Source organism: Triticum urartu, chromosome 5A (genome assembly GCF_056163025.1).
Source record: "Triticum urartu cultivar PI428250 chromosome 5A, HENAU_Tu73, whole genome shotgun sequence".
NCBI lineage: Eukaryota > Viridiplantae > Streptophyta > Magnoliopsida > Poales > Poaceae > Triticum > Triticum urartu.
This window is the reverse complement of record NC_141877.1, coordinates 360,842,824-360,914,912: the sequence shown is the minus strand read 5'-3', so window position 1 is coordinate 360,914,912 and position 72,089 is coordinate 360,842,824. Positions and strand designations below refer to the sequence as shown.

At 44.4% G+C, this 72,089-nt stretch overlaps 2 protein-coding genes across 3 annotated transcripts; both read right to left on the bottom strand.

The window, feature by feature from the left end:
* Nucleotides 1-16,625: 16,625 nt before the first annotated feature.
* Nucleotides 16,626-33,545, bottom strand: LOC125509047 (phosphatidylinositol deacylase). Of its 2 annotated transcripts, none has more exons than XM_048673912.2 (18): nucleotides 32,879-33,545; nucleotides 32,267-32,494; nucleotides 31,561-31,751; nucleotides 31,297-31,456; nucleotides 30,494-30,631; nucleotides 30,223-30,409; nucleotides 29,362-29,507; nucleotides 29,042-29,224; nucleotides 28,416-28,526; nucleotides 23,961-24,080; nucleotides 23,729-23,873; nucleotides 23,250-23,413; nucleotides 22,386-22,472; nucleotides 20,744-21,069; nucleotides 19,254-19,335; nucleotides 19,023-19,153; nucleotides 18,160-18,415; nucleotides 16,626-17,278 (listed from the first exon to the last, which is right to left on the bottom strand). In XM_048673912.2, exons 1-18 carry the CDS (start codon nucleotides 33,167-33,169, stop codon nucleotides 16,949-16,951), a joined length of 3,276 nt encoding a protein of 1,091 aa, XP_048529869.1. In that variant the 5' UTR covers nucleotides 33,170-33,545; the 3' UTR covers nucleotides 16,626-16,948. The 2 variants fall into 2 exon arrangements, with proteins under 2 accessions (XP_048529869.1, XP_048529868.1); XM_048673911.2 differs by having other exon boundaries at nucleotides 19,023-19,162; nucleotides 32,879-33,544.
* A 2,356-nt stretch (nucleotides 33,546-35,901) lies between these two features.
* LOC125556006 (uncharacterized) lies at nucleotides 35,902-38,624 on the bottom strand. The gene is made up of 2 exons (XM_048718810.2): nucleotides 37,260-38,624; nucleotides 35,902-36,226 (listed from the first exon to the last, which is right to left on the bottom strand). The coding sequence occupies exon 1, from the start codon at nucleotides 38,552-38,554 to the stop codon at nucleotides 37,265-37,267; it is 1,290 nt and encodes a 429-aa protein (XP_048574767.1). The 5' UTR covers nucleotides 38,555-38,624; the 3' UTR covers nucleotides 35,902-36,226; nucleotides 37,260-37,264.
* Between the last annotated feature and the right edge of the window lie 33,465 nt (nucleotides 38,625-72,089).

Here is a 72,089-nt window from a genome sequence, read left to right as displayed (position 1 = left end):
AGCATCCAAAAAACTCAACAGCTCGCATTCGGCTATGGAGTCTATCACTTGGTCAATCCAAGGCAAAGCAAACGGATCCTTGGGACAAGCTTTATTGAGGCTGGTGTAATCAATGCGCATGCACCAATTGTTGTTCTTCTTCAGTACAAGGACTGGGTTGGCGAGCCACTCTGGAAAAAAAACACTTTCATGATGAAGTCGGCTACCAGAAGCCGGGCTATCTCTACACCAACAATTCTTCTTTTCTCCTCCGACAGTCGGCGGAGGGGTTGTTTGACCGGCTTGGCATCTAATCTGACATGTAGCTTCTAGCTTGTGCTTGGCGAAATCCGTCAGAACACCCGGCATGTCCTTGGGAGACCATGCGAAGATGTCCCGATTCTCACGGAGAAAATCGACGAGCTCGCTTTCCTATTTGCTGTCAAGGTTGGCCCCGATGATAGCGTGCCTTTCCGGGTGCTCTGGGTCCAAGGGAATCTTCTTCGTCTCTTTGGTCGGCTAGAAGGAGCCCTGGGTCTCTAACTCTTTGGGATCTGGTGACATGTCCGACTACTTGCTGGTCATGGCCACCACCCGGTCTAAGAGCTTATTTTCAGCAGCAATCACAAGGGACTCGGCCAGCCGGCTGCTAGCCGCGGCACAATCGGCCGACTTCTCATAATCTTCGGATATCGTGATAATGCCCTTGGTCCCCGGCATCTTCATCTTGAGGTAGGCATAGTGTGGCACCGCCATGAACTTGGCTAGAGCCGGCCGGCCTAGGAGTACATGATAAGGGCTCTCGAGGTCCACCACCTCAAACCAAATCGCCTCGCGGCGGAAGTGATATTTTTCTCCAAAAATGACATCTATCTTGACCTTGCCTATTGGTGAGCAGGACAGGCCGGGCACAATACCATGGAAAACAGTTCGGCTGGGCTGGAGCTACCTCTCTTTAATGCATAACTTTACCATGCTATCGCGGTATAGGATGTTGATGTTGCTGCCTCCATCTATCAGAATTCGGGATAAACGAGTAGCTTGCCTCTCCGTTGCAAGGGTGGCATCCAGCACCAGAGCATAAGAACCCGGAGAGGGCATCACCTCCGGGTGGTCAGACGGCTCCAACTGATGGGCTTCTCAGACCAATGCATGAATTCTGGAGCACATGAAACAACGGCGTTCACCTCTCGGTGCTGCCGACGCTGAGTACGCCGATCGTCAGCCACACTGATGAAGACGACGTAGGCTCGATGTTCTTCGGGGTAATCATCTTGAATGGCGCCGACTGCTGGTCGGGCCACCGGCTGCTGGGGAGGAGGCGGCGGCGGGCCGGCAAGCAAAGGGGGCAATAGTCCTTCGCCCTTGGAGATTTGGGTAAGCCAGTGGCACTTCCGGGTGGTGTGATTGGACGGCTTCGCGCCGCTGTGGAATTTGCAGGGAGCATCAAGGGTCTGCTCGTAGGAGAAGGCGGGCAGCCAAGCAGGCTTGCCGCCCTTCTGGCGCTTGGGGCCGGGTTGTCTCTCAGGCTGCTGATCTTCGATTGTCGCCACCTGTCGGCTAGTGGGAGCCAGCAATGGGGCCTTGCGCTTGTTGTCGTTCGGCTGCTGCCGCCGACTGTTTTCGGCAGCCGGGGTTTTGGGGGGTGGAGGGAGCACCTTTCCGGAAGTGTCCACTCGGAGCTCCGACTTCATGGAAGAGTCGGTAGTAGCGTACTTGTCTGCTATGATCAGCAATTCGTCGAGTGTAGCAGGCTCGTCGTAGAGGAGTCGGTGCTTGAGCAGGGTGCCCTCTCGGCATCCAGCGGTGAAGTATTCGACCGCCTGGACCTCGTGCACCCCTTCGCAAGAGTTGTGCAGTTCAGCCAACCGCGTCAGTTAGTCGCAAGTGGACTAATCCGGGCCCTGAACGCATAGCGAGAGCTGGCGGGGCTTGGGCGGCCGTTTGTAGGTGCTGGTGTAGTTGCGGATGAATACTTCGGTGAAATCCACCCAGCTGTTGACGTGGTAGGTCTTGAGCCTGTTAAGCCATGTCCGGGCCTTGCCCTGGAGCATGAGCGGGACGTATTTCACAGCAACGCGCTTGTTGCCGTTTCCTATGCTTACAGCTATGGAGTTGTCCGCCGGCCAATCCTCCGGCTTCATGGAGCCGTTGTACTTGGGCGTGTCTCTTGGAAGCGAGAACCCTTTGGGGAAGGGCTTGTCGTGAATGCGGGGGCCGAAGCAAGGCGGGACCATCGCATCTTCTTCTTCCAGCGCCAAGGACCGTGCCAGGCGGTCAATCTGGTGGTGGGCGTCGTTCTCTCCGACTCCCTCTCGGTGGCCTAGCCGGTCACCGAGTGTTGGGTGGTCAACAGGTAGCGAGGAAACGTGCCTCTCCCTTCGAGGAGGCGGAGGTGGTGGATAGTCGCCCCGTTGTTCTACTGCTCGTGGGTGGCCGTCTTGGTCACGCTCGATGGTGATGCGAGTTCGGCTGCGGCTGGCAGCCGACTCCTTGTCTCGTCTGTCGTGGACGCCACCTGTCGGCGTCCGGGAAGTTGCGCCATGCTCTTGGCGAAGGGGTGGGTTCTCCACCCTGTTGACCGGGCTCTTCCGCACGACAGCCGGCTTCTTGCAGGGCGGCCGCCGCGTCGATAAGCTGCTGAACACGCTCTGTCATGTAGCGACGCTCGTCGCCCTTCAGGTGGTCCAGCTCGTCTGCTGCCGCCAGGGCAGCGCGTATGTTCTCCATGGACATGGCTAGACAGGGCGGTCTACTCCAAACATGCTGGCGACGGCGCCGCCTCACTGTCAGATCGTGCCCACGTGGCTGGGCCCACCAGAAGTTGGCGTGCCGCCAATGGCGCAGTCAACCTCGCGCTGGAAGGCCTCGGAGAGGCGTCTCATGGTAGCCAGCTTCTTGGAGTTTTCAACGAGCGAGACATGGCAGGCTTCCAGCGTCTCGGCATCAGCGTCTGCCGCAATGGGCGTGGACAGGTCCCGCATTGCCGCCTACAATGGGTCCTGGCCAGCTCCTCAAGAGGCCCCATCGTGGCTGATGACAAGCACCTCTGTGATGGTGCTGCTGCCGCGCTCCGCGCGAGGGAGCGGGTCATCGATGACCACCACGTTGGCAGGGAAGGAGTCGAAGGAGGTCGTATCAGTGTCGACAAGCATTGGGTCGGTAGAGCCAACCGACTCCAGGTTAGTAGCGGGCTCGTTGGCGATGTGGAATTTGTCAAGGAGGTCGACGAAGCAGCTCTCGGAGCTGAGTGCGCCCACGACGGGCACGGGCTCGTCGGAGAGGCAGATCTCGCCAACAAGATCGGCGAGGCAGGTTGTCGCGCAGGCGACTTTCGCGCCATGCAGCGAGTCGGCGCAAGCACCATCGGGTGTGCCAGGCTGGCTGCCCTCGCTAGGGAGGAACAAGGTTCCCGTCTAGAACAGATCTACGGACGACGGTGCACCAGGCCCCACGGTGGGTGCCAAATGTCGGGGGTGTCATGCGACATATGCCAAAGGATGTCTTATCATGGTGGGGGATAGTAAAACGTCGTCAGTGCCAGGAAACGGGTGAGGCGTAGACACGTACGTCGGCGAACTTTACCCAGGTTCGGGGCTCTCCTAGGAGATAACACCCCTAGTCCCGCTCTGCGGGGTCTCGCATGATCACTCAAGCAACAATGGTGGCTACAAGCTTGCTCCTTGAGCTGTTTCTCTAGAGGGGGGAAAGGAACAAGGCTAGCCCTAGCTTCCTCTCTCTATGGGTGTGTGTGTGTGATGACTAAAGTCTGAACCCTTTGCATGGGTGCCCTGGGGCGTTTATATAGGCCTACCCCCTAGGGGTACAACGGTAATATGGCTGGATGTAGGACCCGGCTGTCAGTGTCTATGGTCGCCGGCTTCTCCACCAGCCGCTTGGGCCCGCCGCCTGGTGGATCCCGTCGGCTGTCTTGTACTTCGCCGATAGGCCGCGCCCGCCGCTTGCGGGTCCTGCCGACAGCTTAACACTGTGGCGATGCCACTAATGATGTGTGCTTTGTCGGGGAAGGCGTGGCTACAGTGTCGCCACCTGGCGGGCATTCACTATAGCCATTCCCCATCTCTAATGGTTAATGACACACAGATTCTGAGGAAGGGGAGGGCCGCCTGCTGGGAGTCGGCCTCCCCTTGCACCGGCTGGTCAAAGCTGAACGCCTTCCGGTTTCGTATGGTCGGGTAGGGGCCGCCGCCAGCGCGCTGTACCGACAGCCCGTAGTGGGGGCATGGCCCTCTCTGCTATGGGTGATGTCATGGGCCGCGTGGCAACAGTGCCGCGCCGGACGGGGATGTCCATCCGATACGCGGCACTATGGCCACGCTCCGCCCTGGATTCGGGGGTGGCAGACGGTAATGTAGCCACACCCGTCTCGTCACCTTAATGCGGTGCAAACTTCGACGGCATGAGGGGCCGCCTGCTAGGAGCCGGCCTTTCTGGAGGCCGCCTGCCAGGAGTCGGCCCATCTCATGGCCTTCTTCTGAAGAGCGCCGCCCTCTGGCGGCCGGCCGACTCTACCAGTCGGTCCAGAGAAGGCGGTCCTTGGGGTTTGAGGGGCGCAGCCAGCCCCGATGTCTTGAATCGCCATGGGGAGCAGATGAGGATCACGTGGTCGTTTACTCCGACACTGGCATGTTTGGTTGCGCACATGGCCATTTCTCGATTAAATATCTGGGAATACCGATTCATTATCGACGTCTCACCATTGCAGAGTGGAAGCATGTAGAGGAGCGGTTAGAGAAATGATTGACTAGCTGGAAAGGCAAACTGCTCTCTGTTGGAGGACGGCTGGTTTTGATTAACTCTCTCCTCACAAATATGATTCTCTATATACTTTCTTTCTTCCAACTCCCAAAAGGGGTCCTGCAAAGATTGGACTATTTCAGATCCAGATTCTGTTGGCAAGGAGATGGGGAAAATAAAAAATACAGGCTAGCCAAGTGGAGTGTGGTTTGTAGGCCGAAAGACCATGGTGGCCTTGGAATTCATGACCTGCAGGTTAAGAATGAGGCTCTCCTTAGTAAATGGTTATTCAAACTTCTTACTGAGGATGGTGTTTGGCAAACCATACTATGCAACAAGTATCTAGGCCACAAGACGGTGTCTCGGGCATATTGGAAACCTGGCGACTCGCATTTTTGGGCTGGCCTAACGGCGGCAAAGAAACATCTCTTTCGCTTTGGGTCTTTCGCGATAAAGGACGGGTCGGAGATTCATTTTTGGGAAGACATCTGGCTAGGCGGTGCCAGTCTCTGAGAACAATATACGGCCTTGTACAACATTGCTCGCGATAAGAATAATACTATTACGCCGGTACTAAGTTCATCCCCCCTCCCGAATATTTCGTTTAAGCGGGATTTGACTAGCCCCCGACCTATGTCATGGCATAATGTTTTGTCCCGTCTAGATGCGATTACCTTATAGAAGGTCGGGATGTGTTTTGCTGAAACCTTACTACATCAGGGTCTTTCACCGTAGACTCTATGTATTTTGCGCTCACGCATTCTGAGGTACTGGTGAGTAATAATAATAAAAAATTGGAGGTCGAAGATACCACTAAAAGTTAAAGTCTTCATGTGGTATCTTCGTAGGGGAGTTGTGCTAACTAAAGACAACCTCGCAGGCACAATTGGCAAGGGAGTAAGAAGTGATGTTTTTGTACTCATGATGAGACAATCGGACACCTCTTTTTCCAATGCAACTTTGCACGTTCTACGTGGTCAGTCATCCAAATAGCATCAAGTTTATGTCCGTCCACAAGTGTTGCCAATATTTTTGGTCATTGGTTGGACAGTATTTCAAATAGGTTCAAAATGCTATTGAGGGTGGGAGTGTATGTCTTACTATGGTCGCTTTGGCTATGTACAAATGACTTTTTAATGACAAAAATGCTTCTCCTTTGCGGGCTATTTTCCATTGTACGCACTTGCTTCGTACGTGGTCTATGCTACAACGAGCGCAGGTCCAACCGATGTTCAAGGCGGTGTGTACGCGGTTGGAGTAGGTGGCTACGGAGGTTTTTACCCAACATGGGTGGCAGCATAACCTCCGAATCGGTCCATCTCACCTTTATACATAGGCACAGTGTCGGTCTATAGGACTGTACATATTTCATGTTCCATATCCATAACTAAAGATAGAGAACAACTTAGAATAGAAAATAAAAACTACTTAGTGATAAAGCAAACAAGCACACACGAGAATATTCACCTTATGCCATTGCTCCCCGGCAACGGCGCCAGAAAAAGGTCTTGATAACCCACAAGTATAGGGGATAAATTGTAGCCTTTCTCGATAAGTAAGAGTGTCGAACCCAATGAGGAGCTAAAGGTAGAATTTATATTCCCTTCAAGTTCTATCAACCACCGATACAACTCTGTGCACGCTTAACATTCGCCTTATCTAGAACAAGTATGAAACTAGAAGTACTTTGTAGGTGTGATAGGATAGGTTTGCAAGATAATAAAGAACACGTAAATAAAAGCTAGGGGCTATTTAGATAAAGAAAAAATTAAGTTAGTTTCAGTAGAGAGCTTTTTGTCGCACGAGAAAGTTATTTGTCCCTAGGCAATCGATAACTAGACCGGTAATCATTATTGCAATTTTATATGAGGGAGAGGTATAAGCTAACATACTTTATCTACTTAGATCATATGCACTTATGATTGGAACTCTAGCAAGCATCCACAACTACTAAAGATCATTAAGGTAAAACCCAACCATGGCATTAAAGTATCAAGTCCTCTTTACTCCCATACGCAACAACCCACTTACTCGGGTTTGTGTTTCAGTCACTCACGCAACCCACCACAAGGGAATCATGAACATATTGCAACACCCTATAGTGGGGATCCCTCACGCTTGCGTGACACAGAGAGCACCATAGGACAGCACCAATAATAAAACATACAACTCAAACCAATCACGATCATCAATCAACCCATAGGAAAAAAACAAATCTACTCAAACATCATAGGATAGCCACATATCATTGGATAATAATATATAGCGTTGAGCACTGATACGTCTCCAGCATATCTATAATTTATGAAGTATTCATGCCATTATATTATCATTCTTGGATGTTTTACAATCATTTTATAGCAACTTTATATCATTTTTTGGGACTAACCTATTGACCCAGTGCCCAGTGCCAGTTGCTGTTTTTTGCTTGTTTTTTACATCGTAGGAAATCAATATCAAATGGAGTCCAAACACCGCGAAACTTTTTTAAGATTTTTTTATGGACCAGAACACCCAGGATGGGCCAGAGACGCACCTAGGGGTGCCCCGAGGGGGGCACAACCCACCAGGGCGTGCCTGGGGGGCCAAGCGCGCCCAGGTGGGTTGTGCCCACCTCGGTGGCCTCCCGCATCCCCTCTTTACCCTATAAATTCCCAAAAATTCCAGAAACCCTCGGGGTTAACCTGGATCAGAAGTTCCGCCACCGCAGGCCTCTGTAGCCACCGAAAACCAATCTAGACCCCGTTTCGGCACCCTGCCGGCGGGGGAAATCATCACCGGTGGCCATCTTCATCATCCCAGCGGCCACCACGATGAGGAGGGAGTAGTTCACACTCGGGGCTGAGGGTTTGTACCAGTAGCTATGTGTTTAATCTCTCTCTCTCTCTCTCGTGTTCTTGAGATGTCATGATCTTGATGTATCGTGGGCTTTGTTAATATAGTCGGATCATATGGTGTTTTCCCCTCTCTATCTTGTTGTGATAAATTGAGTTTTTCCGTTTGAGATTTCATTGTTATCGGATTGAATACTTTTATGGATTTGAGAACACTTGATATATGTCTTGCAATTGAATACTCGTGGTGACAATGGGGTATCGTATTGATTCACTTGATATATGTTTTGGCACTCAACTCACGGATTCCCGAGGTGACATTGGGGTAATCTATGCATAGGGGTTGATGGACGTTCTTGTCTTTGTTTCTCCGGTAGAAATCTTGGGGCACTCTTTGAAGTTATTTGTGTTGGATTGAATATTATCAATCTGAATTTCTTTGGTGTTATTTTAGTATGAACTCTTGGTTAGATTGATCGGAAAGAATAGCTCGTGTTATTTTAGTACGAACTCTAGGATAGATTGATCGGAAAGAATAGCTTTGAGGTGGTTTCATACCCTACAAACAATTCTGTCTTATGTTCTCCGCTAGATAGGAACTTTGGAGTGATTCTTTGTTGCACGCTGAGGGACGGTTATATGATCCAATTATATTAGCACTGTTGAGAGATTGCACTATAGTGATAGTACGGACCCTAGGCCTTGTTTTTAAGCATTGCAATACCGTTTTTGTGCCCGTTTACTATTTGCTTCCTTGCTGTTTTTATTTATTCAGATTATAAAAATATATTCCTACCATCCATATTACACTTTTATCACCATCTCTTCGCCGAACTAGTGCACCTATACAATTTGCCATTGTATTGGGTGTGTTGGGGACACAAGAGATTTCTTGTATTTAGTTTCAGGGTCATCCACTTGAGGGAAAATTGCTACTGTCCTACAAAACTCTGCGCTTGGAGGCCCAACACGTGTCTACAAGAATAAAGTTGCGTAGTAGACATCAAGAACCATGTTTAAGTAGAGATTATAGCGGGTAGAACAGGTGTTACACCGCTTCATAGAGGGGGATAGAGTTGGTGATGACGGCGGCGAAGTTGTTGGTGTAGATCGTCGTCACGATGATGGCCCCGGCGGTGTTCCGGCGCCACCGGGAGAGAGGGGAGAGAGCCCCCTCCTCCTTCTTCTTCCTTGGCCTCCCCCTAGATGGGAGGAGGGTTTCCCCTCTGGTCCTTGGCCTCCATGGCGGCAGAGGGGGCGAGAGCCCCTTCGAGATTGGATCTCTCTCTCTCTCTCTCTCTCTCTCTCTCTCTGTTTCCTTCTGTTTATGCGCTCTGTTTTCTGGCCTTTCACCGTTTCTTAAATTCTTGAAGATCTGTAACTCCGATTGGACTGAAATTTTAACACATTTTTTATCCGGATATTATCTTTCTTGCGGCAAAAGAAGGGCACCAACCGCCTTACAGGGTCCCCACAAGCCTCCTGGTCGCGCCCAAGGTAGGGCCGCGCCCCCCGAGCTTGTGGGCCCTTCGGGCATCGTTTCGCATTGATTCCAATTCTCAAAAATCACATATATTCCAAAATAATTCTTCGTAAAATTTTATCGCATTTGGACTTTGTTTGATATGGGTATTCTACGAAACAGAAAACATGCAACAAACGGGAACTGTCACTAGGCACTAGATCAATATGTTAGTCCCAAAAATAATATAAAAAGTTGCCAAAATTATATGAAAGTTGTAGAATACTGGCATGAAACAATCAAAATTATAGATATGACGGAGATGTATCAACCATTCACCATCCATTAGTGCCCTGCCGCCGGCTTCTGCCCACTAATTTTGTGAAGAAATTGTCCTTACGGTTGCTATTTGTTAGCCCCTATACAATGGTAAGCTACAAAGCGACCTCGAAATCTAAGAGCCTGATCGGGCCGAGAGGTGGAACTATCCCAAGGTGATATCTGAGACGTCGACATTGTCACCCTTCCAGAGCAGGATGATGCCATCCCTAGTTCCCACAGCAGGTAGAGTGGAAAAAATCTTCAGCAACCTAAAACCCCAAGGTAGGCTACAGAGGCAGCGTCAAGCACACCCATCTTGGATTCTTGGATGCACATGAGGTTACAAGGGGAGGCGACGATGGCCTCGTGCACTATTGCTCTACGATTTGTGGCAGTTCAACCCTCTTACATTCCAACTAATAATGTTCAGGCTGCGATCCATCATCAACTAACTGTTGTCATCAAGAAGCAGTCGCCCATATGTTGCAGCCTAACCTCATAGCAGTTGATCCTGGGAAAGCGGTGGGACGTCGTGGATAGCATGTAGAACAAACGCAAGGGTAGCAAAGGAAACAGACACATATCATAGCAATAGTAGATCATCAGGGTGCAATACATGATGGTGGATAGAGGGGAACCAACACCCACCCACACACAGACACAGCTAGACATGGGCATCCAACATGGAGCACCGGCACACACTGGCAAACAAAAAATCTGGACTAACATAGCAAGCTAAACGAGCTCAAAAATCACGCAGCAATTTGATGCTTCAGACCGCGGTCGTGAAGTCCACCTACTCGGACACCTCATGGTCCAAGTGTTGGGAACGCGGTAATTTCAAAAAAATCCTACGCACACGCAAGATCATGGTGATGAATAGCAACGAGAGGGGAGAGTATCGTCTACGTACCCTCGTAGACCATAAGCGGAAGTGTTATGACAACGCAGTTGATGTAGTCGTGCGTCTTCACAATCGACCGATCTAGTACCGAAGATACGGCACCTCCGCGATCTGCACACGTTCGGCTCGGTGACGTCCCGCGAACTCACGATCCAGTAGAGCTTCGAGGGAGAGCTTCGTCAGCACGACGGCGTGATGATGGTGATGATGTTGCTACCGGAACAGGGCTTCGCCTAAGCACCGCTACAATATTGCCGAGGTGGATTGTGATGGAGGGGGGCACCGCACACGGCTAAAGATCAATGATCAACTTTGTGTGTCTATGGGGTGCCCCCTCCCCCGTATATAAAGGAGTGGAGGAGGGGGAGGGCCGGCCCTCCTATGGCGCGCCCCATGGGGAGTCCTACTCCCACCGGGAGTAGGATTCCCCCCTTTCCATGTAGTAGGAGTAGGAGAAGGAAGGAGGAAAGAGGGAGAAGGAAAGGGGGGCGCCCCCCCCCTTCCTAGTCCAATTCGGACCAGAGGGGGAGGGGCGCGGCCTGCCCTGGAAGCCCCTCCTCTCTTTCCACTAAGGCCCATAAGGCCCATTAAACTCCCCGGGGGGTTCCGGTAACCCCCCGGTACTCCGGTATATGCCCGAACTTCACTCGGAACCCTTCCGATGTCCAAACATAGTCGTCCAATATATCAATCTTTATGTCTCGACCATTTCGAGACTCCTCGTCATGTCCGTGATCAAATTTGGGACTCCGAACTACCTTCGGTACATCAAAACACATAAACTCATAATATCGATCGTCACCGAACGTTAAGCGTGCGGACCCTATGGGTTCGAGAACTATGTAGACATGACCGAGACATGTCTCCAGTCAATAACCAATAGCAGAACATGGATGCTCATATTGGTTCCTACATATTCTACGAAGATCTTTATCGGTCAAACCGCATAACGATATACGTTGTTCCCTTTGTCATCGGTATGTTACTTGCCCGAGATTCGATCGTCGGTATATCAATACCTAGTTCAACCTCGTTACTGGCAAGTCTCTTTACTCGTTCCGTAATGCATCATCCCGTAACTAACTCATTAGTCACATTGCTTGCAAGGCTTATAGTGATGTGCATTACCAAGAGGGCCCAGAGATACCTCTCCGATACTCGGAGTGACAAATCCTAATCTTGATCTATGCCAACTCAACAAACACCATCAGAGACACATGTAGAGCATATTTATAATCACCCAGTTACGTTGTGACGTTTGATAGCACACAAGGTGTTCCTCCGGTATTCGGGAGTTGCATAATCTCATAGTCTGAGGAACATGTACAAGTCATGAAGAAAGCAGTAGCAATGAAACTGTAATGATCATCGTGCTAAGCTAACGGATGGGTCAAGTCAATCACATCATTCTCTAATGATGTGATCCCGCTTATCAAATGACAACTCTTTGTCCATGGCTAGGAAACTTAACCATCTTTGATTAACGAGCTATTCAAGTAGAGGCATACTAGTGACACTCTATTTGTTTTATGTATTCACACATGTACTAAGTTTCCAGTTAATACAATTCTAGCATGAATAATAAATATTTATCATGATATAAGGAAATATAAATAACAACTTTATTATTGCCTCTAGGGCATATTTCCTTCACCAAGCCATCTGCACCACCGTGATCGATCGGCGCCTCTTCAACGATCGTCACCAGGGCCGTGGAGCATGCGATAATGGTAGGGGAAGCTGGCCCTGAAATAGCTCCACAAATTTTGCGACGACTTCTTAAGTGACTTGGTTTCCCTATTTATATGTGATTATATGATACAAATGATGATTGCAAGATATATGTATGCAACCATAAACAACTATTGAGTAAATACAACACGATGAAGTGCGCGGGGTGGGGGGCAAGGGCCCCCTACACACTTGTTGATGTTATGTTATGTAAAACATGTTTTGTAGTTTATTTAGGTATGTAGGTGCATTGGGCCCTTATTTGAGATGGGTCCTAGGCCACCGCACCTTTTGCCATGGCCTAAGTCCGGCACTAAATAAGCATACACATAAGGAAGACACTAGATGGAGTACTGATACCAGACCATGGAACATGAGACTTGCTTTTGTAGCTACACACAATAACAGATGGGGGATAAAGGGTGCAAAAAACATTATGACAAAATCAATGACCAATCCACATATACTCGCATGCTTTGTGAATGAATCACCAAAATCTAGCATGCAGGTGTGTGAGAGTTATGGGAAACCCAAGGGGATCAGGGGGACAAGAGGATTTGAATGGTTTGTGATATCATAAACATTAACCATCAAACTCCTGATTTCCAGCTAGCTACCTCAACAAATTTTCTACAAGTGACTCTACATAGGCGCCTCCAAGGTATTTGTCAAGATAAGACAACATTTGGGTTCAGTTTGTAGTTGTTGTGTTGAGCCGCATTGAACTATGGATTCAATCTATGGTTGTTACTGACACTAAGATCCAGCACCATAGACTCCGGTCACCCAGATATGTGATGCAAAAAGCCCTTGGATCCTTGTTGGTGCCACAATCGATGCCGAACGGAATGGGAGAAATCAGGCCAAGCTCCTTATTCCACTCGTCGTTTCCCCTTATATTTCATCAAGAAGAACATGAAGATATTTGACTCTCCCTGATTGCATGCGAAATAATAATAATAATAAGATATACTCCCTCCATCCATATATAGGGCCTAGTGTGCTTTGCGAGACTGCCTTTGACTATTGATAAAAGTAATAGCATATGAGATGTATAATGTGAAAAATATATCATTGAAAGCTTCTTTCACGTACGAATTTGACGATATGCTTGTGTAACATGCATGTCATATATTTTTGCTCTAATATATGGTCAAAGTTAGCCTTGAAAAATGAATCAGGCCATATATCACTTAAGTATTATTTGGATGATCATGTTTGTAGCTAATGACCATTGGATATGCAATCTCTAAATTTATTAGACCTTTTATATAACAACAGACCTTTTATATAACAATAATCTTATTAAGAAACATGAGGCTCCCTGGGTAGTGATCTATAAGTATAATAGTTGCACAAAAAAGTTGCGTTATGTAGGCATTACTCTCAACTCTTAACCGCTCACACATGAAACCATGCTACAATCTAACTGTTATCATGAGCCAAAATAACCTGATCTAAAGCATGAAGACCCCCCTACCCCACAAGAAATAGCACCTTGAAGATGTTCAAAGTCAAAAAAGAATAACACTCCTAAAAAGGGACATTGCTCTGAGCTTGAGACCAAGGTTGACCAAGTTAGCTTTCTCGTCCTTTATTCAACATAATGGTCACATAAAATAATTTGAAATTGTTGAAGTGTATATGTGGACGGTCTAGTCCTTTTCATTAGTTTAGACTTTTGGTTGTGTTGGCTAGTGCATAAAGCTTAACATGGTATCAGAGCCAAGGTCTTGAGTTCAAGTCCTGACTTTCGCGATTTATCTAAAAATTGATGTTGCCCCCCTTTGTATCCACGTATAGGCCTCTTGGTCCATACCTCTAAGTCTATCCACGTGTTGACTTCCTCTGTCACATGTGAGAGGGGGTGTGAAAGTTTATATGTGGATTGCCTAGCCCTTTTCATTAGTTCAGACTTTTGGTTGCGTTGGCCAGTGCATGAAGCTTAATAGAAATCAAAGCACCATGAACAAGCACCTAGATGATTTATTGGAATATAGATTCAACAATAACTTCTTATACATAACTCTCAGTGCTAATTCCTGTATCAAGTAAGGCACTCACCTGAACTAACCTGACTAAGGAGCTTCAGCATTTTAATGCCACTGACTTTTTCTTGTAAAACTGTTCGATGTACAAGATTTCATGAGAAAGACCGATATATGCAAAATATATTTTTTTTGAATGAATAGTTAATTTAGATCTAGGTAGTCATTACCCTGAACAAACATAAACTAGTTATCATGATGCTAGGGTAAAGAACCACTTACTTTAAGCTGCAACATAACTTTTTCATTTCTAGATCTGAGGGGGCAACAATAGCACATTATATGAGTGTGAATCAAAGCGAATATTGTATGATGGGATTTGTTTGCCCTTTTTTGTTTCCTTCTCTTTAATTATGAATAAATCATCATTCCTATACATAGAAAAAGATGCATGTTAGCTAATGGTATTTTTCTGTGAAACAGAGACTTTGAGCATAGGAATTCATACAAATTTGAGAAATCTAGCATGTGACAGTAAAATATTGTGGCTAAGATATAGAGAACCACAACAGTTTGGCATTTCATCCTGGTCAGAGCATGTATTGACAATTCATCACCAAGACGATGTCTGGCATGTAAATAATTTTTATGTTAACAATTCTAAGCTCACTAATAGGGTGAAATGTAAGTCGTAATATGCATCCTACTACATAAATTCTCTGTTATATTGCAACAGATTACAACTTAACCGTACTTGAAACTGTTCTGTACTTACACCATGTATGTATAAATGTATATAGAACACAATTCCATAATTTGAATTAGAACAAGTAGGACTGTGGTGACTTCAAAAACCATACCGTATAAGCCTGACAGTTTCATGTTAATTCTGTGCTGATGTACGCCGCCGCATGTCCTGAAAATAACCAAATTTTGTTAACCTTATCATCAAGATCTTGAGATTCTGTGTTGGCTAGCTCTTTACATGGTTTTCTTCAACTCCTTTTTGCACTTATGATGTCTTATAAGATATAGAACATCTTAGTAAGATAGAGTTGCATTATCTATATGTGTAACATACTAACATGCAGCTTATCAAGAATTTGGCGTGAATATGAAGTGGCGCGTGGTGAAAAGGAGGAAGAAACATTCATGTTGCCTGCTACTCCCTCCGTTCGGAATTACTTGTCGCAGAAATGGATGTATCTAGATGTATTTTAGTTCTAGATACATCCATATCTGAGACAAGTAATTCCGAACGGAGGGAGTATCTCTAGGAACAGGTCGCGTTGTGAAAATGGGACGGTTGATGTAGTTGAAGAACAGGTCGCGTTGATCGTCGAGGTGGCCGGCCGAAGGAAGCCCCTGGTGGCTGGATGAGTGGCACCGTTGTGGAGAGTGGCGGGGGACGATTGGCTCGGTCATGCGTGTCTGGGAGTCGTTATCTTCCAGTGAAGAGAGTGATGATGATGGAGACGCTGGCATGGAGGAGTTGCCTGGCTACCTAGACGACGGTACATAGAGCGGGCTTAGCATCTTGTACCCGATCTCCGCCGCCTTTGCAAGCATCTCCGGCTCTCTCTTCTTGGATACTTCGTGGTGGCATCCTCTTACCACTTGTCCCCGCTCTCTTCCTCTTCGTAGTGCTCTTGGTCGCCCCTCTCATCGTCTTCGTCGAGCGGGACACGAGGTTATGCGGCAGCGAGGGGCTACTTGGAACAGCCCGCTCTCATGGGCTACTTGGAACGGCCCGCTCTCATCCTCATGTTCACAATTCTCTTTGGCGGATCCTCGTCGTCCTTGTCTGCATGAGGAGCGGGAAGCGAGGTGGAAACATGAGGAGCAAGAGGTTGCATGGGTAAGCTGTGCTTGGGTCACATGAGATGTCGGGGCAGACATACCTTATGTTTTTCTTTCAGGTCTTTTGCCAATGGTTTCCTTTAGGCTGGAGGGGAGGACGCTGGTTTTTCTTAGCATGGAGGGGAGGACGCTGGTTTTTCTTAGCATGGAGGGGAGCACGTACAAAGCAGAGGCGACGCAAAAAAAAACTCGGTGGAATTGGGAATCTCTCGAGGGGTGGAACCAAGATAACCGAAAGACGAAGTACGGACTCCCCTTTAATAATAGTAGAAAGTAGAGATTTGGATCTGCCCCGCATGTTTCTATAGGGATACAGGAATAGTAGATTTGCAATCAATTAAGTGGAGCTATTTGCTTAATGGCAGGGTTTTCATTGCATTTTTATCAAGGTGAAACCCTGACCTGTAGCTGCAGAAAATAAGCAATTTTTCAGCACAAAACCTCCTGCAGATTTAAATGCGCAAAGCACAAAATTTGCAAGCAAAGCTTGACAATTGTGGAACCAGGGGTAAAGCATCTAATAAGAATCGCCATGAAGAAATTGAAATGGCAACATTTTACTCAAAAAGTCTAGAACACCGGGGAGAATGAAAACAATCCAAACTACGGAAAGCATCTTTTCGAAAAAAAACAGGACTAATCTGCCTCCATTCTTGCCAAGAGCCAGTTTGGTTGGGGACGTTGCTATTGACTGCAAAATCCAGTGTGTTAACTGAATATCTACTAATTTCAGCAAGACTTTTCTGTTGCACCCAGATACAAGATTATTTAAACAAAACAAGCTGGTATACTAAGAAAAGGCTACTGCAATACTAAACAGGGCCTAATAAGATCACATTTGTTCACTTCTATCACCAAATCAGTACACCATGCTTGAATTCCAGATTGTACAGTTACTGATCCATCCAGTCATTTCACATTCATATACCTCACCTATGGGTCGACCATCAAGATCTGGCTACACCAAAATTCGGTAACACTTTGCAGTTTGCAATTATAAGCAAAGCGAAGTTCTTTGCAGTTTGCAGTCATCATCCACAAAGACTAAGAGCTGGTATCCTACACTACTGTGTCGCCCGTTCTCGCAAAATTAATCCTTTCCAAGCTAGTGTCAATGTCTATGCCAGTGCCTTTTTCTAGAGCTAATATCACCTCTCACCTTGCCTCTAGTCTCAAGAATTCTGGAAGCAAAACAGATGAAACCAATGATGGCCATCGCATACAGCGCTCTGTAAGGTGCCAATGCCATGGAGCTAATAAAGGAATAAAAGCCACCTATGAGGTAGAGAAAGCTCATTCCAACTTCGCGCCCTCTCCTTCCGGGTAACTTAAAAGATATAAAGCTGGCAGTTGGCTGTGATCCCAAAAGTCCATGCAGAATAACACCAACACAAAGGGCAGAATCAACAAACCACGGAAATCTCTGACCCACTCCAATTCTCTGCACAGAAACAACAGGAACCGATTTAAATCATTACTGATTAAGCAGCGTAACATAAGTTGCTCGCTGAAGTAACATCCTATAAATGTTTCTATGGGATGTCCGCAAAGTGCCCAAGTTATAGAACACAAAATAATAGTGTTCCAGAATCAAAGTTGGCAAGGTACAGTGACGGTAGGAACATGAATCAGGTTCACTGGGAATGACCCACTGGAGTCAACCATATCTTAGCAAAAAATCTATACCGTGAATGGTAGCGTGATTTTCAACCATATACACTAACCTGTATGCTGACAGTAACATTATATTTTCAAGATACACATTACATCATTGAATGTTCAGGCCTTTCCATGGATGGCATGAGTCTAGTGTGACATAGCAATGCAAGTCCAAAACTGAGGTGCCAGGCTGAGCTGCAGTTTCTTCGCAACAGTGATCAATTATATGAAGGTATGCTAGACAATACAATAAAAGCAATAGCCTGTCTAGCATATGTTGCCTAAATATTAAGTGCACAATAAGATGATCATTCCAGCGGTAAACCCTAAACCCTAAACTCTATAGTACGCAGCCTTTCCCTACATTTCTGCAAGAGGCTGTTTACAGGACTCGAACCCGTGACCTCATGGTCACAAGGCTACAGCTTTGCCGCTGCGCCAAGGCTCCCCTTCACAATTAGAACGATATGAATATAATAATTCAGTTGAGGCACTGGCTAGAGGAGTTTTGGTCTATTGAGATGGCTGTTGACTAGTCACTGGTGCTGCTTGCAAAATCAGTACAGGGAAGAATATTTTCATGCTATATGTCATCACTGATGAGGCAATTACTGTCATTGAGGAGTTTGTCCAAAATCATTCAGATAAGTAAGAACAACAAACCTGTATCCAAGCAATAAGTGAAGGCACAAACATGAGTGTAGCTAGAAGATGCAGGATCATAATCCCATGCCGACAGTCAAACACTTCTAGCTGGCTGTCAGTAAAGCTTTTAGCAGATGTTGGGCTGTCATCCATTGGCAGAAGTTGCTCGAGCCCATCTGGTTTACTTTTGGATTGTAGAATAGGATTATTATCCATCTTGGATTTATACAGGTCCTTTTTCTGAGCAATGTTACGAAACGAAGCTCCTAAGAAACTGTTACAGTACCAAAGCATCCACTTCAGTAGTTGAACAACTGGGATTACATATAAAATGTATATATATATATATATGGCCCTATATCACTGCATTCAAAATAAATTTTAAGTGCGTTTTATGATTCTAATCCATGCATACTGAACTGGAGGCAAGAAATTTGCTCCACCTGCCACTTCATGTCCACCGAAAGTAACTCACTCACTAACTAGTGGGCCATCTGTCCACGATCTCCACCATCTTATTTTGTGGTTTTCAGAATAATAACATATGATACTTTCATGGTATATCCGATGTAAATTGACTTTATTTTACAAGTCTAACTCAATTTTCGTGACCATTAGATGTCGTGTGGAGATCGATGCGGTGCCTGATTGGATGTACCTTTGTTATTTTGGTAGCAATACAGAGGCATGGAGCTAGTAGGAATAAACAAGCCACTGAACACTTTGTTGACAGGCATAAGTAAAAGCAAAGCCTTGTTTGGAATGCAAAAGTTTTTCCCGTTCCTATAGGAAATAAACTCCTGCCTAACTCTTCCATTCCAAACAGGCCCTTATGGAAAATCTTATAGCTAGAACTTAGTGTATATCAAGTTAAAACGTACCTGCAGAGGGCTGAATGGGCATGGAAGGAATGTGAAAGAAGTAACAGACCAAGACCAATTGCTGGATGAACGAAGCAGACAAGAGTAATTGTAGCGAATGCTACAGCTATATTTGTATTGTTCTTGATCATCTGCACAATCTTTTTCAAAGTACATCAGTTAGTGTCAACAAGAAAAATCAGCAAAACATGCATATCTGCGTATACTCTCATACTTCCAGGAGGCACTTACCTTGAGAGATTGAAATGAGAACGAGAAAGCGAGGAACTGGCGAACAAATGGAGAATGAGTACCGTCCTCCCAAGATTGCCAGCTGTAGATCATTATTTTATTACAAGATAAGTAATCAAAAAATGTTGTAATGTTTGTTGCACACATACTTGTTTCAGAAACTCCATAATAGTACACTGCAAGGCTCACTAATTTTACAATCAGATTTTCCTTTGTGGAGACCAATTTCGCAGCATGCAGAATATGAAGTGCATATACCGATCGCATCACAGAAGCTAATTGTTTATTCCTAATAAACAAACAATATATAGGTAATAACCATAAAGAAAGAATGTCCAGCTACTCCGAAGTCCCTCACCCAATTCAACACCACAGCTCTGACAAACTCTAGATACTGCTGTGCACTAGTTCTCATTTCTGAAATCAAATCTCACTTTCTTAGCACAAGTACTGATACTTACATGGGGTAGTAAACCAATATCATAAGTAATATACTAATTCAGGAGTCCACTGCATCATACAATAAGAGTATCAAATGTCGGTTCTATTATCTCATTATGCAACAATTATCCTCCAAACATAAGTAAAAAAGTCAAGTTTATTCCGTAGAGTATAATGTTTGTACATTAAGCCCCTGAACTTTAGATTGGCTTACTGAGCCCCCTAAACTTACAATCCCCTCATACAATTAAACAATTTTACTACCATGGAGAACCCCTGATCAGCCTAGCTCTCTGACGGGGATCCCCTAGCTTTGTCAACTCACTGCCCAAACACGATCAGCTCCACGCACATGCAAATGATAAAACTGCTTCACTCCCAACATGCTGGACGAAATGCTAAGATGAGCGATTCTTTTCCAACGACATGGAGCAGAACAATGTCAGTCTGTAGAGGGACAAGGAAAAGTACATGCATCTCTATCTCCTCTCTCACTGCCCTATCTACACAACACGACAGATATCTTCAACGATGCGCACCCATGTGGTGGTGGCATGTAAACCTGAGAGCGAGCTTGATACGTGCTACAACAACGAAAGCCGAGTCCAATCTCACGTATGGCGGTTGTGGGCTCCACGTGGCAGCGACGACCCAGCCCCGGATCATTTGGTTGTTATGGGGGAGATTAGAACTCAGGTCCAACTCGATCGGACAAGGGAGAAGATACCTCGGAGAAAGTGGGGAAAGAATAAAGAACGACGGGAGGGAGACAAGTCAGGGAGAGAGAAAGGACGAAGTACAGATCTACGTGGCAAAACTGTCCTCAGGGAGTAAAATGATCTGATGTTAAATATTAGGGGGTTAAATTAGACAATTTGAAGTTCAGGCTGTTAATTGAACAATCATGATACTGCAGTAGAGTAAAGTGGACGTTTTTCAAATACAAATAATAACTTAACAGTAAGATTTAGCCTACTAGCTCCTGAACATTCCCTGCATCATGACAAGAACAGAAAAAAAAACTTTAGATGTATTTAGCATGTACTAACCGTCTTTTGGCGAAGACATGTAGAATGGCAGCCACATACAGAATCAATTTCGAACTTAGTGTTACCAAAATGGTGAAACCATTAGCAACTATGTAGCAGACCACAGTAACAAACAAGAAGGTTCCAAATCGAGGGTTTTGCTGTGTAGTGAAAAATAAGAAGGCAAGGAAAAGAAGTATTGGCGTGAAGCAAAGGAACATCAACGGCTTTGGCTTCAGATTAGTCTCAATAGCTGACAAAATAGATGGCACAGAAGAGTCACGTTCCCATGCTGACGATTGTCGCATCAGGCCAAACAGTATTATGGCAATCATGAAACCAAGAATCTGCAAAAGACATAATAATAGTTTAACAGGTAACCATGGACAGTCTTATGTAGCTATTTGGCTACAGTAACTAGCAGTTCTATGCAAATATGCTGCAATCCATCAATGGTGTAAATTTGATGACTAATGACTACATAATCATCAATGTTGTACCACGAGAAACACATCATAGGCAAACCAGTGAAAAGAATCGGATGATCGTATAGCAAGAAAAACACAAAACCCGAAGTTCTCCTCTAAAAATCCTTGTGTAATATGCATGCCCTCGCCGCACAAAGATAAATACATATACAAATGGCCTATTAATAAGTATTATACATTCCCTATTCTGTACCATTAAAGTATGTAAAGCTAAAGCATCCCCTTTCTACAGGTTGGCGAAATTGTGACCCATTAGCCATTAAGATTAGCTTGTTTGTTTTAAATGTTATGGTATCATGAGATATTTTGTACAAATGGATGCATGGAAAAGGTTGAGCAAGGCCTATAGATTTAAGTGGTTCAAACAGCTACTTTGTGGTGTTGATTACAAATACATCACTGTTGTGTCCTGCATTAACAATTTAACATACAGTATCTAGCCAGTAGAATAATTATGTGGTTCCTTGACCTTCAGAAAACAGTCAGGATTAATGTCCTTAGTAAGAAAAGTACCAGAAGGTCTTTACTTCAAGAAGATTACAAGTAATAGACAGTTATTTGCAGTGTGTTCAAAGACTCAAGCATGATGAGGGTCACAGTTATGAAGGAACCCAGGTGAGGCGAGGATAGCACACCAGGAAAAAAGACTCTCAATTCATCTGAACCCAGCTGCCCACCAGTGGTCTCTCCACAATGTTACTTCGTGCTGGCAGTGCTGCCTCAAACTCCCACTAGCCCTAACGATCAACAGCCCAGCAGCAGGCCTAGCAATGGTGAGTGGTGACACAATAACAGCGACAAGTGGGGCTAAGGTTAGTCCCACTGTCAACCTACCTCAATCAGCCATGAGATGGCAACACAATAACGGCAACAAGGGGGGCTAAGGTTAGCCCCACTACCTACCTCCCTCAATCAGCCATCATGTAGTCCCCAGTGCGCATAGATGCCAGGGTGATGGCCGCTAACCATGATAAGAGTGCTTAAGAAAAGGGGTGTGAACAGATTATAGACTCCACAGCACCATGTCTTGTGTGTTACTAAACCTAAACTTCTAACAATCAATGCGGTTTAGCGAAGAGAGACATTATGATGCCACCCTCAAAACATGACTCGAGCTCAGAAATAAGGACTATGCTGCAATCATGCATAAAAGTTGTCCTGCAAATGAAGATTACCTCGGATGAGTACAACAAAAAGAATCTGCTAGTTGCAGCACCAAGCGAAGCGCGAAGACTGACTTTGTATGAGCAATGCGGGTCAGCCTACAAAATTTGGAGCCACCTAAATAATGAGTTCAAAGTTGAGATATAACATATTCAGTTTATGTCTAACATTGGATAAGAACAACTAAAATAGCTCAGTGACAACTTAGGGCTGCATGGACACCCCAACGTTTTCATGTTAGAAATGAACATCACGGTAATAAAAATTATAAAACCTTGAATTTTGGAGAGACTTCATTATGTGTCAAAGGTGGTACATGGCTAGTGGGAAGGAACTAGGGCTAGCAGCATCGTCAACATACAGGCTTGGTAACTGGCAAAACTCCCTGGGTGTGGTGAGCAGCATCACAAGAATAGAGAATGGCTGCATGGGGACTAAAGATGGCAGTCAGTTGGCGACAACACTAAGGTGCTATGGGTGCACATCAAGTTCGTCAGAACTGTGAGCCTGAATCAAATCAGAGGCTCTATGGTAGGATCACAAATTGTGGGATCAATGTACAATCGAGGATCAAAATTCTAAGACTGATGCAGAATCATTAGGACTGGTCAGTCAATCTAGGGTCGTAGAACCTATGAAAGATGGTGATTGCTGGCCGTGCACGGCGGCTACAAGAAAGATATAACACAGGTATTAAGTGATTTGTACAATGATATTTTAGAAGATACAATAAAATATATAAGCAAGTGTAAAAAGGGTTTAGTGCATTACAAAACCTAAAAATATTGGAGTGTCAATTTCCATAACATGTAACTTTCCAGTGTCATTACTGAGGTTACTTCCAGACGAAAAAAATAGTAGATAAGTAACCTTACCAGGACTAGCACAGTAGTTTTCTCTGCCCCTTGGTGTGAATCCCAAGTAGCAGGTGACGAATCAACCACTACAGTTTCAGAATAGATATTCGGAATAATGTGTATGCCTGATACAGAATCCCAAGCCAGTGCAACAGGTGGGAAGCACCGTAATTTACAAAGGTCTGCAATGCATACATATGAGAAGTTACAAGGTAGTAACAATGCTTAACCAAAGTTCCTCAATCAGATAAGTATTACTTAATCTGGTGCAACAGCCAGTAAGTTGATCATCTACAGATAGGTGTAGAGGTTATGTCTTGCATAGATTATAATGGCCAGAACAGAAAGCACACGGGCAATCATTAGTTCTTAAGTCTTGTATAAATCATAATAATGATCGGAATAAAATGCATAATGGCTGTTGTTAGTTGTTATTACTATCACCCATTTACATGTAAAGACTAGGAGGAGAAAGTCAAACAGATGCAGTTGCTTACTGTTTTTATCAGCTTCAATTTGGTCACCAATATTTTTTATTCCACATCCAGTAGTTTTCAGTGAAAACAAAACTGGTAGAAGACCAAGGCTGACCGAAAACGACAAGGTTAAAGCCATTGGGTGATCCTCCTTCAAAAATATTTCCTGGCATCAAGACATCTAGGTTTCAGCCCATTTTGTATCATAAATTAGACAACATCATATATATTATGCTAAGTACTAATTACTAACTTCAGGTGAATAGCTAGAGTGGACAATCCTGCCAACAGAAAGTGCACTTGTTCCTTCCACTGGATTAAAGAACTGCCCCACTGCCATCGAAGCCGCTGGCGGAGGTCTGCCTGAAATCGTCTGGATACCAAAATATATTAGAACAACCAGTGTATCAATTCAATGCGCAAATAAAAGGCTCATTATGTGCATCTATTGATATTTTATAACCACAAAATGTACCAAAGGCGTATGAGATGGCAGTTCAAACTAAACTGATGGATTTAGGGGCAGTTCAAACATTGCCACACTTTGCCATACATTTTTGCCAACCTTGCCTAAGCTTAATTCATCAAAATGAGAGCCACAAGTTGGCAAGCCTAAGGGAATCTTGCCACACTTTTTGTGTGTATGCCATGCGGGGCTCAACTGTGGCTTGCCTAAGGTGTGGCTTGAACCAAACACTCACCTAAGTTAGTCAAACTTGCCTAACCTTAGGTGTGGCAACCTTTGGCAAAGTTATTCACAAACCAAACAGCCCCTTAGTTTTTATTGACACATTTTACCATATTTATATGAGCTAGAATTCCCAGACTTGCCGGTGTTCACGAGGTACATCAAGCTCGCTAATTATGTCAAGGTGCCAGACTTGCCGGTGTTCGTGAGGTACGTCAAGCTCGCTAATTATGTCAAGGTGCTCTGAATCCAGGCAGTAGCATCCCCAGACCTGTGTTTAGCACCTGCCGCTACTTCGCTTCACCACTGTCCATGCCTGTTGCCACCCAATTTTGACTTTGAGCAACCCCTGCATTATCACTACTCAGGCCAACTGATCTAGTCTCTTTGTAACAAGATAATCTTTAATCGTTATTTAATGGACCAAGTCAAGATAATCTTTAATCGTTATTTAATGGACCAAGTCTAATCCCTCACATTGCTAGCCTTGTGGGTGCCAGCCGGACACATTGCCCCGACCAAGTCCATAACACCCTCTAATTTTCAATCCATAAGAACATCAGGTTGATGGTTCTGTTATACAGGATGGACAAAAAAGACTTGACCTACCTACATATTGCCTACTTAGGAGGAATTGTCCATAATAGGCAATAGGCATTCTACAACTCCATATTTATTACTAATTAATGCATCAAACTGCATATTTATATTGAAGCCAACTGTACCAAATTCATAATAAATTCAGCCACACAAAGTGTCATTTACGTTTCATCTCCATGAAAACAAACAATATTTGGTTGCCTTAGGTATCGAAAGTAGACACAACAACAAAGCCTTTAGTCCCAAACAAGTTGGGGTAGGCTAGAGGTGAAACCCATAAGGTCTCGCAACCAACTCATGGTTCTGGCACATGGAAAGTAGAGGGACCAAAACCATGGCAATGATTTTATTTTTACAAAACATACTTTCTGGTGGATTCAACGTGCCTTACTCTTTCTAGACTTCCAGGTCATAAATAATAAACTAGAGATGGGTCTCATTATTTTCACGTGCAGTAGACAACTGAGCTCAGATTGTTTTGTTAATTATAACTGAAGCTCAGGTTGTTTGTGGTTCTCTGGTTAACTTGGAAGAATTTTTTTTTACATTTTTTCCTTATTCAACATGAATTTGGAAACACAGTAATCGCCTCTCTACTCGCATGTGTGCTGTACAAAAGTTAGTGTAAGATATTATATTAAAAGAACCCGACTAACCGGTTGGGTTTTCTCTTGAGAGAAGTGCATATTACACCCCTCAACTCTAGCCGTAGTCTAATATGCAACCCCCAACTCCAATACCGTCTAGTTTACATCCCCCAACTCTCACAACCAGGCCGAATTCAACCCTCCCCTCCCCGTTGACCGGTTTTGACCTGTTGACTGGGTGAACAGTAAATTCGAAAGAAATATAAATTGAAAAAATAATTCCGTTTTTTCACCGGGTGAACAGTAAATTCAAGAAAATTCTAAATAAAAAATTCAAAAAAAATGTTTTCTTATTTTGATTTTTTCCCAGGTGAACAGTAAATTCTTAAGAAAAAATTCTGATTTTTTTTGCATGGACGATGTTTGATTGCGTGATGTCCGTTCCAATTCTCAGCTTGTTCGGACATCTGAGTGGCTCTCAGCAAAAAAGACAAATGTGACATCTATGAAATAGTTAACAGTTCGTGTACTGTTCGGGCAGTTTTTTTTTGTTGAGAAACCACTGAAATGTCCAAACAAGCTGAAAATTGGCATGGACATCACGCGCTGAAAAATTGTCCATGCAAAAATCATTCGGATTTTTTTTGAAAAAAAATAGTATTTTTTTGAATTTACTATTCACCTGGTAAAAAATCGAAACTGCATGTTGAATTTTATTCAACTTGAGGGGTGTAATATCCACTTCTCTCTTCTCTTTGGCTGGGTTGAAAATATCCAACATTCAAATTAAAGTTGCAAGCTTATCTGTTTATGACAAAAAAATACCAATAGGGCTTGCCTATGAGTTGTTCATTGTTAATGCAGCAGCATCCCCATGTATTGCAAGGTTTTTGAGTCGCCGACTAATCGCCAAGTCGTTGGAGTGAGTCGCACGGCTGGAAGGCTAGTCGACGATTAGTCGACGACTAGTCGGGCGACTAGGACCTCAAAGCAAGGCGGCTTGCTTCAGCAAGGCCAAGGGAGGGAACACTGGCGGAGCTTAGTGCAAGCAAAACTGGGCTGTGGCCCGCCCAGTTTTGCTGCAAACCAATGGGCCTTTAGGCAGAAATGGGCCATGCAGGTAAAAAACGTTGGGCTTTCTTCAAGCTGGCCCGCCCAGTCATTTTGATGTAGCTCCGCTACTGGGAGGGAAGACTGGGAAGGTGAGGAGGCCTGAGTCCAAGGCGGGGGAGGAGGAGGCGAAGCTGGAGAGTGCGCCGCCTGTACGAGGAGAAGCACGGAAGAGGCGAAAGAGAAAGGCACATGGGAGAGCAGATGCACGGTCCAGATTAGAGCATATGGACGGTTTGGATTTTATTTAGAAGCTAGGTGTACATAATGGGCCTATTGGGCCAGCTCTCTAGCACAAAACAGAGGAGGAGCAAGACGCGTGCTCCCATCCCACATCAGAATCGCCGCCTCCATCGCTCCTACGAGCTGCTGCTGCCTTCTCCGAGCTGAAGTATCCTCCAAGCAGCTGCCTTCCCCCTCCTCCGCCTGCAACAGCACCTCTTCCCCTCCTCCTCCTCCTCTTCCCCCTCCTCCTCCTCCTCTTAACACCTGGGGCGACTTGGGGCGATTAATCACGACGAGTCGCAGACTAATCGCAGCGAGCCACTACTCGGAGGCATGGCGACTCGACTTGGCTAGGCGACTCGACTTGGCTAGGCGACTCAAAAACCTTGATGTATTGTTTGTGAAAACATTATTTTTACAAAGACTTCTATCTAAACTAGCATCGCCGACCCATCTAGGCCACGTACAGCCACCGCATGCATGTCCTTTTCCTCTGCTCTGGGCGGCCAAAGCAAGTGGGACAAGAGAAGCACAGGGAAGGGGGATGATACAGTGGGAGAGGGTGCAATGAGAACACAAAGCAAGCAGACAAGTGGGCCAGAAAGTTAAGTCAGGCAAGCGATCTTATTCACCTGGAGTTATGTCAAGGGTTTTCACCGCCACGCTAAGCTGCCAATAACCAAGGGACAGGGAAGAGGCTGTGACAAAGGAGAGCAGAGGTGAAAGGCAGGTTCGCCTTGCCCTCCACTGCAAGAAGAGCTCTAGCGTCATGCAGGCGGCGAGTCACGGATGCTAGGGCAGTACAGTCACACCAGGAACCAAGAGTAGATACATGAAACTCCACTAATGCCTTCAAGAATATGACCAAATCACAAGACCACGGTTCTCTCCTCCAATCCATCCAACTCCCTAGCAGTAGGCAGACAAATGCTGGCTGCAGATGGACTCATACAACACCGGCCATACGAGTGAGCCAGACAGGGAAGACTGTGGTAAAAAGAAAGGCCACAGAGCTCCAGCAACCAACGAAAATGAACGGCCAAGATGGAGGGACGAATCTGACGGACAAAAATCTCAGAGCTCTAAGGAGCATCTATTTCCAGTACCGATTTAGTTAGGTAAGACTTGATTGAGCCTGATCTCACAAGACACGTTTGTGAGAACAAATGTACTCCCTCTGTAACTTAACGTAAGACGTTTTTGCAGTTTAATTTAAACTGCAAAAACATCTTACATCAAGTTACAGAAGTTGTATATTTGAATAGAACACTTTCAGTATCACATGATGGTAGTTATCAGTTATGCTTATTCATTGCATTTATGTACCCTAAACCACACACTTTTTTATTAGCACAAGTAACAAATTATCTTGTGAAGAGGTTAGGATGGAAGAAATTGAAAGCACACTATATTCAGAAAGTTAACTCAGAAAGAACATATGTGGAATTAGTTGCACAAAAGCATTCTAGATGAAAACAGGAATGGTTCAAGGGAATACCTGCCGCGATGCCACCGATATAGTCATGAAATTGTAACCATTCATATCTTCTGGACTCAGCAAAAGGAAGGCAGAAGGAGGCGGTTGCTCAGTTTGGCTCCCGGGTTCTACCTGCTCGACAAGCAACAATGATGACAACGTGAATAAGGGAACAAATGGTATGTTACTTGCAATAGATAAAGGCAAATGAGCACAAGAAATAGAATTGGTCCATTGTACAATGTGTACTGTACAAAAGCAACATTCAGAAAGAAAAGAAAAAAAATACCCTCAAAAACAATGATTTTCACTGCACCAAGCATAATAAAAAAACAAAAGGGAAGGAGGAGCTGCACAATGTAGACAGCACAGTAAAAAAAATACTTAAATCAATAGAAGTAACTTGATAGAACTGAAAATGTGAGGGTTAGCTTGTTAGGTAGTAGCCTAACATAATATAAGAAAATAAGATTCAGATGCTGCAGTTGATAGTATAAAGACAAAGCAACGTTGGGAACAGAAAAGTCATTGAGACCATTTGTATTGTAATTGTAAACAGTACAAACAAGAAACCTGCATACATGAACCAGAAACATGGAGAATGCCAGGATGTAGGAACATGAAAGGTGAACAGTTAAAGATATTACCTGTTTTGGTGCAGGTCCTGCTGGGATTTGGACCATCTTTGAGGTAACTTCAACTATCCTTTTGCTAGCAGGTACTTCATTTTCGATGGACGAACGATGCTTTTCTGGCCACAAGTGAATCCTGACTCCAGAACATGGAGCAAGATTTGTGACAAAAACAAAGTGTCCTCTTCCATTTGAACCCTTCAACAAGAGAACAGTTAAGCAGACAAAGTTTATTCAATTAGACGCCTGCTAAATTTGTAATATGGTGTCCAAACAGTACGCAGAACTTTGAAGAAGCTACACTGATCAAACACTAGTAAGACAATTTCACCTACCAGCTTTTTAATATCTAACCATCTTCTCCTGCCATCCATCGCTAAAACAGTAACCAAATTTGACTGGATATGCAGGTCCTTTTCAAGGCCATCACTTGTCCATAGAACAGATGGTGGGCAAAAAAGTGTATCATTTCGCTGCAATTCTATAGAAAATATATTGTTATGTAAAGACGACAAGAATTGCATGAGATTTTGACAGCACTTCTCTTTTATAAAGCTTTATTTATGGCTGATGCCACATTTGTATTACAGTGTTTAGAGATGTATTTATAGATACGATATGTCAACTGAAGCAGTAAAACGAGGTAGAAATTATTACTGACAAACTCACTACAAAAACTGAACCACGTCTATTTGTGATGTAAAACAACCGTGTAATACCAAATTAGCAATTTTCCATACCCTATAAAACTTCATAAACTAGAACTGCCGTGAGTGTAATATTATAGCAGTAAAGTTAGCTAGCCTAAACAACATCTTAAATAGATTAGTGTTAGTACTGAATTGGACACATGATGAAAGAAACAATCATGACACATAATAGTATACATCAAAGTTGTTTTGAAAGAGGTGAACTAGAGCTAATTCCACAAACCGCTTCAGAACTTCCACAAGCACCAAAAAATATTTTTATTTGTAAAATGCAAAATGCACTCTAATATTTCACATTCAGAAAATGGCAAAGGCTATTTTAAAACATTAGGATGCCATATGGAAATGAATGGTCACTTTTGACCTAGATTTCAGATCCCCGGCCAAGCTTTATGTGCTCATAAATAAGGGTACACATCCCACATCTTTTAGGCATTAATAGTCAATTATGAAAAGGATGCAACAAGGAAAAGAATGAAATCGTACCACCGGCTTCCTTGGTATCACTCGCAAGAAAATTTGAAGATTGAGAACCTGAAACATGATTCATCCAACTCAAAGACTGGGGAACTACACTCTGGAGCATTTTCGCAAACACAAAGACTCTTTTTTGTGAACTCAAAAATGGCTGCCGATCCACAGGATCTATCATGCTAAGAAGAGTGTGCGCGACCTGGATAAGGTTAAAATCCCCATAAGTACAGTACATTTCACTGTAGAGCACTTAATGCATTTGAGATGAGTAAATGGTTTCAACCTGTACAGCTAATTGATTGCACCAGAGGATGGATTGATGTTCCATGGATAGCCAAACATTCTTCACACTGGAGCTCCCTACCATAAACCCATGAGTAGAAGGTACAATGCCATCCAATGCGGCCAACCTTGACCTAATCTGAACCAAAATAAATGGGAACTCAACATTTGATTGGTATCTACTTTAGAAAGACACAATTAATGTCACAGAGTGATCAATTAATGCTACACCATAACAAACTAATCATGCATACATGTAGCATATAATCTATCTGAAATTCTATGAAATTTCAGATTAGTCTTACAAGCAGCTTCTAAAATTGAATGTAATGAAATTACCAGTATAAGCAAAATCACGTTTTAAATGTGTAAATTATGATTTAGTACAAGAAAAAACTAACTTTATTTTATATTTTGTGAACAGATAATTATACATCTGTGACTTGACATTATCAGAATACTGAGTGTCAGCAAAGAAAACATTACAACTTTACGAGTCATGCCCTGATACTGAGTTACTGACACATGTTCCTTAGTGCCACTGTATATACAACAGAAATTACTAATCATGGGAAAAATTAACACAGATTTCATAATCTCAACCCAGTCTATTATAGAAATGGTCTTCTAAAACTGTGAGAAGTTTGCAGTATCCAAGTGAATCACATACAGCAAATAAGCAGTCATAGATCTTAGATACTTACAAACAAGGAAATATTGTTATCAAAGAAAATAACATAGACATAATCAAATGTGCATAGGATTAAGTGATTAACTATAATATACCAGCAGCAAAAATAATACCTGATAATCATGGATGCCGCCTGATATAGAGACAACTACTACATTTGAGAGTTTTGGACTGCTTGTATGTGATACTCCTTTCTTGTATCCGTTTCTCCATTCTTCATTGACATGGGAGAAAAAATGACCCAAGGACGGCTGCAGAGCAACAGGAGGATACCTGGATGAGAAATCATTTTATGTCATGAGTAACACTTCACTTGCCCACCGAGTCAGAAGCAAAACAAGACACAGAAAAATTCCACAAAGAGGGAGAGAGAGTACTGGTGTGGGCTGGAGAGCGTCAGTATAGTTTCAACAGCTGATTTCCTTAAGCCCGGGTGGACAAGAGCTGCTCGAGCCACAAAACCACCCATTGAATGTCCAACTAGCATAACACTAGATGGCAAGTTACCAGTAGAACGAACATCATCCTTCGATCGTGCTAAATGAGATTCTTTGTATTGATCAAGGATCTACAAAGCACAGAACAAATATGCTATGAGCATTTTCAATGAAACATATCAGAGAATAATAACAACTAGTGTGTTCTACTTCACAGGAACAAAATGTGGAAATAGGAAACTGTGTGGATTTGTTTACAAGAGCATAATCATATCAGACATGCTAAAATTCAATGCAGTGAAATTCTCCTGATGATAGAAGTTCTACATTTTGCAGTTACTCGTTTCATTTTCCAGGGTGTATTTTGATTGGTTAAGACAAGGTTTTGACCAGCAATTACTTTCACAAAATGTTGTTTATGTGATAAAAATCACATTCATAAGTACTTTTAAATATAAATCAAATGACATTGATCTTATGTTATATAAATTGCACACAAATGGAGTAACTGTTGGTCAAAGAGTTGTCTTAACCAATCAAAATACACTACATTGTGCAACACAGGGAGAATAACTTATGACTGAAGGGCCCATTGCACTCTATGCTAAGAGCCTAAGATCATATCTTACGAGTTAGAGTTGGTTACCCTATGGATGGCATAGACAACATATTCAGTATGCTCCTCAAGTATGCGACCATCCATTGCAGAGTGTTCTCCTTCAAGATCAATAGTAAACCAATCCAGAATACGGCCATATTGTGATGGAAGGGAAGAATCTTCCAGTTCAAATGCACTAGATGGTTCCCGATAAAAGGAGGGCTCAAGTGGACCGTTTTGATATGCTCGAGAAGATTCTGCAGCAAATGAGCGAACCTGGATGTATAGCATGATAACAAAAGAAAGAATTCAGTAACAGCAATACAGCGACGACAAAATAAGCAAAATTGGACTATCTTTCCAGAATGGCATTGTGGGCGAATATGAACTTTAGCGGCCAATCCATGTTCTTCTCCACTGAAATGCAGGCCACGTAGGCTACGAATAAATAAATGATCGCAAGGTGCAAAACAGTGAAGAATATGTAATCCTATTCCATTTCCAATCTATCGGTGCCATATGTGGCTTTTTTATTCCAGTACACGTTTAGTCTTAGCTCTTTACGACTACTAACAAGTAGCAGTGATTGGACTAACAAGTACTAGCAGTGCTTGATTTACATGGCCATATTATAAAACAAACGTGAAAGCGGGCCTTCACCTGCTTGTAGCTCCCGCCGTTGCCGGGGATGAAAAGCACGGGCACGCCGTCGAGCTTGCGGACGCGCTCGGCGAAGTCGATCTCCTTCCACCCCTCGTGGTACAGGAACAGGCCGTACCTGTCGGAGGAGACGTTGTTGGGGGCGTGGATGGGGATGTAGGTCGGGTACATGTAGGTCATCTGGCACCCGTTGGGCGCCGGGCGCACCAGCCTGTTGAGGGCCGCGAGCGTGATCCAGGCGGAGAAGAAGAGCACGGCCCCCAGCCTGCAGTTGGCGCCGAATCCAGCCATGCCGTGCGTGGATCGATCAAATCCGAGGCCGCTGGTCCCGCTCACGAGCTTGGCATGGAGCCGCGGAGGAGGGCGAGATTCGAGCGGAGACGGGGACGAAGGAGGGGCGGTTCTGGATCGGAAGAGGGGATCTCGGGCTCGGGATCCTGTGGAGGCCTGCGGAGGCCGGTGGTTCGCCCGCCAAATGTTACGACGCGCGGCTCGTTCTGCTCCGCGGTCGGGTCTCCGGTCGGCGCGAGGGGTCTCCGGGGGGGAGGAGGAGGAGGCGGGATCAGGGGGAGGTGGTGGGAGAGTGGCGGGCGGAGATTTGGAGGAGATGAGGCGGCGATGGGCAATTTGGGGGGAAACGATGGGAGGTGCGGCCGCTTTGGTTGAATGGAGTTGGAACCTACTGTAGGGCCTATCGGCAGTGGCTTGTCGGATCTGGAGCCACTTTCTGTTTTCGGAGGATACAAGATTGACACTCCACGCGCTGTGCTGTTTGTTTATTTCGGTGCTTCTCTGTAAAAAAAAAAAATAGGGCCTTTTTTAGGTGTAAAAAAATATTAGGGCTGGTACACCCAAAACTCTAAGATCCAAAAAAAACTGCGCTCTGGTGCGTCGGGACTGGGATCTTCGTGCTGGGCCGCACCTGTCAGTGTCTGGAGCGCTTGTTAGACCTAAAAAATCTTTTTCCCACACCCGACGAATCTTCCCTGAGCCGCAGCTTCCCCTACTCCTACCAAGCTCGATCCTCAACCCACCCACCCCCCCCCTCCTCTCTTCTGCCCGGATTTAAGCTGCAGATGTTGCCCCTCCTCCTCAGTGGTGTAGCCAGCAATCTGGCAAGGTTTGGTTGTTGTCATACGTAACACATGCTATGTGCATATGGTACTTCATTTAAGATTTGAGCTAACACACATATGATAGTAACCTCCGTCACACCAGGGAATTGTTCCTGCATCCGCAACTGCTCCTCCTTGACATCTCATGAGCCTCCTCCTTTTCTAAACAGCCACAAACAGGTGGGATTGGAAGTGATGGCTCACACGATGGGAAAAGAGGGTGTGTCCGAAAGACATCCCGTGGTGGTCGGCGCGTTGTGGGGACAGAGGGTCACGCATGTAAGAAAGTGGCGGCGTTCGGGGACAAGGAGGGATGTGATGGCCTTGAGTTTTGCTGGTTTGAACCAAAGAAAGGTAATTTGTGATAATATTGATCTTAATGTTGTTAGCTTCCTGGCTTCTTGTGAGGTATTGAGATGTTCACCGTGTCCCTGGCTTGCTCACCTTCGTCGCCCCCACCCTGATCGACTAGGTCGTGCCCTCACTCGGGATTGAACATGCGTGCTCTCACAAACAATTAGTGGTTCGCTCTCGAAACAAAAACATGGAGGCTTACCTATGGTTGGGTGGATGGCGGCATCCGAATTTTGTGCAGCGCTCCAACTTTTTTGTCGTATTGAGATGTACGAAACTATATATAGACAGTGAATTCCCCACTATTGGTCCAACCGGGAACGGATTTGTGGTGCACGCATCAAGTTGCTCAATGTTGGCAAATATGTGATTTTTCTACTTTTTGCAAATTGTTTTACTTAACTATTTCTTAAAATCCATGAATTTTCACAAATCCGTGATTTCTTTTCAAAAAACGACGAACCTTTTCAAATCCATGAACTTCTTTTTTCAAAATTGATGAACTTTTTCAAATCCGTGAACTTTAAAAAATTGAAGAACTTTTTCCAAATCTGCGAATTTTTTTCGAGTCCATGGATTTTTTGAATCCCGTTAACGTTTTCTGAACCCTTGAACTTTTTCGAGTTTGTCAACTTTTTTTTAGATCCATGATTTTTTTAATCCTGTAAAGTTTTTTGAGCTCATGATTTTTCTAAGTTCATGAAGTTGTTTTCAAATCCATGATCTTTCTTCAAATTCATGAACTTCTTTCAAATTCATGACTTTTTAAAATTTCAAATTTGTGAATAATTTTAAATTTTGTGTTTTTTCAAATAACTTTTTGAAAATTATAATTCATGATTTTTTTAAAACTCATGAACTTTTTAAAATTTAAATTCATGAACTTTTTTAAAAATTCCAACTTTTTTCAAAACTATGATCTTTTTCAGGACCAAACATTCACGAACTTTTATTCAAATCCCGAACTTCTCTAAAATTTATGAACATTTTTCAAATCCACAAATTTGGGAACATTTATTCAATTCTGTGAACTTTTTCAAATTCCTTTTTTTCCTTAATTCGTGGTTTTGTTTTCAAATATGTAAACGTTTTTCATCTCACAATTGTTTTTAAAAGTACTATGAAAAACCGGCTAGGCTTTTTCATAGGGGACCAACTGCATAAAAAAACAAAAAAATAACTAGTAGCTTTTTTTTAGAGAATGAAAAAACAAACCATCTGGCGAAGGGAAGCACGCCAGGCGCGAAGGGAGCGAACGGGCAAAGCGGGCGAGCCAGCTGGCGCAACCGGCGCTGTATAGGCGCTACCTTTCTATTTTCCTACCCAAGTGGTTTACAGTCTGAACATTGTGTGGATCCCAATTGTCTGCAAGCGATGGCTGAATGCGATAAAGAATCAAGCAAGGTGTGTGTAAACTAGCACTACCATCCAAATTCAAGATGTTCAACTATCGCTAGATACACAAAACAAAGCTACTCCCTCCGTTCCAAATTATTCGTCGTGGTTTTAGTTCAAATTTGGAACAGAGCGAGTACTAATTTGACAATCACAAACTCACAATGGCCAAACCCACAAATTACCAAGGCAAGACAGAACAATAGGAAAGTCAAAACTCAATCAATATTACTGAATAGACTAAAGCAAGGGATTGTCCAAAACAAGCATAATTTAATTTAACAGTACGCCTTGCTGAATATCATCGGATCCAAATGATGCTTGGATAGCATAGCATCAAAAGATTGCTTAAATGGCCTCATACAGGCCAAGATAATCAGAGCTTCCCCGAGAGAGATGGCACACAATGAGGAAGTGATGACCTGCGTATCAAGAGCTGACTTCAAAATAGGATGCGCCAGTTCCTTTACAAGTCACCACACGGCTTGAATCATAGAAATGACAGAAGTATCAGCTACCAAATTTGCACTGAAATAAGCCGATATAATTGTACCAGCATACAAGATAAGCAAGTAGTAAAAAAATCAAACTGACTCCTAACCAGAACATTAGGCTCATGTCTATGCTGTTTACCGTTTAGAATTCTATCAAAGAGCTGTCAGAAAGATTGCTCCAATTCAGACCATTTGACAGTTATGGTAGTATGAAAAGAAAGCTAAATAAGTGGGCTATCTTCTAGGCTAAAAGTCCCTAAACAAAACCAAAACTATGAATTGGTTTCATACAGAGAGGAGTACAAAGTACTTAACCAATAATCACATAGCGAATGGCGCATATCTAATCATAAGAATGTTACAATATCCATTATAGTTTTTGATCTTCTAAATGACCAATTACTAGAAAATACACAAGCAGTATTGTACCATTACCAGTTATAAAGATAAAAGAATATAAAGGTGACATCAGAAGTTAAAGTGATGCACTTAATGTTAACAATAAGGACCAGCTCCCAACCCAGTAGCACAAGACAAGTTTCTAAGAGAAAACAAGCATTAAGGTACAAACTAATGATGATTTCAGAGGTATATAATTCATAGACATAAGCTAAAAGATCCGTTCTTAAACCTGCGACAAGCCTACGGAACATGCTCAATAAAACTTCCAGCATAAAAACAGCCTGCATTTGGGTACTATAAAGGTAACCTAAAAGATATTTTATAACGAATCAAAACGAGCAAGGAAATCAGAGATACAGGGCGGTTTAAAATGTAAACCTAATGTACAAAATGCAATGTAAAAATAAACATTACTTCCTCTGTATCCTACCTATCTTGCAAGAAGAACTGCCTATAACCTTACATGGATACACTTGTGCCTCCAAAGCCACTGCACTTGACTTACTCATGGTATTATGCACATGGAACAAACTACTGCAAGCAAACACATGACAAAAACACTGATCCGAGTGTGCAAAAGAGCGAGCAACATCGCTGGACAAAAATGGCGACAGGGTTTACCGAAGTCAGTCCTCTGGAGCGAGGAACGTGGGCGGCCATGCCAGGGAGTAGGCGAAGACGGGGTGCGCATAGTCCTTGCCGCTTCTCGTCGGCAGGCGCTCCATCTTGCCGGTGTGGAGATCGTAGGTGTAGCGCCCAAATCCCCAGGTCTTGATGAACACCTTCCCTGTGCGACCGGCGTCCATGTCGGTGGGCCAGATGCAATGGGTCCTGAGCATCCGGTTGCTGGGCATGCCAGGAATCATGTCGCACAGCGCGCTCAAGTCCACGATCCTCCTCTCCAGAAGCCAACCGTTGTCGCTCGACATGCCCTCCCCGCGCACCCAGAGATGCAGCTGCTGCTGGCCGTCCGTGACCAAGCAAAGCCGCCCATCCGGCGTCTCCCCGACGCGGTACTTGCACACAGCCAGCGCGTCGATTCGCAGCGCGCGCGGCGCCGGCAGGTAGGAGAACCTGAGCGTGACAGGGTCCAGCACCAGCACGCGCTCGGAGTTGCAGATGGGCCAGTATATCTTCCCGGCGGCGTGCACGCAGCGTCCTTCGAACAGCCAGGGGTCGAAATCGACCACGACATCCTCGTCCCGCGGGAGCGCGCGCCAGCTGCAGTCGCCGTTGTCGACGGACGCGACCCAGGCGCGAGGGTGGTCGCCGTCGATGGCGAAGCAGACAAACTCGAAGCAGAGCTTGCTCTGGTGAGCGCGGGAGAGCAGCGCGGAGCCGATGTAGTACCTCGAGCTGCGCCAGCGGCGGTCATCGGGCACCGTGTCGCGGCGCGGGGGCGGGAGGAGCGTGCGGCGGCGGGTGGCCGGGTCGAGGACGAGGAAGCGGGGGATGACCTTCTTGGGAAGGGGGTCGGACGGCTCGCAAAGCAGGAGGCCTTGGTGCGAGTCGTAGAGGTAGAAGCGGAAGGCTTCCGGAGCGAAGTCGAGGGAGAGGCGCGGGGAGGAGGCGTCGAGGGGAGCGAACACGGCGGGGGTGTCGGGATCCTTGGTTTCCTCCAGCGGGAACGGGGGATTGACTTCGGTTGGGTGGAAGAAGTGGCCGATGAGAGGAGGGGCGCGAGGGAGGCAGCTGGCGGCCAGGCGGCGCCAGCGGTGGCAGGCGAGGGCGGCACGGAGGAGGTCGGCGAGGCAGAGACGGCGGAGAATGCTGAAGATGTCGAACTCGGCGAGCACTTCGATCGAGACGTCCGGCGCCGTAGCCTGTGGCTCCACCGGCGGCAGGGGAGGAACCGTGGTGGAGGAAGGTGGGTCTCTTTTGGTTCTGGTCTTCTTCCCTTCGCTCTTCCGTGCCATTGCTGGAGCTGCAGGAGGTTTCGGGAGAGGGGACCGGACGGCGGACGAGCTAGCACGCGGGGCAGTGTTTGGCAAGACGGGTCACACGTAGGCGCCGATTTCGCTCCACTTTCAACGCAAATTGGCACACTTTACAGTCCATTTTCAACGTAAAATGGCCCACTACCGAATTTCGGTCCTATTCGACGTGCTTGGACACAAATTTAACATAAACTTATTTTAATCACATAGTTCATCACAAAAAATCAAACAAATCAAACAATTCAACAAATAGTTCAATACAAATTATATAGTTTAACAAATAAAAACTCATATTTCATCACACGTCGAGCTAGTCGTTGTCCTTGAGCCTCCATAGCTCCACCACATCCTGTTGCAGTTGTTGATGCACCCGTTGTTGGGGAATGTAGCATGCAATTTCAAAAGTCTGTAAATACATCAAGCTATCATTTTATGCTATCTAGAAATTCTGTATTATTTCCAATCGATAATATGTCATCCACATATAATATTAGAAATGATATAGAGCTCCCACTCACTTTCTTGTAAATACAGACTTCTCCAATGTATAAAATCATATGCTTTGGTCACACTATCAAAGCATATATTTCAACTCCAAGAAGCTTGCATCAGTCCATAAATGGATTGCTGGAGCTTGCACACTTTGTTAGCACATTTAGATTCGACAAAACCTTCTGGTTGCATCATATACAACTCTTCTTTAAGATATCCATTAAGAAATGTAATTTTTACATCCATTTGCCAAATTTCATAGTCATAAAATGCGGCAATTGCTAACATGATACGGACAGATTTAAGCATCGCTACTGGTGAGAAGGTCTCATCGTAGTCAACTCCTTGAACTTGACGAAAACCTTTCGCAACAAGTCAAGCTTTGTAAACAGAAACATTACCGTCAACGTAAGTCTTTTTCTTGAAAATCCATTTATTCTCTATGGCTTGCCGATCATCAGGCAAGTCAACCAAAGTCCACACTTTGTTCTCATACATGGATCCCATCTCAGATTTCATGGCCTCAAGCCATTTCGCGGAATATGGGCTCATCATCGCTTACTCATAGTTCGTAGGTTCATCATGGTCAAGTAACATGACCTCCAGAATAGGATTATCGTACCACTCTGGTGCGGACCGTACTCTAGTTGACCTACGAGGTTCGGTAGTCACTTGATCTGAAGTTTCATGACCACCATCATTAGCTTCCTCACTAATTGGTGTAGGGATCACTAGAACTGATTTCTGTGATGAACTACTTTCCAATTCGGGAGAAGGTACAATTACCTCATCAAGTTCTACATTCGTCCACTCACTTCTTTCGAGAGAAACTCCTTCTCTAGAAAGGATCCATTCTTAGCAACGAATATCTTGCCTTCAGATCTGTGATAGAAGGTGTACCCAACAGTCTCCTTTGGGTATCCTATGAAGACACATTTCTCCTATTTGGGTTCGAACTTATCAGGTTGAAGTTTCTTCACATAAACATCGCAGCCCCAAACTTTAAGAAACGACAACTTGGGTTTCTTGCCAAACCACAGTTCATAAGGTGTCGTCTCAACGGATTTAGATGGTGCCCTATTTAATGTGAATGCAACTGTCTCTCAAGCATAACCCCAAAAAGATAGCGGTAAATCAGCGAGAGACATCATAGATCGCACCATATCTAGTAAAGTACGATTACGACGTTCGGACACACCATTACATTATGGTGTTCCAGGTGGCATGAGTTACGAAACTATTCCGCATTGTTTCAAATGAAGTCCAAACTCATAACTCAAATATTCACCTCCACGATCAGATCACAGAAACTTGATTTTCTTGTTACGATGATTCTCCACTTCACTCTGAAATTCTTTAAACTTTTCAAATGTTTCAGACTTATGTTTCATTAAGTAGATATACACATATCTGCTCAAATCATCTGTGAATATTAGAAAATAACGATACCCGCCGCGAGTCTCAACACTCATCGGACCGCATACATCAGTATGTATTATTTTCAATAAGTCTGTGGCTCGCTCCATTATTCCGGAGAACAGAGTCTTAGTCATCTTGCCCATGAGGCATGATTCGTAAGTATCAAGTGATTCCAAAAGTCCATCAGCATAGAGTTTCTTCATGCGCTTTACACCAATATGACCTAAACGGCAGTGCCACAAATAAGTTGCACTATCATTGTTAACTTTTGTAAGGGCATTTCCCTACTTTGTGTTTTGGGTGATGATGACAACCCTTTGTTGGTCTAATCTTGTGCTAAGTGCTTCAGGTTCTCGGTGGTTAGGCTTTTATTGGATAGCTATTCTCTCTGGAAGAAAAAGATCGAAGACGGAGTTTTTCTTCGCTTTTTATCTCTTTGGTCGTAGGGAACCCGTACTATCAAGAGGGAATCCACATTGGAAAGAGTTGGGGAAATCTTTTCACGTACACTTTCCTCTCCCCTCTATTGCCTTCCTTAGTTGTGAGAGAGAGCTCTTCCCTTCTTATCCTACTGCTTACTGTGGCTTCCCAGCGGTTGTACCGCGGTTGTACCGCTGGTTCTTGACGCTTACCAGTTTTGTTCGAGCGGTTGTACCGCTGGTTCTTGACGCTTACCAGTTTTGTTCGAGCGGTTGTACCGCTGCTTCCGGGCGGTGGTACCGCCAACATGCTCGGCAATGACTAGGGCGGTTGTTCCGGCCAAGTACCGCCCAAGTACCGGTCAGACTTCTGTTTTTGATGCGGTACTCAGACGGTGGTGGCCCGGTTGGTCCGGTCGTACCAGTACCACCGATGCCCGGAGCGGTTCTACCGCTCAGGACTTAGCCATCCCGAGCGCTCAAGGCCAAGCGGTTGCACCGGTCCTGTACCGCTCGACTACCGCACTCAGGGGTGACTCCCTATTGTTTCTATGCGGTAGTTGAGCGGTGGCTGGGCGGTTGGTCCGGTTGTTCTCTTAAATCGGTACTACCGCCTGGTCGTCGGGTTGTCCAGCCTGGTAGGGTTCTGCACGTAAACTGTGAGTCCCGGTTGTACCGGGACAAGGAGCGGTTGTACTGCTGTAGTACAGAAAACGCAGTAACGGTTGGATTTTTAGGGTTGCTATATAAGGGTGCTTCTTCCACCTACCTTTGACCTCTCTCACTCCCCATTAATGCTACTCAAGCTCTCTTGCCTGATCTCTCTCTCTAGCCACTCAAACTTGTTGAATTGTTAGGGATTGAAGGAGGAGACCTAGATCTACACTTCCACCAAAGGATATTTGCTTCCCCCATACTTTCTTGTGTGGATTTTGTTACTCTTGGGTGTTTGAGCATCCTAGATGGTTGAGGTCACCTCGGAGCCACATTCCATTGTGGTGAAGCTCCGCGGTTTCGTTGGGAGCCTCCAATTAAGTTGTGGAGAGAGCCCCAACCTTATTTGTAAAGGTCTGGTTGCCGCCTCTAAGGGCACCAACAGTGGAATCACGTCATCTCGCATTGCGTGAGGGCGTGAGGAGAATACGGTGGCCCTAGTGGCTTCTTGGGGAGCATTGTGCCTCCACACCGCTCCAACGGAGATGTACTTCCCCTCAAAAGGAAGGAACTTCGGTAACACATCCTTATCTTCACCGGCTCCACTCTTGGTTATCTCGTCCTTTTACTTGTGCAAGCTTATTTGTGTTATATACCTTGCTTGCTTGTGTGCTTGTTGTTGTTGCATCATATAGGTTGCCCAACTAGTTGCATATCTAGACAACCTACTTTGATGCAAAGTTTAATTTGGTAAAGAAAAGCTAAAAATTGTTAGTTGCCTATTCACCCCCCTCTAGTCAACTATATCGATCCTTTCAATTGGTATCAGAGCCTCGTCTCTTTACTAAGGACTTTGCCGTCTGAAGAGTATGGTTGACACCATAGACGGTGTGGAGGAGCACTCCGGTGTGAATCCGATCTCGTCTACGGGCGATGGGGAAACCGCGGTCTCTCGTGAGGAATTCAATGTGGCCTTGGAAACATTGAAAACTTCCATGACGACCGAGGTAGAAAGCATGTTTAATAAATTCATAGAAGGGCTTAAACTATCCACCGCACCTTTGAAAGTGGGTGATCCCATTAACAAGGTGACAGATGTTAACTCCGACAAGAGGGATGCTATTAGTGAAAAAGCTCCTTCGTCTAGTGGTAAGAATGGCACCGGCGTCTTTGCCCATGTGGAACCTCCACTTGTGTATGGTGGACCGATTCCCTCTACTCATTTGAATCATGTCGGTCCTCCCCCTAAGATTGTGAAAAATGAGGACTTTGATTCTTGGGTTTATCGCTTTAAGCGTTACTTAAATCATGTGAATACTAATCTTTGGAGAATCATTGAAGAAGGTTTCTATCCACATGACCGAAGCAACTTCACTCCAAGAGAAGCCGCGGATAATCAATTCAATGAGAATGCTCTCTTCATCGTCCAAGATGCAATTCCACCCGAAGATCTTCCTCACCTCCAGCCCTACGCCATAGCCAAAGATGCATGGCACCAAGTTGTTTCTCTCTACCGGGGAAGCGCAAGCATTCAACGCTCCAACTATGAAGTGGTGCAAGATGAAGCCGATGAGTTTGCTATGAAGGAAGATGAAGAACCTCGTGAGCTTTATCGAAGAGTAACCAAACTCGCGGTTTCACTCTGAGATCATGGAAGCAAGGACACGGACGATAATTGGATCAAGCACAAATTCCTCAAGGCAATGATGCCTTACCACAAGGCTATGTCCTCCGTCATTCGTCAAAGGCCGGACTTCCACACCTTGTCCTCAAGTGAAGTGTTGGATGAGTTTGTGGCTATGAGCATCTTGGACAAGACCGCCAATAATGCGGTGCTTCACTCTCAAAGGGCAAAGAAGCCCAACCTTGCATTGAAGGCCAAGGTTTGTGTTGAAGAAGAAGATGAAGAAGAAGAAGAAGAAGAGGAAGAAGAGGAAAGCAACTCCGAAGATACAAAGTATGCCTATCATGAACACATGTCACTTGCTTCAAGGCAATTTTGGAGCAAGAAAAACTCAAGGCCAAACTTCAACAAGAACAAATCAAGTGGCACGAAGAGCAAGCAACGTGTGAGGACTTGCTATAATTGTGGCAATGTGAGCCATTTTGTTGCGGAGTGCCCGTATGAGAAGAGGGAAGACAATGGTGGCAAGCTCATCCGAAAGGACAAAGCCAAGTCTTTTCCAAACAAGAGCAACTTCACCAAGAAGACCCCTCACAAGGCGTTCGTGGTTCAATAAGAGTACCATGAGGATGATGATGATGATGAAGATGGTGAGTCGGGTGCCATAGCCTCCGTTGCCATTGCAACAACTCCACGAGTGTCTCTCTTCAACTCACCCAATGAGAACATCACCGCCAAGTGCCTCATGGCTAAAGCCACCAACAAGGTAACCCCCAACATCAAAACTACCATCATTAATAATCCTTCCTTGACGGATTGCATTGATGAATATGAGGGATCTAGTGTGGAGGAAAATGAGTTTGAGTCTTTTATGGGTAAACTCAAGGGTAAATCCAAGAAGCATTTCGTTGCTCTCTTGGGATAACTTAGTGAAGCCAATGACATGATCGAGGCTCACGAAGATACTATCTCCAAGATGGAGGGGCATAGTCGTGACTATGCCGATGAGATTTCGGATCTTTCCAATGCTCTCGAGGAAGAGCGTGGTCTTCGTTTGGCTCTTGATGACCCACAAGTATAGAGGATCTATCATAGCCCTTTTCGATAAGTAAGACTGTCGAACCCAACGAGGAGCAGAAGGAAATGATAAGTGGTTTTCAGCAAGGTATTCTCTGCAAGCACTGAAATTATAGGTAACAGATAGTTTTGTGATAAGATAATTTGTAACGAGCAACAAGTAACAAAAGTAAATAAAGTGCAGCAAGGTGGCCCAATCCTTTTTGTAGCAAAGGACAAGCCTGGACAAATTCTTATATAGAGAAAAGTGCTCCCGAGGACACATGGGAATTATCGTCAAGCTAGGTTTCATCATGTTCATATGATTCGCGTTCGGTACTTTGATAATCTGATATGTGGGTGGACCGGTGCTTGGGTGCTGTCCTTACTTGGACAAGCATCCCACTTATGATTAACCTCTATTGCAAGTATCTGCAACTACAACAAAAGTATTAAGGTAAACCTAACCATAGCATGAAACATATGGATCCAAATCATCCCCTTACGAAGCAACGCATAAACTAGGGTTTAAGCTTCTGTCACTCTAGCAACCCATCATCTACTTATTACTTCCCAATGCCTTCCTCTAGGCCCAAATAATGGTTAAGTGTCGTGTAGTCGACGTTCACATAACACCACTAGAGGAGAGACAACATACATCTCATCAAAATATCGAACGAATACCAAATTCACATGACTACTAATAGCAAGACTTCTCCCATGTCCTCAGGAACAAACGTAACCACTCACAAAGCATATTCATGTTCATAATCATAGGGGTATTAATGTGCATATAGGATCTGAACATATGATCTTCCACCAAGTAAACCAACTAGCATCAACTACAAGGAGTAACCAACACTACTAGCAACCCACAGGTACCAATCCCATACTTAGAGACAAGAATTGGAAACAAGAGATGAACTAGGGTTTGAGAGGAGATGGTGCTGGTGAAGATGTTGATGGAGATTGGCCCCCTCCCGATGAGAGGAGCGTTGGTGATGATGATGGCGATGATTTCCCCCTCCCGGAGGGAAGTGTCCCCGGCAGAACAGCTCCGTCGGAGCCCTAGATTGGTTCCGCCAAGGTTCCGCCTCGTGGCAGCGGAGTCTCGTCCCGAAAGCTTGCTTATGATTTTTTCCTCAATGAAAGACTCCATATAGCAGAAGATGGGCATCGGAGGGCCACCAGGGGGCCCATGGGGCAGGGGGCGCGCCCCCACCCTCGTGGCCGGGGTGTGGCCCCCTCTGGAACTTCTTGCACTCAGTATTTTTTATATATTTTGAAAATGACTACCGTGAAGTTTCAGGACTTTTGGAGCTCTGCAGAATAGGTCTCTAATATTTGCTCCTTTTCCAGCCCAGAATCCCAGCTGCCGGCATTCTCCCTCTTTATGTAAACTTTGTAAAATAAGAGAGAATAGGCATAAGTATTGCGACATAATGTGTAATAACAGCCCATAATGCAATACATATCGATATAAAAGCATGATGCAAAATGGACGTATCAACTCCCCTGAGCTTAGACCTCGCTTGTCCTCAAGCGAAAGCCGAAATCGAAAAATATGTCCACATGTTTAGAGATAGAGGTGTCGATAAAAATAAAATACAGACATGAGGGCATCATGATCATTCTTAGAACATCAACTTATATAACTCTTGTCATATGATCTCTTATGGAAGAGTAACAATTCAATCACAATTTAAAGTATGAATCATAAACTTCATTGAAAACTAACAAACTATAATCTCAGTCATTGAAGTAATTGCAATTTATCATAACATAGGAAAGAGTCAATATAAGAGCTTTTCAACAATTCCACATACTCAACCATATTTTAGTCTTTCACAATTGCTAACACTCACGCAATACTTATGGGTATGGAGTTTTAATCGGACACAGAGAAAGATAGGGGCTTATAGTTTTGCCTCCCAACGTTTTACCTCAAGGGTAATGGCAACAATAATAGTTCATGAAAACTCACATCCAATTAGCCATATATACCAGGATCTTTCCAACATATTGTGCTTGCCAAAAGATAAAATGTAAAAAGGAAAGGTGAGGATCACCATGACTCTTATGTAAGGTAGGAGATAAAAGTAAAAGATAGCCCCTTCGCAAAGGGAAGCAGAGGTTGTCATGCGCTTTTATGGTTGTATGCACAAAATCTTAATGCGAAAGAACGTCACTTTATATTGCCACTTGTGATATGGACCTTTATTATGCAGTCCGTCGCTTTTATTTCTTCCGTATCACACGATCGTATAAAGCTTATTTTCTCTCACACTAATAAGTCATACATATTTAGAGGGCAATTTTTATTGCTTGCACCGATGACAACTTACTTGAGGGATCTTACTCAATCCATAGGTAGGTATGGTGGACTCTCAAGGCAAAACTGGTTTAAGGGTGTTTGGAAGCACAAGTAGTATCTCTACTTGGTGCAAGGAATTTGGCTAGCAAGAGGGGGAAAGGCAAGCTCAATCATGTTGGATGATCCATGACAATATAATTTATCTCAGATGTAAGAAAACATAACCCATTATGTTGTCTTCCTTGTCCAACGCCAACTCTTTAGCATGTCATATTTTAATGAGTGCTCACAATCATAAAAGATGTCCAAGATAGTGTATTTATATGTGAATACCTCTCTTTCTTTATTACTTCCTATTAATTGCAACGATGAACAAAACTATGTTTGTCAACTCTCAACAACTTTTATTCATCATACTCTTTCTATGTGAGCTCATTACTCTCCATAAGATCCATATGATCTCTTTGTTTCTTTTTATTTCTTTCTCTTTTCTTTTATTCACTCAAGATTATGGAAAAATAATCAAGCCCTTGACTCAACACTAATCTTTATTATATATAGCTCACAGACTCGATTACATAGAAGGATCATAAAGCAAAACTCACAACTAGATCATACTAAAACTTTATGCTACTAGATCAAGATATTACCAAAAGGATCAAAGTAAGAAAACGGTAAAGATAGAAGTGATGGTGATACGATATCGGGGCACTCCCCCAAGCTTGGCATTTGCCAAGGGGAGTGCCCATACCCAAGTGATTATATCTCTTTTGTTGGTGAAGAAGATGGTGGTGATGATGGATAGTCGCACATCGAGCGTAGGAGGTCTTCTAACTTGCGGATAATGCCTTTGAGTGCCATGATATGCTCCTTCAACAAAATATTTTCACGTGTGAGATACTTATTTTGTATACGAGCTAACTCAATCATCTTGAAAGCTTCGATCTCAATTGGGGTAAGAAGATTGTGATCAAGTTGAAGGATGTCTTCTGTTGCCGGAACTTGGTCCTCCGTGGTCTTCTTGATCCCTTTATCCTTGTTGATCTCCATGGGTTCTTCTCTCTTCAGCTCTATCTTCATTAGCCAAGCATCGTTGCCCTCATTGTTGGAGGAGGAGGGAGATGACATGATGCTTGGCTTTGACAACCCTGGCAGAAAATAGCTCGAAACAAGAACAGGAGATTTTTGCATGATACGGGAGTCAAAACCTCCGGGAGATTATATAATGAATTTTTACCGACCAAAATATGTATCGTGCAAGAAAACAGAGTCCGGAGAGCGCACGAGGTGCCCACGAGGTAGGGGGCGCGCCCTCCACCCTCATGGAGCCCTCGTGTCCTTTCTGGACTGCTTCTTATTTTTCTATTTTTCTAAATATTCCAAAATGGAGAAAAATTGACATTAGAACTGTTTTGGAGTCGGTTTACTTACCGTATCACATACCTATTCCTTTTCGGAGTCTGAAACGTTCCGGAAAGTGTCCCTTATGTATTCCTCCGGGGTTACGGTTTCAATAATATTGGTTTCAACGTTTATAGGATTACCTGAGATATAATGTTTGATTCTTTGATCGTTCACCACCTTCGGATTTGTGCCTTCGAAGTTGTTGATTTTTATGGCACTGGAACAATAGACCTCCTCGATAACGTAAGGACCTTCCCATTTAGAGAGAAGCTTTCCTGCAAAAAATCTTAAACGAGAGTTGTATAGCAATACATAATCACCTACATTAAACTCACGCTTTTGTATTATTTTGTCATGCCATCTTTTAACCTTTTCTTTAAACAATTTGGCATTCTCATAGGCTTGGGTTCTCCATTCATCAAGTGAGCTAATGTCAAATAACCTTTTCTCACCGGCAAGTTTGAAATCATAATTGAGCTCTTTAATAGCCCAATAAGCCTTATGTTCTAGTTCGAGAGGTAAGTGACATGCTTTTCCATAAACCATTTTATACGGAGACATACCCATAGGATTTTTATATGCAGTTCTATAGGCCCATAATGCATCATCAAGTTTCTTGGACCAATTCTTTCTAGATCTATTAACAGTCTTTTGCAAAATTAATTTAAGTTCTCTATTACTCAATTCTACTTGACCACTAGACTGTAGGTGATAAGGAGATGCAATTCTATGATTAACATCATACTTAGCAAGCATTTTACGGAAAGCAACATGAATAAAATGTGAACCACCATCAGTCATTAAATATCTAGGGACTCCAAACCTCGTAAAAATAACTTCTTTAAGCATCTTAATAGAGGTGTTATGATCAGCACTATTAGTTGGAATAGCTTCTACCCACTTAGTAACGTAATCAACAACAACTAAAACATGTGTATATCCATTAGAGGCAGGAAACGGTCCCATATAATCAAAGCCCCAAACATCAAATGGTTCAATAACAAGTGAATAATTCCTAGGCATTTCTTGACGTCTACTAATATTACCAATTCTTTGACATTCATCACAAGATAAGACAAACTTACGGGCATCCTTGAAGAGAGTAGGCCAATAAAAACCGGATTGCAATACCTTATGTGCAGTTCTATCTCCAGCGTGGTGTCCTCCATAAGCTTCGGAGTGACACTTGCATAGGATCTGTTTCTGTTCATGCTCAGGTACACAATGTCTAATAACACCATCTACTCCTTCTTTATAAAGATGTGGGTCATCCCAAAAGTAATGTCGTAAATCATAGAAAAACTTTTTTTTGCTGGTATGTGAAACGAGGTGGTATAAACTTAGCAACAATGTAATTAGCATAATCAACATACCATGGAGCAGTGTGAGAAGCATTTATGACATTTAATTGTTCATCAGGAAAGCTATAATCAATAGGTAGTGGGTCATCAAGAACATTTTCTAACCTAGATAATTTGTCTACAACGGGGTTCTCAGCTCCCTTTCTATCAATAATATGCAGATCATATTCTTGTAGGAGGAGAACCCATCTAATAATTCTAGGTTTAGCATCTTTCTTTTCCATAAGATATTTGATAGCAGCATGATCTGTGTGAATAGTTACTTTAGAATCAACAATATAAGGTCCAAACTTATCACAAGCAAATACAACTGTTAAGAATTCTTTTTCAGTTGTAGCATAATTTCTCTGGGCATTGTCTAGAGTTTTACTAGCATATTGAATAACATTTAATTTATTATAAACTCTTTACCCTAGAACAACACCTACAGCATAATCACTAGCATCACACATAATTTCAAAAGGTAAATTCCAATCAGGTGGCTGAACAATAGGTGCAGAGATTAATGCTTTCTTAAGTATTTCAAAGGCTTCTACACAATCATCATCAAAGACGAACGGTATATCCTTTTGTAATAAATTAGTCAGAGGCCAAGAAATTTTGGAGAAGTCCTTAATGAACCTCCTATAAAAACCGGCATGACCAAGGAAACTTCTTATACCTTTAATGTCCTTGGGACACGACATCTTTTCAATAGCATCAACTTTAGCTTTATCAACTTCAATGCCTCTTTCAGAAATTTTGTGCCCCAAGACAATACCTTCATTAACCATAAAGTGGCATTTCTCCCAATTCAAGACAAGGTTAGTTTCTTCACATCTCTGCAAAACTTGATCAAGGTTGCTTAAGCAATCATCAAAAGAGGATCCATAAATGGAGAAATCATCCATGAATACCTCACATATCTTTTCACAAAAATCAGAAAAATGTAGCCATCATGCATCTTTGAAAGCTAGCAGGTGCATTACATAAACCAAAAGGCATACGTCTATAAGCAAAAGTACCGAAAGGGCAAGTAAAAGTGGTCTTAGATTGATCATCAGCTGACACAGGTATTTGAGAGAAACCAGAATAACCATCTAGAAAGCAAAAATGTGTATGTTTGGATAATCTTTATAGCATTTGATCAATAAAAGGTAAGGGGTAATGATATTTTTTGTAGCCTTATTTAATTTGCGGAAATCAATTACCATCCTTGATACGTCCATTTTGCATCATGCTTTTATATCGATATTTATTGCATTATGGGCTGTTATTACACATTATGTCACAATACTTATGCCTATTCTTTCTTATTTTACAAGGTTTACATAAAGAGGGAGAATGCCGGCAGCTGGGATTCTGGGCTAGAAAAGGAGCAAATATTAGAGACCTATTCTGCACAGCTCCAAAAGTCCTGAAACTTCACGGAAGATGTTTTCCAAATATATAAAAAATACTGAGAGCAAGAACTTCACCAGGGGGCCACACCCTGCCCACGAGGGTGGGGGCGCGCCCTACCCCCCTGGGCGCGCCCCCTACCTCTTGGGCCCCCTGGTGGCCCTCCGGTGGCCATCTTCTGTTATATGGAGTCTTTCGATGGGAAAAAAATCATAAGCCGTCTTCTCGGACGAAATTCCGCCGCCATGAGGCGGAACCTTGGCGGATCCAATCTAGGGCTCTGGCGGAGCTGTTCTGCCGGGGAAACTTCCCTCCCGGAGGGGGAAATCATCGCCATCGTCATCACCCACGCTCCTCTCATCGGGAGAGGGCAATCTCCATCAACATCTTCATCAACACCATCTCCTCTCAAAACCCTAGTTCATCTCTTGTATCCAATTCTTGTCTCCAAGTCCGGGATTGGTGCTAGTAGGTTGCTAGTAGTGTTAATTACTCCTTGTAGTTGATGCTAGTTGGTTTAATTGGTGGAAGATCATATGTTCAGATCCTATATATGCATATTAATACCCCTCTGATTATGAACATGTCTATGCTTTGTGAGTAGTTACTTTTGTTCCTGAGGACATGGGAGAAGTCCTGCTATTAGTAGTCATGTGAATTTGGTATTCGTTCGATATTTTGATGAGATGTATGTTGTCTCTCCTCTAGTGGCGTTATGTGAACGTCGACTACATGACACTTCACCATTATTTGGGCCTAGAGGAAGGCATTGGGAAGTAATAAGTAGGTGATGGGTTGCTAGAGTGACAGAAGCTTAAACCCTAGTTTATGCGTTGCTTCGTAAGGGGCTGATTTGGATCCATATGTTTCATGCTATGGTTAGGTTTACCTTAATACTTTTGTTGTAGTTGTGGATGCTTGCAATACAGGTTAATCATAAGTGGGATGCTTATCCAAGTAAGGGCAGGACCCAAGCACCGGTCCACCCACATACCAAATTATCAAAGTATCGAACGTGAATCATTGAACGTGATGAAACCTAGCTTGACGATATTCCCATGTGTCCTCGGGAGCGCTTTACATCATATAAGAGTTTGTCCAGGCTTGTCCTTTGCTACAAAAAGGATTGGGCCACCTTGCTGCACTTTATTTACTTTTGTTACTTGTTGCTCGTTACAAATTATCCTATCACAAAACTATCTGTTACCACTTATTTCAGTACTTGCAGAGAATACCTTGCTGGAAACCGCTTATCATTTCTTTCTGCTCCTCGTTGGGTTCGACACTTTTACTTATCGAAAGGACTACGATCGATCCCCTATACTTGTGGGTCATCAAGACTCTTTTCTGGCGCCGTTGTCGGGGAGTGAAGTGCCTTTGGTAGGTGGAATTTGGTAAGAAAAAATTTATAGTGTGCTGAAATTTACTGTCACTTGTTACTATGGAAAGTAATCCTCTGAGGGGCTTGTTCGGGGTATCTTCACCCCGACCAGTAGAGCAAAGAGTTGCTCCTCAACCTACTGAAAATGAAAATGAAAATGAAAATGCCTGCTTTGAAATTCCTTCGGGTATGATAGAAAAACTGCTAGCTAATCCTTTTTTAGGAGATCGAACAAAACATCCTGATGAGCATCTAATATATGTGGATGAAGTTTGTGGATTATTTAAGCTTGCAGGTGTACCCGGAGATGTTGTTAAGAAGAAGGTCTTCCCTTTATCTTTGAAGGGAGATGCATCGACATGGTCTAGGCTATGTGATGATATGGGGTCTTGGAATTACAAACGATTGAAATTGGAATTTCATGAGAAGTTTTATCCTATGCATCTTGTTCATCGTGATCGCAATTACATATATAATTTCTGGCCTCGCGAAGGAGAAAGCATCACTCAAGCTTGGGGGAGGCTTAAATCAATGTTATATTCATGCCCCAATCATGAGCTCTCAAGAGAAATAATTATTCAAAAAAATTATGCTCGGCTTTTTGATAACAATCGCACCATGCTTGATACTTCTTGTGCTCTCTCTGTTATGATCAAGACTATTGAATTCAAATGGGATTTATTGGAAAGAATTAAACGCAACTCTGAAGATTGGGACCTCGACAATGGTAAGGAGTCAGGTATGACACCTAGTTTTGATTGTGTTAAATCTTTTAGGGATACCGATGTTTTCTGTAAATTTAGCACTAAATATGGACTTGACTCTGAGATAGTAGCTTCTTTCTGTGAATCTTTTGCTACTTATGTTGATCTCCCCAAGGAGAAGTGGTTTAAATATCATCCTCCCATAGAAGTAAAAGTAGCTGCACCTATTAAAGTTGAAGAAAAGATTGTCACTTATAATGATCCTATTGTTCCTACTGCTTATGTTGGGAAACCACCTTTTCCTGTTAGGATAAAGGATCATGCTAAAGCTTCAACTGTGGTTTGTAAAAGCAATATTAAAACATATACACCTCCTGAGTAAGTTAAAGTTGAACCTAATATTGCTATTGTTAAAGATCTCTTGTCTGATAATATTGATGGGCATGTTATTTATTTCTGTGATGAAACTGCTAGAATTGCTAAACTCTGTGATAAAGATAAACCTAGACCTATGGTAGGCATGCCTGTTATTTCTGTTAAAATAGGAGATCATTGTTATCATGGCTTATGTGATATGGGTGCTAGTGCTAGTGCAATACATATTAGCCTTTATAAAGAAATTATGCATGATATTGCACCTGTTGAGTTAGAAGATATTGATGTCACAATTAAACTTGCCAATAGAGATACTATTTCTGTAAGGGCATATTTATCCCTAAGGTGTTTTGGTGATTGATGACAACGCGTTTGCGGACTAATCGTGTGCCTTGAGTATCCAAGACATTTCATCGCTAGGCACAAGACGGTTGGGTGCCCCTCAAAGACTATTGAAGACGACGTCTTTTCTACGTTTCTTTTTGGTGGATTTAAGTCGTAGGAAAGCCATACTATTAAGAGGGGGTCCGCGTTGGAAAGGTTTGGGTGGAATCATCATGTACATGTCTCCTTCTTGTCCCCTCCTTTTCCCTTGGAGCTTCCTCCGTTTTCTTGCCTCCCTGGTTCTGGCTGCTGAGTGGGTCGCGTTAGTACTGCTCGCAGGAAAGCGGTAGTACCGTAGGCATCAGCGGTAGTACCATGCGGTGGCGCGGTAGTACCGCAGGTGCCCATGGTAGTACCGCTCCCCTGGAGCTGCACTACCGCTGCCCACCAGGCTAGTATCGCTCCTTCGCGGTAGTAGGGGCGGATGTAATTTTTTACATCCGCACCTACCGCGGTAGTACCGCGCTATGCTGTCAGGCAGTAGTACCGCCCCTCGGCAGTACTACTGTGTCGGGTTTTTGCTTCTTCCGTTTCTTTGTGGAAGTAGGCACGGATGTTTCCTCCCCCCTGGCTAGGGGATTTCTGCCTTGCGGTAGTACCGCATGGAGGCGCGGTAGTACCACGCTTGCGGAAGTACCGCCCTCAGCTCCTGCGCGTCAGATTTGACCTTTCTGTCGCTGGGGTTGCGACAGTACTGCGGGCCAGTTCGGTAGTACCACATAGCCGTGCGGTAGTACCGCTCGGTAGCAAGCGGTAGTACCGCGCGACCCTGCGGTAGTACCGCTGGGCTGGCGCGGTAGTACAGCTGGCCACGGGCTGGTTGGTGGGTAACGGTTGGATCTTTTGTCCTACCTATTTAAGGAGTCCCCTTCTTCCTCGTTGACTTATCTCTTCCAACCCTAAGCTCCATTATTTCTCTAAGCTCCATTTTCGCCCGATCTCACTCCCTAGCCAATCAAACTTGTTGATTTGCTCGGGAGTGGTTGAGAAGGCCTCGATCCACACTTCCACCAAGAGAAATTTGATTTCCCCCACTAATCCCTTGCGGATCTTGTTACTCTTGGGTGTTTGAGCATCCTAGACGGTTGAGGTCACCGCGAAGACATAGTCCATTGTGGTGAAGCTTCGTGGTGTTGTTGGGAGCCTCCAATTGAGTTGTGGAGATTGCCCCAACCTTGTTTGTAAAGGTTCGGTCGCCGCCTCCAAGGGCACCAATAGTGGAATCACGGCATCTCGCATTGTGTGAGGGCGTGAGGAGAATATGGTGGCCCTAGTGGCTTCTTGGGGAGCATTGTGCCTCCACACCGCTCCAACGGAGACGTACTTCCTCTCAAAGGGAAGGAACTTCGGCAACACATCCTCGTCTCCACCGTCTCCACTCTTGGTTATCTCGTGCCTTTACTTGTGCAAGCTTATTTATATCATATCACTTGCTTGCTTGTGTTCCTATCCTTGTTGCATCATATAGGTTGCTCACCTAGTTGCATATCTAGACAACCTACTTTGTTGCAAAGTTTAAATTGTTAAAGAAAAGCTAAAAATTGTTAGTTGCCTATTCACCCCCCTCTAGTCAACCATATCGATCCTTTCAATTGGTATCAGAGCCTCGTCTCTTTATTAAGGACTTTACCATCCGAAGAGTATGGTTGATACCGTAGACGGCGTGGAGGAACACTCCGGTGTGAATCCGACCTCGTCTACGGGCGATGGGGGAACCTCGGTCTCTCGTGAGGAGTTCAATGTGGCCTTGGAGACATTGAAAACCTCCATGACGAACGAGGTTGAAAACATGTTTACTAAATTCCTTGAGGGGCTTAAACTATCCACGCACCATTGAAAGTGGGTGATCCCACCGACAAGGTGACGGATGCTATCTCCGACAAGGGGGAAGCTAGTAGTGAAAAGGCTCCTTCTTCTAGTGGTAAAAATGGCACCGGCATCTTTGCTCATGTGGAACCACCACTTGTTTATGGTGGACCGGTTCCTTCCACGCATTTGAATCATGCCGGCCCTCCCCCTAAGATTGTGAAAAATGAGGACTTTGATTCTTGGGTTTACCGCTTTAAACGTCATTTAAATCATGTGAACACTAACCTTTGGAGAATCATTGAAGAAGGTTTCTATCCGCATGATCCAAGCAACTTCATTCCTCGAGAAGCCGCGGATAATCAATTCAATGAGAATGCTCTCTTCATCATTCAAGATGCAACTCCACCCGAAGACCTACCTCATCTTCGGCCCTTTGCCTTGGCCAAAGACGCATGGCATTGTGTTGTCTCTCTCTACCGGGGAAGCGCAAGCATTCAACGCTCCAACTATGAAGTGGTGCAAGATGAGGCCGATGAGTTTGTAATGAAAGAAGATGAAGAACCTCATGAGCTTTATCGGAGAGTAACCAAACTCGCGGTCTCACTATGAGATCACGGGAGCAAGGACACGGATGACAATTGGATCAAGCGCAAATTCCTCAAGGCAATGATGCCCTACCACAAGGCCATGTCCTCCGTTATTCGTCAAAGACCGGACTTCCACACTTTGACCTCAAGCGAAGTGTTGGATGAGTTTGTGGCCATGAACATTTTGGACAAGACCGCCGACAATGCGGTGCTTCATTCTCAAAGGGAAAAGAAGCCCAACCTTGCATTGAAGGCCAAGCTCACCGTTTGTAGGATCGAAAGTATGTCTAGAGGGGGGTGATTAGAGTACTTGACCAAATAAAAACTTAACCTTTTCCCAATTTTAGTTCTTGGCAGATTTTAGCTATTTTAGGACAAGTCAAGCAATCATCACATAATTTAAGCAAGCATGCAAAGAGTATATAGGCAGCGGAAAGTAAAGCATGCAACTTGCAAGAATGTAAAGGGAAGGGTTTGGAGAATTCAAACGCAATTGGAGACACGGATGTTTTTCCCGTGGTTCGGATAGGTGGTGCTATCCTACATCCACGTTGATGGAGACTTCAACCCACGAAGGGTAACGGTTGCGTGAGTCCACACAGGGCTCCACCCAAGGGTAACGGTTGCGCGAGTCCACACAGGGCTCCACCCACGAAGGGTCCACGAAGAAGCAACCACCCACAAAGGGTCCACGAAGAAGCAACCACCCACAAAGGGTCCACGAAGAAGCAACCTTGTCTATCCCACCATGGCCATCGCCCACACAGGACTTGCCTCACTAGCGGTAGATCTTCACGAAGTAGGCGATCTCCTTGCCCTTACAAACTCCTTGGTTCAACTCCACAATCTTGTCGGAGGCTCCCAAGTGACACCTAGCCAATCTAGGAGACACCACTCTCCAAGAAGTAACAAATGGTGTGTAGGTAATGAACTCCTTGCTCTTGTGCTTCAAATGATAGTCTCCCCAACACTCAACTCTCTCTCACAGGATTTGGATTTGGTGGAAAGAAGGTTTGAGTGGAAAGCAACTTGGGAAGGCTAGAGATCAAGATTCATATGGTAGGAATGGAATGTCTTGGTCTCAACACATGAGTAGGTGGTTCTCTCTCAGAACATATGAGTTGGAATGGTGTGTGTGTTCTGATGGCTCTCTCATCGAATGAGAAGGAGGTGGAGGGGTATATATAGCCTCCACACAAAATCCAACCGTTACACAGTTTTCCAATCTCGGTGGGACCGAATCAATAAGCTCGGTCGGACCGAAAATGTAAACCTAGTGACCGTTAGTGATTTTCGGTGGGACTGACATGCAACTCGGTAGGACCGATATGGTTAGGGTTTGGGCATAACGTAATCTCGGTGAGACCGATTACACAAACTCGGTGAGACCGAATTTGGTAATTAGCTAACCAGAGAGTTGGTCAGGCAAACTCGGTGGGACCGATTTGCTCTTTCAGTGAGACCGAGTGGAACTCGGTGAGACCGAAAAGTTACAAAGGGGAAATACTGAGTTTATATTGCAATCTCGGTGGGACCGATTCTCTCGTTCGGTAAGACCGAAAAGTTACGAAAGGGAAACAGAGAGTTTGCAACCCCATCTCGGTGAGACCGAGATCCTTATCGGTAGAACCGAATTGCTAGGGTTTGGCAGTGGCTAATGACAAGTGAAACTCAGTGGCGCCGGATAGGAAGAATCGGTAGGACTGAGTTTGGCTTAGGGTTTAGGTCATATGTGGATATGGGAAAGTAGTTGAGGGTTTTGGAGCATATCACTAAGCACATGAAGCAAGAGGCTCATTAAGCAACACCTCATCCCTCCTTAATAGTATTGGCTTTTCCTAAAGACTCAATGTGATCTTGGATCACTAAAATATAAAATGAAGAGTCTTGAGCTTTTGAGCTTGAGCCAATCCTTTGTCCTTAGCATTTTGAGGGTTCCACTTTCACATCCATGCCATGCCAATCATTGAGCTTTCCTGAAATAATCATCTTGGAATAGCATTAGCTCAATGAGCTATATGTTGTTATGAATTACCAAAACCACCTAGGGATAGTTGCACTTTCAATCTCCCCCTTTTTGGTAATTGATGACAACATATAGATCAAAGCTTCGACAAATGATAATAAGCATGAAATATATCGTCGCTTTGAGAAGTATGTGATAAGTAAGAGCTCCCCCTAAATTTGTGCATATTTAAAATTTGCTTTGGACTGCAAATGCACAAAGAGTTAGAGTCATGGGTTACTCTTCCATGTCACATACATCTTGGTGGAGCGCTTAAAATGATAAGAATGAAATACATGCACTCATCACCAAGAATAATGAATGATCACATAAGATAGATATGATAATAGCATTAAGCAAGCATTAAGTGTAGCTTATGATCAAACACATGATCATCAATGTCTCACAAATAATGACGTAGTATCTCAAGCACTCAAAAGCAAACAAGTTCGAAAAACAACCACCAAATAAAGCAAGAGAGAAAAGCAACACACTCTCTATCGAAGCCTATGATCTATACATCTTCTCCCCCTTTGGCAACAAGTTACCAAAAAGTTCCTAGAAAATGCATAGCACTAGATCGACGCTCAGGCTTGATCTTCTGGTGGTGGTGGAGTCCGGATCACTCCAAGGACGAAGGCTTCGATAGATGCTGAAGTAGACGCTGGAGTTGGAGCTGAAGTAGATGCTGGAGCTGGTGGAATTGAGGCTGTGGCTGGTGCTGAGGTGGTGGCTCTTGTGTCAGCAACTGGCACGGCAGATGACCTCGGGCCTCTTGGTACTCTGGCAAAGGCATGAGTAGTAGTCCTGTCTCTCCTCTCCTGCATGTCCTCCTGGAGCTGCTCCACTGCAGACTGAACTTCCGTTACTTTGACATCCAAGTCATAGAACTTCTGTTCCATGATTCTCTCTAGGCTCTGCTGATTCTGAGTGAGGGTGGCCAGACTTTGCTCAATCCTCAGCGTGGATGCAATCAAGTAACCAAGTTGCTCTTGTTTGGTCTTCAAGAAGTATTCAGATGCCTCCTCTTGAGTAGGCATCTTGGTAGCTTTCTCCTTCCTCGCCTTCTCCTTCTTTGCATATGCTTGTGCAGACGATGGCTCATTCTCAGTCATCACAACTTCATTGTTCTCAAAATCTGGACGGATGGGCAAATGTTCCTTGTCCAATACATATATGCCCATGCCCATCTTGGAGTTGATGAGCTCCTGAATCTGAGGGGCATATCCGCAGCTCCTCTTCTGGTCTACTGCAGTCATCTTGATTGTTTCCACTATGAGGCTCATCACCTTGAACTTATGAGGCACATCAAACACATGTAGCAAGTTGATAGCATGGCCTCTGATCATCTTGTGATCTCCAGACTTGGGCAGTAAGGTGTGCCTTAGTATCCAATTGATCGTCGGGAGCCCTGACAGAAGGTAATGTACTGAGCCAAACTTGAAGGTATCAAGTGCTTCATTTGGGATCTCCTTGTACATATTTGACATTGAGTTGTGGTCCATCTTCTTCTTGGCATAGATATCCAAGTCATCATCTTGCTCCTCTGGGGCATTAATGATCTGTGCCCACTCAACAACTGTGGATTGGTACCTTGTACCCTCAGACATCCATGTGATCCTCCCATCTGGATAAAAGTGAGCTGTGGAGTAGAACTGCATGATGAGTTCCTCGTTCCACTTTGTGAGCTTCTGCCAAACAAAGTCAGCTACTCCACAAGCTATGAAGCTGTCTTGCACTCCAAGATAGTGCTCCTCATTGTCCTTGATGTATGTCCAATCAACCCATCGCATATCACAAACAATGGGCTTCTTATCTAGCAGCACTGTCTCATAAAAATCCTGCTGCTCCTTGGTGTGAAACCTGTAGTCCATGGCAGTCCTTCTCCTTGAAGCATACGGGTCTGCTTCTCTCCACTTTCTCAGCCCTGAATCTCTCCTGAGCTTCATGTCTTCAGCCACAGGATGAGCATCGTTGTGGTCTGGGATCTTGGGCTTTAGCTTCCTTAGGACATTTTCTTCCTCTTCTTCAGCAACAGTCTCAGGCACTGGGGCCTTGTTCTTTTCAGCTCCAGGAATGCTTCTTGTGTTCCTCTTTGGCTTTGGCTTTGGAGCTGGCTTGGCCTTGGAAGCAGCTCCCCCTGATTTTATGGCATCTCCCATTAGCTTGGGTGCCTTGGGTGCTGGTGCAGCTACTTCTTCTTCTTCTTCCTCTTCCATGATGGAAGCTTTGCCAAGCACTCTAGCCACAGTCTTCTTCACCCTTTCCTTTCTTTTCTTGCTCTCAGCTGCAACTGGCTCTATGAGCTTCTCAGTTGACATTCTGGCCTTTAACATTGGTTGCCTGCCTGCTGGTCTTTTGATTTTCAGACCTGGCTTAGTGCCTTGAGCTGGCTCAACTCTCTTGGAAGTGGCCTCTTCCTCTGCCACATAGTCCTCATCTTCGGAATCTGAAGTCCTCTTCTTCCTTTGTCTCGTGGCAGCCTTTGGCAAATTGCTAGGAGTGCTCCTGCTACCTTCATCAGATGAACTGGAGGGACTAGTGCCCTCACTCATCACCACTTGCTTCTCTGACATATTTTGGCTATCACTTTGATCAGACATGCTGCAAACTGACTGTTGACCCTGTGAATAGATTAAAGATGAGGTAGAAAGGATGAGCATCACAAAATGCAGAGATTTTTGCAAAAAGAATGATCCAAAAATTTAGTTTTAGTTTCCTACTGAAATCATCTCGGATCTACCGATTTTCAAACTCGGTGATACCGAAGCAGTTTTGGAACCTAAACTAGTGAACTCGGTAGGACCGAGTCACAGTTCGGTGGCACCGAGACTGCTAGGGTTTCACAGAGTTCCAAAATCGGTCACACCGATAAGTAATTCTCGGTCAGACCGAGTCTCACTTGTGCAATGGCATAAGCCAAATCGGTGGGACCGAGTTTTTCAACTCGGTGGGTCCGAGATGGTTTCGGCGGAAACCTAAACCTAGAATTTTCGAATCAAACCTAATCTACGGGCATTTTGACTGGATAGAAGTTTATCAAACGTGGCTAGAATCAATATGATCACAATGTGCTAGGAATCAGATTGAGGAGTAGCACAAAGATCAAGTCCATACCCTAGTTCGGCGGGGACTTGCTACGGCGGCAACGGCGGGGCAGAATTCCCGTTGACGGCGATGGAGACCAGCGACTGGAGGCGGCTGGCGGCGAGAAGATGATCCGGAGACCACGAGGGCAGAGCAGGCTATCGCGCGGGCGAAGGGGTTCGGAGAAATTTCCAAATTTTGCCCGTGACTATATATAGACCGACCCTATCGGTGTGACCGAGTGGAACAACTCGATGGCACCGAGATTCATAACTGCAAGCAGTTACTGAAACTCGGTGTGACCGAAATGTTCAAATCGGTTGCACCGAGATCGAAAACCTAGATCAACTTAATGATCTCGGTAGGACCGAAAGTGGAGTATTGGTCAGACCGAGAATCATAAAGAGGTTTTGGAAGTTTAAGTCTATGACGAATCGGGGACTCCGAGCGCTCCTCACACAGAGTGGTTCGAATCTGACTTGATCAAATTTTGTGATGCAGCATGAATAGAGTTTGAGACGAGAAAAGCATAGATAGCTAGAGGAGGTTCTTAGGCATTCTTGTCCATCCACTTGGCAAAAAGAAATAAAGCCGAACAATCAAAACAACAAGTGGATGTCCTCGAATGAGTAAAATATGCAACCAGCATGCTCACACAATAAGATGGCAAATGAAATATGTGACAAGGCATGAACGACCAATTCTAGCATCTATCAAGCAATTTGCGATGACTAGGTCATCTATATATGAGTATATTGACTTAGGAGTCAAGTGAGATCACTTGATCATAGGTCATACTCATCGTTTAAGCTCAAGTGGGGTTACCACTTTTACATAAAGCATTGTTTTGTTCACATCTTTAGAGTTGCTTTAGCTCAAGTCTTAGAGTAAAGCTCCCCCTAGATGTGATATCCCCCCTAAGAGGGATGAACTAACCTTGGGTTTTGTCGATGATGACTTCATGTAGATATTGAAGATGTGGATGCTCAATGTTGATGTAGATCTCTTGGAGCTATCCATTTGAGTGAATTGCACTTTCAATACCTACATGGGTTAGTCCCACAAGGAACAAACAAGGATATCCATAGACATAGAGTGATGCACACAAAAGATGATGTCCATGAAAACTTTTAGGTTACCTTGTCCCTTGTCTTACCAACAAGAGGGTTTGTGACTCCTTGAACTAGTGCAAGATGTGGAAGTTGATTGCACTTGTTCTTGCCAAAATGATAAGAGTGAAGTATGTTGGCGGAGTCACCCTCAAGAACTCTCTAGTTCTTCTTCTTTTGGATCCACATCATCTTGATGGGAATCCTTGGAGTTGTAGTCGTACTTGATGAAGTGGAGCTTGAAGTAGTCTTGGGAATCCACTTGACTAAGGTCTTCGGAGCTTCTTCAAATGCATCAATTTCCTCTTGAAGCTTGTCCTTGCCTTTTTGCTTGTAGTCTTGTGGTGGAAGATCATCTTGAGCTTGTGTCCCCTTGAAAGAAGTATACTTCTCTTGTTGAGGGACAAACTTTGTCTTGGGGTATTGATCTTCTTCCCACTCAACTCCATTGGCATTGAACTTTCGCTCAAAACCAACACCTTGATTCTTCCGGTGCATTCCTTGCTTGCGCATGATTTCCTCGAATTGCTTACTCCCGACAAGGCTTTTGTACACTCCTTTCTCTATAATTCCCTTCAATAAACTATTTTCTTGCTCAAGTGTAACTTGGCTAAGAGAATCATTAGTGGAATCAAGAGAGCTACTAGAAGTAACAATATTTGATTTAGCATGATCATTGTTACTACTAGAGGAAGAATCTTTCTTGTTAGACTTGACTTGAGGCATGTAAGTGGATAAGAGCAAACGCTTGGAAATGTAAGAAGAACTTTTCTTGCGGAGATCATCATTGATTTCTTTTAAGAACTCATGCTCTTGCTCAAGATTGAGCTTTTCGAAGCGTAATTTCTCATGAGCTCTTAAAAGTTCTTGATGATCTTCGAAGATGGTTTCATGAGCTAACTTAAGAGTGTTTAGCTCTTTAGTTAGGGCCTCAATTTTCTCCTTATCATTGTCATTCGTTTTATCTTGATTAGCATGTTTAATTGATATTTCATCATAGTATTCATCACTAGAGTTGTCAACAAGCAAATCATCACCTAACAAGTCATCTTCATCACTATTGAAATCAACATACTCGGGGTGTGTTACCTTAGGACCTTTGGCCATGAAGCATCTTCCAATTCCTTCATTTGGTGAGTCAAATATGTCGTAGGAGTTGGCTGACACAAGTGCTAGACCAGCAACACCTTCATCTTGAGTATCTTCGGAGTCGGAGTGATAACTTCTCTTGGAGTGGCTGTCGGAGTCGGAACCGGATACCCATTCACCAACATGAGCTTGATGTCTTCGTCTTGTGTAGCTCCTTGATGATTTTTCCTTCCTTTCCGAATCCTTGCTTCTCCGTGAGTATCTTCGTTCATAATGATCATCTCTACTCCTTCTCTCTCTTGGTGGTGATCCTTTGCTTCTTCTTTTTGGAGAATCTTCTCTTCTCTTGTAGGGAGCCGTACACTCATTGGAATAGTGTCCGGGTCTTCCACAATTGTAACAGTTTCGCTCTCTACTAGAAGATCTTTTGTCATTGTAGGACCTTGACTTGGAGCTTCTATCTTTGCTTCTACTCTTGTAGAACTTGTTGAAGTTCCTCACCATTAAGCTCAATTCTTCATTGAAGTCTTGTTTCTCACTTGATGATGTAGGGGCTTCACATGAGGCTTTATAGGCACCACTTGATTTGTTGTGAAGTTCCTCTTTATCCTTAAGTGACATCTCATGAGCAACAATTCTTCCAATCACCTCCGTTGGCTTGAGATCTTTGTAATTTGGCATCATTTGGATCAATGTGCACACGGTATCATATTTTCCATCCAAGGCTCTTAGAATCTTCTTGATGATGAATCTATCGGTCATCTCTTCACTTCCTAAGCCGGCAATCTCATTTGTGATGAGAGCAAGCCTAGAGTACACCTCAGCGACACCTTCACCATCCTTCATCTTGAACTTGTCAATTTGGCTTTGAAGTACATCCAACTTGGATTCCTTGACGGAGTCGGTACCTTCGTGCATATCAATCAAAGTGTCCCAAATTTCCTTTGCATTCTCAAGACGGCTGATTTTGTTGAATTCTTCGGGGCACAATTCGTTGAAGAGAATGTCACAAGCTTGAGCAATGTATTGCAACATCTTCAACTCATCTGCGGTAGCTTCACGGTTTGGTTCTCTCCTGTCAAAGAAGTCACCTTGCAAACCAACACACACAATAGCCCAAACGACGGGGTCATGTCCAAGAATATGCATTTTCATTTTATGCTTCCAACTAGCAAAATTAGTACCATCAAAGTAAGGACCTCTACGGTGATAATTTCCCTCTCTAGACGCCATACTCTCCTAGGTTGTGAAACCAAGGCTATGACCACCAAAAGCTATGGAGATCAAGCAAATGGAGACCAAAGCTCTGATACCACTTGTAGGATCGAAAGTATGTCTAGAGGGGGGTGATTAGACTACTTGACCAAATAAAAACTTAACCTTTTCCCAATTTTAGTTCTTGGCAGATTTTAGCTATTTTAGGACAAGTCAAGCAATCATCACATAATTTAAGCAAGCATGCAAAGAGTATATAGGCAGCGGAAAGTAAAGCATGCAAATTGCAAGAATGTAAAGGGAAGGGTTTGGAGAATTCAAACGCAATTGGAGACACGGATGTTTTTCCCGTGGTTCGGATAGGTGGTGCTATACTACATCCACGTTGATGGAGACTTCAACCCACGAAGGGTAACGGTTGCGCGAGTCCACACAGGGCTCCACCCAAGGGTAACGGTTGCGCGAGTCCACACAGGGCTCCACCCACGAAGGGTCCACGAAGAAGCAACCACCCACAAAGGGTCCACGAAGAAGCAACCTTGTCTATCCCACCATGGCCATCGCCCACACAGGACTTGCCTCACTAGCGGTAGATCTTCACGAAGTAGGCGATCTCCTTGCCCTTACAAACTCCTTGGTTCAACTCCACAATCTTGTCGGAGGCTCCCAAGTGACACCTAGACAATCTAGGAGACACCACTCTCCAAGAAGTAACAAATGGTGTGTAGGTAATGAACTCCTTGCTCTTGTGCTTCAAATGATAGTCTCCCCAACACTCAACTCTCTCTCACAGGATTTGGATTTGGTGGAAAGAAGGTTTGAGTGGAAGCAACTTGGGAAGGCTAGAGATCAAGATTCATATGGTAGGAATGGAATGTCTTGGTCTCAACACATGAGTAGGTGGTTCTCTCTCAGAACATATGAGTTGGAATGGTGTGTGTGTTCTGATGGCTCTCTCATCGAATGAGAAGGAGGTGGAGGGGTATATATAGCCTCCACACAAAATCCAACCGTTACACAGTTTCCAATCTCGGTGGGACCGAATCAATAAGCTCGGTCGGACCGAAAATGTAAACCTAGTGACCGTTAGTGATTTTCGGTGGGACTGACATGCAACTCGGTAGGAACGATAGGTTAGGGTTTGGGCATAACGTAATCTCGGTGAGACCGATTACACAAACTCGGTGAGACCGAATTTGGTAATTAGCTAACCAGAGAGTTGGTCAGGCAAACTCGGTGGGACCGATTTGCTCTTTCAGTGAGACCGAGTGGAACTCGGTGAGACCGAAAAGTTACAAAGGGGAAACACTGAGTTTATATTGCAATCTCGGTGGGACCGATTCGCTCTTTCGGTAAGACTGAAAAGTTACGAAAGGGAAACAGAGAGTTTGCAACCCCATCTCGGTGAGACCGAGATACTTATCGGTAGAACCGAATTGCTAGGGTTTGGCAGTGGCTAATGACAAGTGAAACTCAGTGGCGCCGGATAGGAAGAATCGGTAGGACTGAGTTTGGCTTAGGGTTTAGGTCATATGTGGATATGGGAAAGTAGTTGAGGGTTTTGGAGCATATCACTAAGCACATGAAGCAAGAGGCTCATTAAGCAACACATCATCCCTCCTTAATAGTATTGGCTTTTCCTAAAGACTCAATGTGATCTTGGATCACTAAAATATAAAATGAAGAGTCTTGAGCTTTTGAGCTTGAGCCAATCATTTTTCCTTAGCATTTTGAGGGTTCCACTTTCACATCCATGCCATGCCAATCATTGAGCTTTCCTGAAATAATCATCTTGGAATAGCATTATCTCAATGAGCTATATGTTGTTATGAATTACCAAAACCACCTAGGGATAGTTGCACTTTCACCGTTGAAGAAGAAGAAGAGGAAGAAGAGGAGAGCAACCCCGAAGATACAAAGTATGCGTATCATGAACACATGGCACTTGCTTCAAGGCAATTTTGGAGCAAGAAAAACTCGAGGCCTAACTTTAGCAAAAACAACACAAGTGGCACGAAGAGCAAGCAACGTGTAAGGACTTGCTACAATTGTGGCAACGTGAGTCATTTTGTTGCGGAGTGACCGTATGAGAAGAGGGAAGACAATGGTGGCAAGCTCATCCGAAAGGACAAGGCCAAGTCGTTCCCCAACAAGAGCAACTTCACCAAGAAGACTCCTCCCAAGGCATTGGTGGTACAAGAAGAGTACAATGAGGATGATGACGATGATGAAGGTGATGAGTCGGTTGCCATGGCCTCTGTTGCCATTGCAAAGACTCCACGGGTGTCTCTCTTCGACTCACCCCATGAGAGCATCACCGCCAAGTGCCTCATGGCTAAAGCCACCAACAAGGTAACCCCAACATCAAAACTACCATCATTAATCATCCTTCTCCGATGGATAGCATTAATAAACTTGAGGGAGCTAATGTGGAGGCAAATGAGTTTGAGGCCTTTATGGGCAAACTTAAGGGAAAATCCAAGAAGCACTTTGTTGCTCTCTTGGAACAACTTGGTGAAGCCAATGACATGATCGAGGCTCACGAAGACACCATCACTAAGATGGAAGGGCATAGTCGTGACTATGCCGATGAGATTTCGGATCTTTCCAATGCTCTTGAGGAAGAGCATGGTCTTCGTTTGGCTCTTGAGGAGTCACACAACGTTGATCATGCTAAGTTAAAGAAAGATTATGATCATGTACTCATTGTTTCTCATGTGCTAAACTCCGAGAAGGCCGAACTTAAGGTTGATCTTGCTAGACTCAAAGAGGAGTTTGATCTACTTGACAAGGCTCACAAGGTCTTGAAGGGTGCTCATGCTAGCCTCAAAGTGTCTCATGATCAACTTCAAGTAAAGCTAACCAAGGAAAAAGCCACTTTTCCTCGTATGATGTTAATTGATAATGCAAATGCTACTAACCCGTGTTGTGAGCATGTGCATCTCGTTGAGGAGAACGCTAAGCTAAAGGGGCAACTTGAGAGAGGTATTACGACTTGCATACAAGGCAAGAAGAACCTCAACAACCTCTTGATCAACCAAAAGGGAGTTGTGGCCGAGGAAGGGGTTGGGTACGTGCCCGACTCCAAGAACAAGAAGAAGAATGACAAGATCAAACGACCTCCTCCTCTCATGCAAACCTTTGTGAAGGAGGGAGAAAGTGCCTCCGAGGATAAGAAGAAGAACAATGCAAAGGGTGGCATTGTCAAAAAGGGCAATGTCACTCCTCGCATCAAAGCCGGCGACTTTAATCCTTCTTATGTGTTATGTCGTGCTAGTGATGGGCATGTCTATGCCAAATTCGTTGGTTCTCCTCATGAATACATTGAATGGTCTATTTGGGTTCCAAAGACCCTTGTTACTAACATCAAAGGACCCATTACAAAACAGGTACCTAAAACCAAGCATTAATCTCTTGTAGGTGTTTGCTTCCGGCGGGGGATCATGGTTGCTCGATAGGGGAGCTACAAATCATATGACCGGAAGCAAGGACTTGGTGGTGGACGTGCACAAGATTCCATCTATGCCCACCAATGTCGAGTGGGGTGACGCCTCATCCTCTAAGTGCTTGTATCGAAGGAAAGCTACATGAGAAGGCTCACCCTCCCACGACTATCATTTACTCAAAGAGGCCTTTGGAGCTCCTTCACATGGATCTCTTTGGGCCTCCATCCTTTGATAGTCTTGGGGGTAGGAAGTATTGCTTGGTGATTGTGGATGACTACTCAAGATACACTTGGGTGTATTTCTTCAAGAGGAAGAGCGAGACCCAACAAACCGTCATTGACTTTGCAAATGAAGCACAACATCAACACAATTCAAAGATCTTGACAATAATAAGTGACAACGGCACCGAGTTCAAGAACTACACCTTGGATGAGTTTCTTAGTGATGAGGGGATCAAGCATCAATATTCCGCACCTTACACCCCTCAACAAAACGGTGTCGCGGAGAGGAAGAACCGGATGTTGATGGATGCGGCAAGGACCATGATGGCGGATTTTAAGTCTCCGTACAACTTTTGGGCCGAAGCCATCAACACCGCGTGTCATGCATCCAATCGGCTCAACCTTCACAAGGGCTTGAACAAGACTCCATATGAGATACTCACCGGTAACAAACCCAACCTCAAGTACTTTCGGGTGTTCGGGTGTAAGTGTTTCATTCTCAAGAAAGGTGTTCGGTTGTCTAAATTTGAGGCTAGAGCTTATGAGGGCATATTTGTTGGTTATGCTACAAACTCTCATGCTTACCGTGTTCTCAATAAATCCACGGGACTTATTGAGGAGACATGTAACGTGGAGTTTGATGAGAATAACGGCTCCCAAGTGGAGCAAAGTGGCACTTGTGATGTAGGTGATGAAATTCTTCCTCAAGCCATAAGAATAATGGGTGTTGGCTTTATCCTACCCATTGAGGAACCCCTTGTGGCCGAAGGAGAAGGACAAAGCTCCACTCAAGTGGAGCCATCACCAACCCAAGGCCCATACGCTTCCTAAGAACAACATGAAGGCCCTCATCCTCAAGAACATGACCAAGGGCAAGATCATGCTCAAGATGGTGTTGACACATCAAGTGATGCCCAAGGTCAAGTTCTCTCCTCCGCGCAAGTTCAAGAACAAGAACAAGATCAAGACGACGCTCAAGACGATCAAGTGACCACTCCTTGTCTCACCCCCGAGGAGGAATTGGAGCGTCGTGCCGCCAAGGTTGCTTCCAAGCTCTCCACCAAGGATCATCTCATGACAAATGTGCTTGGAAGCTTAAGAAAGGGGGTAAGCACTCGTAGACAATTAGCAAACTATTGTGAGCATCACATGTTTGTCTCTTGTGTCGAACCCCACAAGGTCTATGAGGTGCCAGAAGATCCGGATTGGCTCAATGCCATGCATGAAGAACTCAACAACTTCGAGCGCAACAAAGTGTGGAGACTGGTGCCAAGACCGACGGGGAACCACAATGTCATTGGAACCAAGTGGATATTTAAGAACAAGCAATATGACCATGGGATTATCATTCGCAACAAGGCTCGTTTGGTAGCACAAGGCTACTCCCAATTCGAGGGTATCGACTACGGTGAAACCTTTGCTCCCATTGCTCGTCTTGAATCTATTCGCATGTTGATTGCTTATGCTTCTCATCATAACTTTAAGTTACAACAAATGGATGTGAAGAGTGCTTTTCTTAATGGTCCCATTAATGAATTGGTTTATGTCAAGCAACCCCCCGGGTTCGAGGATCCCTACTTTCCCGATCATGTGTATCAACTCGATAAGGCACTCTATGGCCTTAAACAAGCCCCACATGCATGGTATGACCACCTTACCGAGTTGTTACAAGACTGTGGTTTTGAAGTTGGGCTAATCGACCCCACTCTTTTTACTAAGAAGGTCAAAGGGGAGTTGTTTGTGTGCCAATTATATGTTGATGATATCATCTTTGGTTCCCCTAACAAAGCTTTCAATGAGGAATTTGCCGCTCTCATGACCTCAAAGTTCGAGATGTCTTCCATGGGAGAGTTGAAGTTCTTTCTAGGGTTCGAAGTGAAGCAAAGAAGAGAAGGAACCTTCATCAACCAAGCCAAATATACTCAAGACATGCTCGGCTTCCACTCCAATGCCCACCAAGTGCCAACTTGACATAGATCCCAATGGTAAAGCGGTGGATCAAAAGGTATATCGCTCCATGATAGGCTCCTTGCTTTACCTTTGTGCATCTAGACCGGATATCATGTTGAGTGAGGGAATTTGTGCACGGTTTCAAGCCGCACCAAAGGAAAGTCACTATGTGGCGGTCAAACGAATCTTTCGATATTTGGCTCATACCCCAAACTTTGGCTTATGGTACCCAAGAGGAGCAAACTTCAAGCTTGTAGTGTATTCGGATTCCGATTGGGCGGGAGACAAAGTGGATAGGAAGTCCACTTCTGGAGGGTGCCAATTCCTTGGTTGCTCTTTGGTAAGTTGGTCTTTCAAAAAGCAAAGTTGTGTGTCTCTCTCGTCCACCGAAGCGGAGTATGTGGCGGCCGGTAGTTGTTGTGCACAACTCTTATGGATGAGGCAAACTTTAAAGGATTACGGTGTCATTTGTGACAAAGTGCCTCTTTGGTGTGACAATGAAAGTGCCATCAAGATCTCTTTCAACCCGATGCAACACTTCAAGACGAAGCATATTGAGATCCGGTATCACTTCATCCGGGATCACATTAGGCGAGGAGAGATCGAGCTCAACTATGTCAACACTCATGATAACCTTGCAGATATTTTCATGAAGCCCTTGGATGAAGCAAGATTTCGCGAGTTAAGGCATGAGCTAAATATCATTGATTCGAGCAATGTTGCTTGAACCCTTGCACACCCCACCATACTCAACGTGTTGTCTTGTTTAGATGTAGGCATGGACATAGGGGGAGTGTTGTTCTCTCAATGAACTCTCCCTCCCCCCATTATGCATAAATTGATCAAGTCTTTCACATTAGCCATGTTTGATGGTACTTGTGCTTCAAAGACGAGTTTTGGTCATGGACCCAAGGATAATTCTTCGTGGTTCCATACCAATTGACTCAAACATAGGTGGCTACGGCCATCGCCCTCTCTTTGGAAAGGTGGTGTCTCGTGGTTGTTTCGTTTTGTCGTGTGCCTTTCTGCCTTTGTGTGTAGCATAGTCTTGTGGTGTCGTGTTGCCTCGGAGTGTTTGTGCAAAGACCCCGTTTTCGTGTGCTTGAAACATGCATCTTCTTGAGCCCACGGTACTACCGCGGCTTGCCGCGGTACTACCGCTTTGAGAGGCACAGTACTACCGCTCAGGTGCGGTACTTCGGAAGTACCGCGCCGAGCGGTACTACCGCGATGGGGCACGGTACTACCGCGCCGTCGAGGGAGCGTGGGGGTTATGACTCGGGCAGGGGAGTTCCAACTCCCCATACCCATTCACTTGTCTCTCTCCCCACGTCTCTCTCTCTCTTGCTCAAGAACGGCGCCGGAGGCCCTCGCCGGATCTCCGTCTCCGGCCACTCTCCTCGGATTCCGACATGTGGGATCGTTCCCCACCACTTCCTCTTGCCATGGACCAAGGTTTTTCCCCAAATCCCTCTTTTTCTTGGTTGTTCTCTCACTTCTAGGTTTTTGGGGAGATGCTTGTTGTTCTTGAGATTTTAGGCCAAATTTATGCAAGAGTAGGATGTAGGAGAGTCGTGTTGCGTACGAATCATACTTGATATGTTGTCTTGTGGTAGATTTGTCCAATAGTAGTACCGCCGCGGTTTCGCGGGCTTTTCTCAGATTTGAACTTGTTCGGATCTGACGCGGTGCGGTACTACCGTGTCTCATGTGCGGTACTACCGCTCGTGCGGTACTACCGCCCATCTAGTGCGGTACTATCGCGTGAGCTCATGTGGTACTACCGCTCATCAGACGCGGTACTATCGCACTCGCTGAGGCACTAAGCTCGTACTACTGCTCCTAGACCCGGTACTACCATGACCTTGCACGGTACTACCGCGTCTAAGAGCGGTACTACTATCTTTTTTTCACAGCACTTGGCAGTACTACCGTAGGGGTCAAATCTCTCTCTAGGCAATTATCTTGTGTGCTTTCTGCATGTTTCTTTTTCTTTGTTGTGGTCTTTGCACTGATCCCTCTTGTTTGC

Excerpts from the sequence above, each read along its gene's own strand:
- LOC125509047 (XM_048673911.2), bottom strand. The coding sequence starts at position 33,169 with ATGGCTGGATTCGGCGCCAACTGCAGGCTGGGGGCCGTGCTCTTCTTC. Across the intron at positions 31,752-32,266 it reads TTGTCTATGCCATCCATAGG|ATCCTTGATCAATACAAAGA; the intron begins GTAACCAACTCT and ends TGTGCTTTGTAG. Across the intron at positions 30,632-31,296 it reads GCGGCATCCATGATTATCAG|ATTAGGTCAAGGTTGGCCGC; the intron begins GTATTATTTTTG and ends ATTTTGGTTCAG.
- LOC125556006 (XM_048718810.2), bottom strand. The coding sequence starts at position 38,554 with ATGGCACGGAAGAGCGAAGGGAAGAAGACCAGAACCAAAAGAGACCCA.